This window comes from Pistacia vera, unplaced genomic scaffold (assembly GCF_008641045.1).
Source record: "Pistacia vera cultivar Batoury unplaced genomic scaffold, PisVer_v2 Contig706, whole genome shotgun sequence".
Lineage (NCBI taxonomy): Eukaryota > Viridiplantae > Streptophyta > Magnoliopsida > Sapindales > Anacardiaceae > Pistacia > Pistacia vera.
The window spans coordinates 503,760-574,954 of record NW_022196564.1 but is presented as its reverse complement, the minus strand read 5'-3'; the positions used below and the strand labels follow the sequence as shown (position 1 = coordinate 574,954).

At 35.5% G+C, this 71,195-nt stretch overlaps 6 protein-coding genes across 6 annotated transcripts; 3 read left to right on the top strand and 3 right to left on the bottom strand.

The window, feature by feature from the left end:
• Positions 1 to 20,689: 20,689 nt before the first annotated feature.
• LOC116114299 lies at positions 20,690 to 21,565 on the top strand. Its single transcript, XM_031400452.1, has 3 exons — positions 20,690 to 20,700; positions 20,878 to 20,971; positions 21,132 to 21,565. The coding sequence occupies exons 2-3, from the start codon at positions 20,926 to 20,928 to the stop codon at positions 21,563 to 21,565; spliced, it is 480 nt and encodes a 159-aa protein (XP_031256312.1). The 5' UTR covers positions 20,690 to 20,700; positions 20,878 to 20,925.
• Positions 21,566 to 33,180: 11,615 nt separating this feature from the next.
• On the top strand, positions 33,181 to 35,245 carry LOC116114305. The gene is made up of 4 exons (XM_031400456.1): positions 33,181 to 33,693; positions 33,951 to 34,152; positions 34,330 to 34,423; positions 34,582 to 35,245. Exons 1-4 carry the CDS (start codon positions 33,317 to 33,319, stop codon positions 35,094 to 35,096), a joined length of 1,188 nt encoding a protein of 395 aa, XP_031256316.1. The 5' UTR covers positions 33,181 to 33,316; the 3' UTR covers positions 35,097 to 35,245.
• Positions 35,246 to 36,636: 1,391 nt separating this feature from the next.
• Positions 36,637 to 38,331, top strand: LOC116114307. The gene is made up of 4 exons (XM_031400458.1): positions 36,637 to 37,049; positions 37,314 to 37,515; positions 37,670 to 37,763; positions 37,898 to 38,331. The coding sequence occupies exons 1-4, from the start codon at positions 36,679 to 36,681 to the stop codon at positions 38,224 to 38,226; spliced, it is 996 nt and encodes a 331-aa protein (XP_031256318.1). The 5' UTR covers positions 36,637 to 36,678; the 3' UTR covers positions 38,227 to 38,331.
• Positions 38,332 to 38,707: 376 nt separating this feature from the next.
• Positions 38,708 to 43,138, bottom strand: LOC116114306 (mRNA cap guanine-N7 methyltransferase 1). The gene is made up of 13 exons (XM_031400457.1): positions 42,795 to 43,138; positions 42,193 to 42,332; positions 42,027 to 42,095; positions 41,869 to 41,940; positions 41,430 to 41,531; positions 41,165 to 41,221; positions 40,806 to 40,944; positions 40,077 to 40,141; positions 39,923 to 39,973; positions 39,585 to 39,647; positions 39,353 to 39,476; positions 39,144 to 39,205; positions 38,708 to 39,018 (listed from the first exon to the last, which is right to left on the bottom strand). The coding sequence occupies exons 1-13, from the start codon at positions 42,868 to 42,870 to the stop codon at positions 38,920 to 38,922; spliced, it is 1,119 nt and encodes a 372-aa protein (XP_031256317.1). The 5' UTR covers positions 42,871 to 43,138; the 3' UTR covers positions 38,708 to 38,919.
• Positions 43,139 to 46,531: 3,393 nt separating this feature from the next.
• LOC116114304 (putative beta-glucosidase 41) lies at positions 46,532 to 49,738 on the bottom strand. Its single transcript, XM_031400454.1, has 13 exons — positions 49,466 to 49,738; positions 49,313 to 49,379; positions 49,168 to 49,226; positions 48,658 to 48,733; positions 48,495 to 48,566; positions 48,323 to 48,410; positions 47,988 to 48,243; positions 47,750 to 47,865; positions 47,441 to 47,664; positions 47,312 to 47,343; positions 47,117 to 47,219; positions 46,932 to 47,040; positions 46,532 to 46,812 (listed from the first exon to the last, which is right to left on the bottom strand). Exons 1-13 carry the CDS (start codon positions 49,580 to 49,582, stop codon positions 46,617 to 46,619), a joined length of 1,515 nt encoding a protein of 504 aa, XP_031256314.1. The 5' UTR covers positions 49,583 to 49,738; the 3' UTR covers positions 46,532 to 46,616.
• Positions 49,739 to 66,204: 16,466 nt separating this feature from the next.
• Positions 66,205 to 69,411, bottom strand: LOC116114302 (putative beta-glucosidase 41). Its single transcript, XM_031400453.1, has 13 exons — positions 69,139 to 69,411; positions 68,986 to 69,052; positions 68,841 to 68,899; positions 68,331 to 68,406; positions 68,168 to 68,239; positions 67,996 to 68,083; positions 67,661 to 67,916; positions 67,423 to 67,538; positions 67,114 to 67,337; positions 66,985 to 67,016; positions 66,790 to 66,892; positions 66,605 to 66,713; positions 66,205 to 66,485 (listed from the first exon to the last, which is right to left on the bottom strand). Exons 1-13 carry the CDS (start codon positions 69,253 to 69,255, stop codon positions 66,290 to 66,292), a joined length of 1,515 nt encoding a protein of 504 aa, XP_031256313.1. The 5' UTR covers positions 69,256 to 69,411; the 3' UTR covers positions 66,205 to 66,289.
• Positions 69,412 to 71,195: the final 1,784 nt, after the last annotated feature.

Here is a 71,195-nt window from a genome sequence, read left to right as displayed (position 1 = left end):
CACCTAATATTATTATTAAATTTAATTAATAATTTGTATTAGCATTGAAGTCAGAAAGTCTGACAAATTAATAATTTGTTTCTTTATAAATAATTAAAAAAAGATGGGGATTTGTTGGAAAAAAAAATGAGGGCGCTTTTTCTTTTGTTTTGATAGCAGCAGGCATGGGTCTCATGATAGGAGGAGGTCACGCAGTAGGCACGCGTGAGGGACCTGGGAAACCCACACGTGGCCCGAGTCTAACATAAACCAGGTAAACACTCACTGTCTGGCCCACTTGTTTTAAATCACTTAGCCAATTGGTGACCTACTTATGTCCGCACCCGGTGAGAAACTCATTATCTCTACTCAACTTTGTCCAATCACTGTCACTCTATGACCCTGCACTGGCATTTTAGTAAAATTTTACAATCATTTTCTACCCCTTTTTTTGGTAACACAAATTAACATATTTTACCATATAAAAAATTTATATTTTACGGATAAATTTTGTTGATTTTTCGTGATTGTGGGTCTACAAACATGAGATAAATGTCTAAAATGTGTTAAAATATTTGTTACAATACCAATCCGTTTTTAATTGTACCAGTTGTCCTAGTTAGTAAATTCGCGTTTTATAAGCGAATTATACGGCTAGCCGTATAATTCCCGTATAAAACGCGAATTCACGTATTTTATTAGGGCTGCCGTATAATTCGCGAATTATATACCCTATCCGTATAATTCGCGAATTATACCCGAATTATTGCCGAATTTTTGCCGAATGTTTGCAGACAAAAAAATAATTACATGATAAGGCAAAACGACGTCGTTTTGGTGGGGTTTGACTAAAATTAAAAAAAATCTCCTTCTCCTCTTTCTCGGTTCTCTCTTCCACAGTCTTCATCTCTTCTTCAAATCTTCAACAATTCAACTCTTTTTTCTTCATCTCTTGACTCTGAGTCTTGATCTCTTCTTCTCTTCTCTTTTTAAATTTTAACTCTCTTCTCCAAGCTTTAAGTCCAAGACTTCAACTCTTCAAGCCTCAAGCTACACACTTCTTCTCTTCTCTTTTTAACTCTCTTTGAATCTTGTATGTTGGTGATTTGTTTGTGTTTGTGTTGGTGTGTGAGTAGTAGTAATAGGGGCTGGTGGATTGATGGATTTGTTATGTTGGTGGATTGATAGATTTGTTTGAAACATGTTTGAGAAATGCTTGTGGAGTTATATTTGTATCTGTTTTAACATAATATTTCATTTAGTTCTGTGTTTTGTGTTGTATGGGTCAAAAAAAAAGACTAAAGATCTCTATGAAAGCAAAAGGTAAGGCAAACTGCAAAAGAAAAGCATGAATTCATAAAATAATATTGTCGGCTTGGATTTGAATTGGCAGATACTTAAGAAGAAAAAAAAGCAACAAACCATCAGTTTACAACCAACGCCAACTGCAAATTGTGAACCCATGTGCACTTTGTCATGTTTTTAGATTTCATAACACTATTATTATTTGACCTTTGAATGTACTGTCCAATAAAATTAAGAAAATAAAACAACTATACTAATTGGAATCCAAACTTTGTATGCGTAGCTATAAAATTAAGGATAAAAATACTAGTCTTAGTTTTGTTCAAATATACTTTAAATTAAGGAAAATAAATTGTAGGGTCGCCCACAATGGATTATTTAAATGGGGATGTTTTGAAAAGTGCTAAAACCAAGATTGCTATTGCCGTATTTTTCAAAACGTATTATTGACAATGTGTCGTTTAAACCCGTATATATCCGAATCGTATTTTTTCCGTATCCGAATTTTATGACCGAATTTTTACAACGTATTTTTCACCATTTGCCGTATCATACCCGTAAAATTCCCGTACCGTTTTTTGCCGTACCCGTATTTACTAACTAGGCCAGTTGTTGACTATACTGTTATTTATAATCATTGTTATTTGAAATATTTAATTTTTTTTAAAAAACATTATGTTTACAGTATATTTTACAATATTTGAAGACTTGACTAAACATGAATGATTATTTTTGATACGTAACGATCATTCATTCATAAAAAACTTATTCCATTAATAAGAAACAATCATTCTTACAGTTCTATAAGAAACAACAATTTCTCATGAAGAAAGATTGTTTTTTTCATAAGAACAATCATCCTATAAAGGAACGGTTGTTTTTTTAAAGAATAATTTCTTTATGAAGAACGGACGTAAAGACGAACCGTCGTATCTAGTTTAATATATAGTATCTTGAGTATGATGAGAATTGACGTGATATTCCAACTCAATTATCATGTTAAAATTATGAGGGTTAGATAGGAAAAAAAAAAAATCAACAACAACAGCAGAATTACTGTGACGATAATAACGAGCTAAGCTTCAACAGACGAGTACTGTAACGATACGATCCCTTTTACCTCGTGCAAATGTTTGCAGAGATCTAAGCCTTATATATTAAAAAAAATGAATCCACCTGAAGGATTACCTTTATTAACCCTCCGCTTCAGTTTCAGATTTCTGGGCTTCTGCCTCTTTGACTGCAGGCACATCCGTTACTTGCCTATGTTTGCAGTTAATAACCAACCGAAGACTCTTTTTATTGACAATATACCCTTAATGTTTTAACCTTAGGTTAAAGAATATTATTATCTATTTTGCTTTAGCTTATAGTTATGATAAGCATCTTTGATTGCATTAATTGTTATGATTAAAATAAAAATCTCAAAGAATATTGATGTGGACTCATTGACGTATAAGCATGCAATTTGTGTAGGTTGAGGCCCTACATTTTGAGAAGAATTATTAAAGTTTGCTTTGAGACAAGGAAAAAGCAAAAAATTCCTCTTAATATTTCATATTTTCAACATTTTATTATTCTTAAACAAATTCATCGTTTGGGTTATTTTTATCTCATGTATTATATTTAAAAATGTTCTAGATAATATGTATAGGTCAAACCTTGCGTATATTCTTTAATTTAAAATAAGTTAAGATAAACATGTATCTAACCCAACCTAACAACATTAACACAATCAATAAACATAAAGCTTAAGCAAGAGATCTAATCACTTGAACCATTCATTTATACATATAAATTAGGGTCATTTAGGTGATCATTCCAAAACATTAATTGTTTTATCAGCTAAAACCCAACAAAACCTTTTAATTTCTGCCCGCATTCACCAACACCCAATAGGGGTAAAATAGTAAATCCATATCTCATGCATCTCTTCTTCTAACTCCTAATTCTTCTCTCTTAAACAGTCTCTTCACTTTCCTTCAAAACTTGACTCCTAACTCTCTCCAAAAAAGAGAAAAGAAAAGAGAAAAAAAAAAAAAAAAAATGGCAATCTTTACTTTTAACACCAGAAATATAACTTATTTATTTCTTGTTTCTTGATTTTTCTCTTTTTCCCATTTCTTTGTTATCTTTCTCAATCCACGATCTTCTAAGGTCAAGAGGTTGCCTCCTGCCTTCTTCCGAAGGAAGTGAAGTCTTATTCACTTTCTGAAAATGGGATGCTTGAGGTTGTTCTTGAAGGGCCATGCTAGCCAAATATGAGAACAGAGTTTTCTTCGACAGTGTTGTTAAAGCTAATCTCAGCTATGGCAGTCTCAACGGAGTCGTGGGTTTGTCTCAAGAAGAACTCTTCCTTTGGCTTCCAGTTAAAGATATCATCGTTGATGATCCAACTTCTGGCCTTATTTTGTTCGATATCGTTGTGCTCACAAAGAACTCTCTTTGGCTCTCTTTGAAGATCCTCCCGATTGTAAACCTGAAGGTAATTAAGTTTCATTTTTAAACTCTTTTGGTTTGAATAATAACAGTTACTTAATTAAGTTTTTAATGCATTTGTATCAAGTTTTGATTATTGGTGTGTTCAGAAACTGTTTACACAGACTCCATTTCTTCCTCTTTCTCTGCTGTTTTCTGTCACCATCTTTTTGTTTGTTGTCTTTAAACTCCAATCACAAAAGAGTAAAAAAAATTAAAAATAAACATAAATAAAATCAAGGAACTTTCCTGTTGTGGAAGGTCAACCCCAACAGCAGCCTCCTTGGATATTGAAATTAGAAAAAAAAAAAAAAAAAAAAAAACAACTATTATTTTAGTTTAGTTAATTTTCTTTGATTTTTTTTTTTTTTTTTTTTAAGAGAGTAATATTCATGTGGGTTTCTGTTGTGCAGGTGTGTTGAAGAATATGTGAGGAAGGAGAAAGGAGGAGTTGAGGCTCTGAGATAGAAAGAAAAAGAGCAAGAGAGTGCCAAACAACAAACAACAAAATTCTGTCACTTTGTCTTTTTGTTCCTTTGTATAATTGTTAATCAAAAGTTTCAAGTTTCTAATTATAGTATAAGGATAGGTTTTTTTTTTTTAGTTAATTTAGATTAATATAGGGGTTTTTGGGTTTGGGTTTTGGCTTTAGGGTTTGGTAGGACCTGAATTAAAGATGTGAAATCTGGAACCATATTCTCTAATCAAATTTAGAACTTCTAATCTTCTAATTTTTCTCAATCCTTCTTTATCTCTTAAAAGATAAAAAAAAAGATAACATTACACCAAAGCAATGAATCCATTCTTTCCCTTACTCTATATTATTCTATAATATTTTAAATTAAGTAGATATTTTTGGATATGGTTTTACCATTTAAATCGAATTAGATTTCAAATAATTGAATGAGATCATTTGGAAGGAAAAAGCCTGATTTCACGGGCGAAAATTATGGACACTTATTATTATGGGATTCTTGGAATTATGTTAGTCTACCTTGGTTATATATCTTTGGATTTCATTTCATTTCATTTCACTATTACAATGGCCTTATTGTACGCGGGAAAAGTGGGCCATTGTTGTAATAGGACCCACACGGGCCTAAGGTGCATCGTATTGGCTCATTTTTGCTTTGTCATTGGCTTTATTGTGCCTCGCTCTATCAGAAGAAATAAAATATTTGAATTCCTATTTTCTATCTCTGTTTACCCTGAATTTTTTTTTTAGATTGAGAGTATCGGATAGTTATAGTATATTAACCTTTAAACAATGTTGAGTAATTTAAGTACAATTTAAGATAAATTTAATTAAAAAAAAGAAAAACACTTTATTTTGGTCTGTGAAAGTCAATTCATTGACCTTAGTCCTTACTTGAGGCAAAATTACTTAAATATTTACATAAGCTAACGTTACCGATACTATAACCAGACTACAGAATTAATCTCGGAAAAATCCCAATTGATGAGGAATTGGGTTGATGAAGTTGATTAAGATTGAACTAGAATTACTCTTTGTGTAAGTTGGACTTGCCAATTGAAGGATATCCCATGTTGATTTTGAGTTTTACTTTTCGATGCAGAAGAAAGGGTTTGGAGTGTGTGGGTTAAGTTGGTTTGTCGTTTCATCTTTATTGGGTTGTGAAAGGTGTCATATTCTAATGTCATCTTCTAATAATTGTGTAGTCAAGTTGGAGCACATGAGATATTAAAGCAAATAAAGATGGGTCATTTTCTTTAGCAATTTGGGTTGAATTAAGGTAGTAAAAGTCACCGTTATCTCCCATTTTTACATACTATAACCAATTAATTTTTGTTTGATTGTCATTATTATTAACTATGGGGAGAACGACATTTTTTCCCACTCGAGGTTTAGTTAAACGACACTTCCCAACCCACCAAGTTTCAAAACGATACTTTCTCACCCACTGCTCGTTAACTTTAACTGAAGAAGGACGAAATAATAAATTCAAAAAACAGTAAAAGGGTAATAATTTCATTTTCTCTCAACCATTTGCTTGCAAGGGCTGCTATTGTCAGACACTTTTGACACTATTTTGGCATCTCACTGTAGCTCTCACCTTCCCCTCATCTTTCCTGCCATTGCATCTCTCCACGCTGCTGTGTGCCCAATGAACCCGCTATTCATGTTCTTGACCCGATCTGTGCTGTGGCTGCTTTTGTTGTTGTCTTTGCTCGATGGCGTGCCTTTCGCATCAACATGCGCTCTATCCTCGACCAAGCATATTGTTTGTGTGCGCATTGGTGGTTGTCCTAAGTCGCCCTAGTTTGCGCATCTAATCGTGCAATCACGCTGATCTGCCTTAGTCGCCTCATGATCACCAGCTTGCGCACAACTGCACTGGAGAAGGTTGGGTGTGATTCCAATTGATGGGCACGATTCTAGCAGAGGAGAAAGAAGAAAAGAGAAGATGAAAAGATAAAGGCATTTACATATTTGCACTGTTTATATCATGTCAAAGAATGAATTTTCTTAACTGAATATAAAAGTGGGTGGGAACATGTTATTCTCCCATAACTATTACATTAGTCAAATCGGTCCACACATCATTTGTTGGGCATATGAAAATATTTTATCAAACACTTGAAAGTATTTTAGTATTTAAAATCATTTTAATCCTTTAATCTCGAAGGAGATTGTTACCAATCCAGAAATAATAGTTGTCTAGTTGATTATGGACAATATGGGCCCGTTAATAAGATTATTACGTAAGGTTAAGAAGTTTAAATGAAATCAAAACATTTAATTTATTTACTATTAGATAAGATTCAGTCAATTTAAATAAATTAAAACGTTATGTTTATTATCGTAAGTTCTTAACTTATACTTTACCGTTATTAATACCCGCCAAAGTTTGTCGATCCCTTAAGCTTCTGCTCCTCTACTTAACGCTCTTCTGTACACCTTCTAAAAATCATCAACAATTGGAACCATTGATCTCATTCATGAATTTCCAACCGTCGGATGACCATAATTTGACTACAAAGAAAAAAATCTAGGCGTATTAACGGGGTCCCACAAGATTGAGGAGATCGGCGTCAACCTTGAAACGCTTGAAACTCACGTAGGCCCCGCCGTTCTTTCCTCGCACATGTTCGATGCCCACGTGGCGACCTGTCTTAATTGCCACGAACACAGTACTAAACACCGACTCTCCAGCTCCTTTCGCGCAAAATTATCCTCAACATCACCAGCGGAAAGCTGTTAGCAGTGGCAGATCTAAGAATTTCTTCATGGGTGTAAAATATAAATAAAAAAAAATTAAAACTAATCATAATTACACTTTCTTTTTCATTACAATGAGATTCAATAAAAAGTTATAAAATATAAATAAATATCTTCAAAAAACATAATTTTTATAAAAATAAAACAATTTTTTTACAATTGTCCTTGACTAGGTTTTTTATTCTGAAAATATTGGATAATCATCTCATTGTCAATTGTATCAAATATATCTTTCTCAATATAAATGACTAAGTAATCATTCATCCATTGATCTCCCATTCGATTGCATAAACAATTTTTTACAAAATTCATTGTAGAAAAAACTCTTTCAACAGTCGCAGTCACAACTGATAAAACCAATACAACTTTCACAAGCTTATACACCAACGTATGCAAAATTTCTTTTTTAAACCGAACTAAATTCTTAACCAAATCACTAATTCCTTGTAACTCAACAAATTTATCACAAGAACGTATGTCAATAACATAAATCTCAATCTAGTTCTCAAGTACCATCAACTCAAGTGCAGAAAAATCAAATGGATAAAACTGACCAAACCCATTCTTCCCTCTCTTCTCTTTTTCCTTTTCCTTTGCTTCTTCTTCCTTTCTTCTTTATGGGCTTTTCTCTTTTTTTTCTTTATTTTTGGCGAACAACCCAGTTTATATATAAAACAATTTCTTTGAATTATGAAACTGCCCCAAGATTCTCTTATTCTCACTATGACCTCGCCACATTACTTTCTGATGTAAAAATGTCCAGATTTCTCCTCTCAGTTAAATGCAAACCCAACAGCTCTTATTCCTAAACTAACAAATCCTCTTGCATAAAAATAAAAATCACAAAAAATATGAAATATATATACTAGGATTAAAAATAGGGTTTTACAAAAATAAAATCCAAACTAACCGTGGGGGTTGTTCCCAAAATCTCATAATTCTATAAGTGTAAAATTTAAATAAATATAAGATGTGGACTTTTTTCAAAAGTTGAGTGGGGACTCTAGTCCCCACAAGTCATTAATTGGATCCGCCACTGACTGTTAGGAAAATCCTAATATTGAAGGTGTCTGAGTCTTTGAGAGCCATCGAGGTTAAGACCATTTTGTGTATAAATACGTGGTAATAAATCATTGGTTGTACAAAAAACATGTAAAAGAATTAACCTTTGGCCGAAGATCTGGCCTTTTCTAGCCAGATGGACATACGATCGATTAAATCCAACTGATTGTGTATCATTATGGTAACTTTCGGCCATCCTCCGACAGTGGTGGTCGACTGCCGATATTTAATGTGTGGGTGAAAATGTTTTTTTTAATTATCAATGTTTTATTGTAAAGGGTGTTTAGCTAAATTAACAAATATAAGGAGTATTTTTTTATTAATTCTCAAATCCTATCTAATAGTAACAACCCAACTCAACTTTTTCAAAAATAATACTCAAAATAATAAAGCAAACACAAACTATAAGTTTTCCTTTGGTTCAACTTTCTTAAGTAGTGTACCAGTGTTCAGGAAAATAGAATTTAGGAAAATTATTTTTTATTAAATAAATATTTTTTAGTTTAAAAATCACTTCGTAAACCAATTAAAATAGAAACAATCCGAAGGAATGTCAAAATATCGAAGTATATTAAAATTATACTAAAGATCACGGGAGTACGGAGAATTAGAACATTAAATATTATTTTTTCAACGTAATACTACATTTATAAATCATTTTCACTAACTTTTTTCATTGTCAACTCATAATTAGTTAGCTTGTAGTAAATTCCGCCAGACAAAATACAAACTAACCAATTACAATCCACACGGACACGCGTTTATAATGGAAAGTTGTCAGGTGTTTGTAGGGGCAAATGATTAAAAGGCCATATTGGCCTTGAATTTAATTAAAAGGCTGTAGTTTTTTAGTTTTTACTAAATGACCTTATTTTTTATTAAGACAAACTAATAACAATTAAACACTAATCATGGTTTAATTAGGATTAATGAAGTATTGTGTACTCTTTTAAAAATTATAATATGTCCCCAAAACCATGAAATTCTTGCAAATAAACCCAAACATAACATCTTCTTCTTCTTCCTCTCGCCATTAACACATCCCTCCCCTGGTTGCTGTTTATTCTAAGCTTCGTTTACATCTTCTTCTTCCTCCTTCCTGTACATCTTCTTCTTCCCGCCATTAACACTATCTTCTTCCTCCGCCATTAACATCTTCTCTGCCATAGATCCTCCTCCTCTTGACATTTCGTCTAGGTATGTGTATCTCCCTTTTCCCTTTTATATTTTGATTTATAAAGATTTAATGATGAATTGGATTTGGGTTATGATTTTGATTTAGTTGTTTAGGTTGTTGGGTTGTGTTTGATGTAATGCAAGTTGAAAGCAGTGAAATTTGTTGAATATTTTCTTGCATTGTGGGTAGCTGGGGGTGGTAGCACCGATTGTAAGTGGAGATGATTGATGAAATAATTAGAAGAGGTGATTTGAGTTGCTCACGTAGTGATATAGTTGTGAAATATGTTCTAAGCAGAGTTCTTGAACATTATAAGGTACCTCCTACTATATTAAAGTCGGATGAAGGTGTGAAGTTATATATGATTGATGTGGGCGATAATGGTTCGAGGCTGATTTTAAGGGTTTCTTTTGTAGATAAACCGTTGGAAGTTGGTTCAGAGGAAGGGGATAACGAGGAAGTTGGTGGAGAGAATGCTGGTTTTAATTTGAACTATGAGGGCATTGATTTCTTAGTTGAAAAATTAAGAGTAGGCGATGATTTGGGTGGTGAGGAGGACACTGTAGAAGAGGTTGGTCATGTGCGGCATAATGAAAATGTTGAGGAGGAGGACCCTGTACATGTTCCTACAGATGTATAGATTCCTTTAAATACAGATTATGTAGAAAGTGTAGTTTATGAGGAAGAGAACACTATGGTCCTCTATACAGGTTCAGAGGTGGCAATTGCAAGTAGTAGTGAATCAGCTCATGTTTTTAATGATGGATCGGACTTGCACATAGGGTATTTATTTGACAGCAAAGAGGAAGTGGTGAGGAAGCTAAAACTTGTTGCCGTGAGAGGTAATTTTGAGTTCATCACCAAAAAGTCTAATTCATTGGTAGTGACAGTTGCATGTCGTGATCGAAAGTGCAAGTGACGGGTTTATTGTAGAAGGTTGGCGGAGTCTAAAAAATTTACTGTTAGCACATATACCTGTGAGCACACATGTGGTTTGGGACATATTTAAGGTGAGCATCGACAAGCCTCCGCTGATATTATTAGATAATTTTTCAAAAGTCAATTTGTTGAAGAGAACGGTCCATCTCCTAAGGACATTCAGAGACTTGTGCACACAGAGTTGGGATGCGTGGTTAGTTATTGGAAATGCTAGAAAGGGAGACAACATGCACAAGATTTTGTGAAGGGCACATCGCAGCACGGGTACTCAGTATTAGAAGTGTACTGTTATATGTTTGAGTTGACAAACCAAGGTAGCAAGATGACTTTGAAGTGGGACAAGAATATGAGGTTTAAATATTATTTTGTTGCTTACGGTGCTGCTATAAGGGGTTTTGTAAACATGAGAAAGGTGTTGGCTGTTGATGGTTGCTTTTTGATGGGAAAGTATGGTGGTACATTATTGGTGGCCACTGCACAGGACAACAAGAATCACACATATCCCGTTGCATGGTGTGTGGTTGACTTTGAGATTGACAAGTCGTGGACTTGGTTTTTTCAGTAATTACGTACGATAGTGCCTGACAGTGATGAGTTATACATAATATCAGATAAGCACAACTCTATAAAAAAGGAGATTGCCACTATTTACCCCCATGCACATTACGGATTCTGTATGAGACACCTTGGTGAGAACATAAAACAAAAATTTAAGTGTGCTGGTCTCCTTCAAACATACTACATGGCAGCAAAAACTTATCAAGTTGATGAGTTTGAGGAGCATTTCCGGCAAATCTGAATCAAGGATGATAAAATTGCTAAGTATCTTGAGCATGATGTTGGTTTTGAGTGATAGAGTAGAGCTTACTTTCCTGGAAAAAGGTTTGATGTCATGACCATGAATATAGTCGAGTCCATAAATTTAAAGTTGTTAATAGAAAGAGAGTTTCCAACAGTTGCCATTTTTTACGCAATCTAGATGACATTGTCACGGTGGTTCCATGAGTATTGTACGGAGTTAGATAATTTTATCATAACCTTTGTTCCGTCAGTTGAAACATTATTGCAAGAACGTATGGACCTGTCAAATGCACTATTTGCCTATCCTCTTAATGCTCAAGAGTTCACCATGCACGACTATGGTTCGGATGCTCTAGTTAAACTTCTTAGTAAAACTTGCAACTGTAAAGTGCTTGACATTCAACGTTTACCTTGTTCTCATGCACTAGCAGCATTGAAACACCAACGGAAGCTGGATTGGTTTAGGAATTTACATGGAACTTTGCTCCCTTCTCTATATGGAAAATCACTACATGTTGGCTTATTCGGAAACGATATATCCAGTTCCTCCAGAAGAGCAGTGGGTGGTGTCACCGGAATTGGTTCACATTATCATCTATCCGCCATTCAATAAGATAGAAAATGGGAGAAAAGGAGTTAAGTGTATTCCATCAGCTTGTGAGGTTCCCAGAAGGATGAATAAGTGCTCAATTTGCAAGCCACCTGGCCACAAGAGAAGTAGTTGCCAGAATCGATCACATGTAGATCCAAAACATTAGGTTTGAATTGATCAGTAGCAAGAATGCAAGCAATCTGCAGATAAGATCAATTAAGCAATCGACTGTTATCTACAGATTTGAACAGCAGATCGTTTAAGCGACCTAAGATCACTTAAACGATTGGCTGCTCAGATCAGATTTGGTGACCACCAGATTGCTTGAGCGATGTAAGGTCACTTAAGTAATATTTTCTTATATGCAGATCTGACAAGCAGATGGCTTAAGCGATCTAATGAATTTATTATGTTTCTCTTTTGTGGTGTATTAAACTGATTTTAGGTCCCTGTATTTCTAGCTATGTCATCAAGAAGGAGGATGAAATCGAGAGAGTTGGCAAGGCCAATCGTTGAAGAGTTGTTATTTTCAATTTTTTATGTTTTAAATTTAATTGTTACCTTAAATAAATCATCCTTTATAACGTATTAAATCAAATTAATTATTTTTCATTTTCATCCATTTTAAAAAGGGTTTAAGTAAGTAAAATTTCACATATTATCTCTGTACGACATTGATTGCTGCCCAAAGAAGTAAGATAAACAATATAAATATTATCAAAATAATTGTCGTATCAAGTCAATCAATTAATCAATTTACTGAATTAGTCACAATTGTGGCATGTTAGTAGACACATATCTCATTTCACAAATATGGATGGTTATGATTGAATATAGAGCTCACCTATAATACAAAATATAATTTCTTACTCAAACGTGCACAATATCAGAAGGATCGGCGAGATAAGAAGGAAAATGGCCTTGGTCGCTTAAGCAATCATGAATCGCTTAAACGACCAAGGCCAAAAGTGAAGAACCGCTTAAGTGATCTTGATTCTGCCTTGGACATGATTGCTTAAGCGACCAAGGATAAAAGTGAAGAATCGCTTGAGCAATCGTGTACATGAAGTGACTTGATTCTACCTTGGACATGATCACTTAAGCGATCATAGGTCACTTAAGCGACCAGGGGTAAAAGTGAAACATTGTTTAAGTGATCTTGATCCTCGTTTGTACGTGATCGCTTAAGCAACTAAGGCTGAATATACTGGATCGCTTAAGAGAGACTTAAAATCACTTGAGCAATCTAGTATAGTCGGATGACCTTTATTCTGCCTTTGACGAGATCACGTAAGTGATTTATTATCGCTTAAGCGACCAAAACTAAATAGACATAATTGCTTAAGCGAAACCATATATCGCTTAAGGGATTAAGGGTAATTTATTTTGGTACTTTAAAAACATTAAAATTTCTATTATATAGAATCATTCTATACTTTAATATTTCTTTTCCATGTTTATGTACAGACGTAAAAAAATTAGTTTAATTAAAATCTAATTTTGAAAAAAAAATTGATTAAGTGATATAAATAATCAAATCAATTGACACAAGACAGATGGTCCACTGAACTAATCGTACAGTCAAAATTGAAGCTTATTTCAATCTAATCATTCTCAAATACATCATCCATATTTATGAAATTGAGGTACGTTTCTACTAACGTGTCATGCTAGTGCGCTATGACATTCATCCATATATCATACGGTTGTAACCTTAATATGTGTTGATGGAATAAGGTTGCAAATGATCATTCTTAATTGACCTTAATAAGTGTTAATAACCGATGTTGCTTAACATTAACGTTAATAATCATGTGATGTTGTTGACAACCTACTCCAAAAAAAAAAAAAAAAAAGGAATTGCTTAAGCGATTCAGTGTTTATAAGCTTTCATTGCTTAAGCCATAATGTAAATCGCTTAAGTGATCTCATGAAAGACATAATAAAAATAATTTGAATACACTGGATCGCTTAAGAGATTTCATATCTCGTTTAAGCGATCCTGTATATTTAACATTAGTCATTTAAGCGATCTGGTACAAGCTAGAATCAAGATCACTTTAGCGATACTTCACTTTTACCTGATTTCTTAAGCGATCATGTCTAAGGCAAAATCAAGATCACTTAAGCGATACTTCACTTTTACCCTTGGTCGCTTAAGCGATCACGTGCAAGGCAGAATCAAGATCTGTCCAAATACATGATTGCTTAAGCGATTTACGGTCTCGCGTAAGCAATTCTTTGGTTTTACTCTAGGTCGTTTAAGCGATTTAAGATCGCTTAAGCGATCAAGTCCAAGACAGAATCAATATCTGCCCAGATGCACGATTGCTTAAGCGATTAATGGTCTCGCTTAAGCAATTTTTTACTTTTACCCTTGGTTGCTTAAGCGATTTGGGATTGCTTAAGCGATCAAGTCTAAGGTAGAATCAAGATCTGCACGAATGCACGATCGTTTAAGCGCTTTATTGTCTCGATTAAGGGATTATTCACATTTACCCTTGGTCGCTTAAGCGATTTGAGACCGCTTAAGCAATCAAGTCCAAGGCAGAATCAAGATTTGCCCAAATGCACGATCACTTAAGCGATTTTTTGTCTCGCTTAAGCAATTCTTCATTTTTACCTTTGGTCGCTTAAGTGATCATGGATCGCGTAAGCAATCATGTCCATGGCAGAATCTAGATATTCTCAGGTGCACGATCGCTTAAGCGATTTATTTTCTTGCTTAAGCGATCCTATATAGAAAACCCTTGGTCACTTAAGCGATATATGTAATCGTTTATATATCGCTTAAGCGATCATGGACAATACATATTTTTTCCAGCTTTTCTCCTGAATTTTGACAAACTAAAATCATCAACACATATTAATTCCATATTTTCTGCTGAATTTGACAACCTAATTGCATCAACACATCAATAACATGTAACAAGAATACTAAATAAACTCAAACTCAAAAAAGGAAAAGAAATATTGAATTGCTTTTGTACAAATCTGAAATGTGTCAATTACATAAAATTGCAACATTATATACAACAAATAAATGTCTTATATGCACCCAAAACAAAAGCAGGGCCGGCAGCCTCTATCCCCCCTCTTCATCATTCTCTTCAGCCACTTCCCCATCCTTCAAAATTATTCAGCACACTTTCAGCATCAGTAGTAGTAGCAACAACCTCTTCGTCTTCTTCTACAGCACCCCTTCCAACATTATCCAGCTTTGGCCTTCGCCACAAAGCATACATTATACCACAACCCAAGAATCAATAGCCTAATACCTAACAACACCAGTTGATCCAATTCAAGGCAATCAAATTATTCAAGACAACCCAATAAGACAACATCACATAAACTACAAAATTCTAAGTCCAATTTCCATACCTTTTGATGACAGCATCAACAATGACTTGTATTGGGTTTTGGTCAATCAAAAGGGATCCATATGCCTATGGAAGCACTCAATAGCCCAGCGCTCCCGATAATTGCTCAATGTTTCGTCATTCAAGCTGTCCATCAAGGTGTTAGTCATGTCGAACTCAATAAATTTTAGTGCATATGCCCTGCAATCAGCATTACAATAAGAGAAAGACATTAGCATTATAATCAGCTTATAGAACAATTGTATTATGTAAGTTTTATACAAAATTTATCTTGAGTCATTTTTCGGGACATGAAGGCGCTTGAGTGGCCACTTTCTCGTCAGTAATTCATTACTTAAGTGCCAAAACATTCTGTTGTCGCACAACAGCTGTGGAACAATATACACAGCGACTGTAACTCCGTCTCCAACTACCTCTCTCGACAAATACTTGGGTTGCAGTCAAGGATCTACAGCAAGCCCTCCTCTAGTAGCGCAACGACGGCTATCCAACGCATATCCTTGATGTTTATGATGCAGTATACTCTTTTAACGTTTGCCCAACTATTGCCATGTTTGGGCCTTTCCCCCTATATATACTGCATCATTCTGTCAGCAAACTGAAAATCATCAAAGACACCGTCGAAGTCATCTGTGGCTAATCTTTTCCACTTGCCTCCCCTTGTTGCATCTCTGCCATTGGCCTTTTTCATTAAAGTATCATATGTAGTTACTAGCGTTTGACCAAAGGCTACATCGGTGATGGCACAATGCAGATACAAAATATCACCATTATTGCTCTATCGTAGCCTTATAAGTGCTAATACCTTATTGATGTATTGCATCAAATAAAAACAATATGATAAGTATACAATACCTCATGGAAAACATAAGCAAAAATAAGGAAAAATAAGGGAAAAAAACTCATCGAGTCTTCGAGCCACTTGCCCATTGTCAACATCTTTTTAAACCACTTCTGAGGATAATCCCCGGTCTTGCACTTCACATGCCTATCACTTCCAGAATCATTGTAATAGGCATAGAATAGTTTTTTTCTTTTCCTCATCTATTGGCCTATACATTGACCTTTAACTCCTCCGTTTTCACTTGCCCACTTCTTCTGCCTTCTTCCTCCATTTTCACTTCCCCACTTCCTCTGCCTTCCTCCTTACCCACCCTCCATTTTTGCTTCTCCACTTTCACAGACTTCCTCATTTATTTTTATTTTTTTTCCTCTTCTTTCCACACATTGCTGTCGTGTAAGGAGAAATTACGTGCTTACTCTTTCGGCTCTCTCTTTTATGCTCAAGTTGCACTTCAACACTTTCAATACCCCACCAACTTCCTCCTCCACCCTATCAACTTTCTCCTCCACCCTATCAATTTTCTCTTCCACCATTTTCATCTGCTCTTCCATCTTCTCAAACCTCTCATAAACGGCTATTGTAAAACTCTCAAACAAACTTTTTATGAGGTCAACCACCTCATTCTCTCGATCCCATCGCCTTGGCAAAGCGGTACTTGTTGTACAAGTTTGCCAATTGGGTGGAAGCGTACTAACCTCTTCATCCTCCTCCTCCCTCCCGCCGATTGGAGCTTCATCATCCTCGTCATCAACAACATTCTCAAGCAGTGGCCCTGCAACTGCACTCACATGCGTGATCCCTTCTAGGTCTTGATTAGGCGGTCTATCCCTTCATCTGCTGCATCGTCTAGTGCTTTGAACGATGTAACATACTCCTCTCTCGCTTTACCCCTAGTAGTGGTGAGAAAGGGACAGACGACTCCCTGCAATAAGAAAAAAAATCAATCAAATTTAAGCCACATTTAAAAGCAAGTGCATATTCAAAAGATTAATCCTTTAATATTACTCGAGCTGCTTGAATTTCCATGTCTATTTTGTCGTAATCCCAATGGGTACACTTCTTGATATGCTACCTCAACATCCTAGGAAATTGCAGTCGCTCATCCGAAGTCTTCTTCCTCTTTCCCCCCTCCCCAGCCTTAGCTAGGACAAAGACAACCTCATACATCCAAGCTTACATTGTAAAAAAACAGTCCATATCATAATTAAAACACATATAATACAAAAAATATAACAAAAAGCTATTGATATTTACCTGCATTGCCCATGCGAAGCCAAATAAATTGTACGTGTTCGGTCTATTCTTCTCGACAGATTGGCAATGCTTTAAGGCCATGTCTTTTCCTTACAGGGAGTCCATGGTTAGCTGAAATGATACCCATCCCCACGGATAAGCATTAAAGAAGTCCACGTTACTTGCAAACTTCACCCAATCCATATTAACGACTTTTGTTGAGTCAAAAGGCATTAGGAGCGAATGCACAAACCATACCAGACACATCTTGAACTTTTCTGAAGAGGTGTACCCACCTTCTCCTAACCTTTCCTCTAAATCGCGTCCCGTAATAGACGCCTTCCCCCCCAAAACCTTTTTAGCCAAGTTATCGACTACCCTACTCTTCTTTATTCTCTCTTGCTCTTCCGCATCCGGAAATGCCCCACATCCCAAGCCTATCATCAGGGCATATTCCATCATCCTAAAACTTAATGGCTTCTCATCCACCATGAACCACATTTCATTTTATTTTTTTTTAGCTTTTAACTGTGTGCAACAACATATAATGCACTTCCTGCCCCCAGAACGCCTTTTTCCAATTTTCTCCGATGCTCACAATATGACCGAAACAACTCTCTTTGAATCAGTCCATACCCTTCTTTTGTTCCTATAAAATCTCCATTATTCTCGTAAAAACTTGTCAACTCGACCTAACTGTCACCCTTACACGGGGAAGTACGGTACCTTATCGCTTACAACCTCCAACCCATAGTCTTTATAATTTACACTTCGGAAAATATGCACAATCGATATAAACTAAATATTAGCAAAAAAAAAGAAACCAAAACAACCAATAGGCTGTCAATTTGGGGGATATGGGCTTCGAGGGCATCGGGGAGTGGGTGTTTTTGGCCTCGAGAGGACCGAGGAAGCCAATTCAAGCCCTACAGAGGCTGTTGTGGTAGGTTCCATGAGGTTGGAGGGCTGAGGATGGCAATAGGTGGCGGAATATGGGGGCTATGCAGGGCAGCCCTCCAGCGCCCCCCCAGTCCTGCATCCCCACCTCCAACCTCCCACAAACAACCTTTGTACGACCTCCCTTGCCTTCCCCCATCCTCTAGAACCCAAACAAAGCCACTCACTCGATGCCTGCCAATTGCTCGACAAAACGCCATAACCACTTTAACAATAAAACCAACTACATATCCCCCAAATTCGCACAAATCAATTTATTTTCTCATCAAATTCAAAACCACAAGTAAAAAACGTACTATTTCTTCACCAGCGTCCTCTTCCTTGCTTGAATTCTCGCTGGCGTCCTTTTCTTCAGAATCATTTTTCGATTCTTCTCTCTGTTCTTGTGTCGTCGTTGTCTCCTCTGCCTTTGGACCACTTGACTCATTAGATGATCCATCAGAGCCTCTTCTTCGATAACCTTTGAACTGCCGCCACCGTCGGAGTTTAGGATTTAGAGTGGGTTGGGTTTTCTTCTTCTTTGTGAATATCAGTCATGATTTTGTATAAGAAAGTTTTATGATCAAATATTTTCTGAAAATAGGGCACTTTTGTCGTTGAAAATCCTAGAAAAATCAAAGGTGTTTGTTAGTCGTTTTTTGGGTATATGGCTCGATTAAGCGATTTTGAAGGGTGGGGTCATTTTTAATTTTCAAAATTTAAACAAATTTTCATTAATTATAATATTATCTACATATGTTTAAATTTTTTTAATTTAACTTGTTTTAATGAATCATAGGTGTGTCACGTTAGTTTTTGTAAATTAAAAAAATTACAAAATATTTTCAGTATCATTTTCTTAAGGCCGAATGACTTATGCATACTCAAGGTTTGGCGAAACGACAGATTGGTACCCAAAAGGTTTCAAAATGACAAACAGGTACCTTCGTCATGTTCTGTTAGTGATATCCGTTTCCTAATAGTGAAAACACTAGAATGCATTTTGAGAAATATTAGTCTATTTTTTTAATTATTTTTAGACCCCTAAGTTTATGAATTTCATCAAATACCCCTAGAAAAAAGTTTTAAAAATTAACAAAAACACCCCCACCCACCCATACTTGCCAGATTCTGACGGCCACCGTCGGTGGTAGCCGGAATCTATCACAACGGTCTATGCCACCACCAAATATTGTCGGTAATTCACCGATCTAGCTTTTTTCGGCCAGATCCACAGTGAATCTGGCTGAAAAAGGCCAGATCTGACATGAAAATGCCAGATCTGGCCGAAAAGTGACGGCCAAATCTTGGCCATCGTTGACAGACAATGACGACCACATCTTTTGGAGTGTTGCGGCCGTCGACAGCCAGATCTAGGCCCTACCCACCAGATCCGACGAATCTGTGGTGTAACGTAATTTTTCGGCCAGATTCTGGTGGTGGTGGCCGGAATCTGACACGGCGGTGGTGGGGGTGTTTTTATCATTTTATAAAAAATTTTATATATTGGAGTATTCAGTTAAATTAGCAAACCTAGGGGGTTTTTTAAAAATTTTTAAAAAACTAAAATATCAAACTTTCAAGGGTATTCTAGTCTTTTCACCACTAGCAAACGGAAATCACTAAAAACACATGATGAAAGGTACTTGTTTATCGTTTTGAAACCTTTTGGGTACCAATGTCGTTTCGCCAAACCTTGGGTAGGTGTAAGTTGTTTCCCCTTTTCTTAAATGCAAACTTGGGAGCTTTGGGCAGTCAAATTTCCTCGTTGTTTCTTGTTTGTAAGCTACCTTTATTCCTTTTTCAAAAGCCAACTGTTAAATGGAACCTTAGTCGCTAAGGCTAAGCCAAAAGTTTCGATTTTTTTTTGTTTTCATTTTCCAGTTAGAATTTTATTATGGGAGGCGGAGCAGCCATTAGAGCCATGGCCGCCGGTAAGGTCGCCGGGGTAGGCGTTTTCAGCGGTGGGATTCGTGGCGGCTTGTCTTCTGCAACCGCCACGGCCCCGCCCGCATCACAATCCCTGCGAAACGCTTCGCGACCCATAGGCGGAATCTTGTCGAGCGGGAAGGTTTCCGCTGGAGGTGACGTTGCGGAGGCGCAGAAAGCCTTGTGGGAATTGGATGACTGGGGGTTCGCCGGAGGAGAAAATGATTTTCTGGTGGCACCAGAGCCGAAATCGTCTGAGCCAATAGCTAGGGTTATATTTGGGGGTGCGCCAAGCCTGGAGGAGGCTAAGGAAGCCACGTCCGAACTCAAAGAAGCGTTGAAAAAGTGATTTTGTTTTCCAAAATTCTGATCCGTGTGAATATTTATTCAAAGCTTTTATTGTTTTTAATTGCATGTGTTAGTGTACCACATCCGTATCTTTAAATGGTAATTTAAATATGATCACACTAATTATTAACATATAAATTTATTGTGGTAGATTTTTAAGGGTATCTATACCCACAGTTATGGTAAAACTGCGTACTTTTCAGAATTGATTGTGTTCCCTTGGTGTTTGATAGATGGATTTTGTTTGATTGCAGGGTATATTTTTCATCTGAGAATTCCAGTGTGAGTGAATATGATGGTGTATTGCCGGTTGCTGCGGTGTCAGGGCTGCCATTGGTTGCAAACTCTGAATCTTTGGAGACCAAGAGCTGTATCTCATGTGACCCAAAATCTGTTACCGGACCAAAACATGCGATTCAGGCGTTTGAATTCCTTCGCGAGAATGCTTCAGCTCAGGTCTTTCTGATTCAGTTCCCTCTCTCTTTTTAGTTGCTTATAGTTGTTTATGTTTTTGAATGCATATCTTTAGCAGTTCAGTTATGTGAAGACTTTTGTGTTATTTTCGCCAACTGAGTTGGTACTTTTAGATCATTGGCTTTGACAATAATTTTTTAATTTTGGTTTTGTGACCAGACTGTTGTTGCATCAATTGCTACTGACTCAAATGTCTGGAATGCTGTCATGCAAAATGAAGATCTGATCCAATTCATACAGTCCCAGAAAAACAGTAAGATTTTTTTTTTTTTTCGTTAGATTTTTATTAGCAGAACTAGTTTTCTTGAGAGGATCTTTGGTGGAAAGGATGCAGTTGAGTGCATATACTTTTAAATTTTTTTTTGACCAGCTTTCCTTTGATATGGATCTGAGCATGGGTTAACTTTTTGCAGATAATATGTTTCAAGATCAGGGATCTCCCGGAGAGATTGAGGAATTATCTGATTTGAGCAAAGAAGAAGATACTTTAAGCCATTCTGGAGACAGTGGAGGCCAAAGCCGGTTCAAGCCCATGGCTGTTCTTTGGAAGATCAAGGATAGGGTGGTTGAATTGGGAAGAACAACCAAGGATAGGGTGGCTGGATTGGGAAGAACAACCAAGGATAGTGTGGTTGAATTGGGAAGAACAACCAGCGATCGAGTGGTTGAGATGGTGAGCAATGTGGGTAATTATCTACAGAACATCTTTGGCACACCCGCAGCTGATAAGACTTATGCAGAAGCAGATGGCAAACCAGCAGAAGCAGATGCCAAAGCAAACTATTTTGAAAAGGCCATTGGACTGGCCATTATGGCGATCATGGTGATTGTGCTGAAGCGAGCTTAAAAGTTTATAATCTGGCAAACTACCTGAAAATTTGCCGAACTTACAAAACTCTTTGGATGTGTTTCTCTATTTTGATGCATTAATATATACTAAAATTTGATATGCAGTAGTTCGCGAGGTCACAGTACTTCACATGGAATAAATTTGCTTGTTCCCCTCACCATTAGCATATTGCGAAATACTGTGTTAAACTAGAGATTGTAATTTTCAAGTCATTTAAGTGTTAGCTGCTGAAATTGATAACAAATGTTCTAAGTAAAAGTAAAACAGATCTTTATCATTAACAGATGAATTGAATAAACAAAATTTGAAGTGACTGATATCACTCTCACGCAACAGGGGAATACTGAAGTAACTGAACAAATGAATTGGCAAGGAAATTCCGACCAATGCTTTCGCTCTTATGGAATTTTCCAGTCCATGTTATGCATTCACCAAAGGGTTCTGTTTCGTCTGTAACTTGTATTTTTGTTCCAAAGATACAAACTAGTCCTTAAAGTGGCATTTTCTCAGAAAGGGCGTTTGAAAAATTATTTAAGTCATGTATGTATTCATGAATCTAATATAAGAGATTTGAGTTCAATTCTTCTTGTATTTGGCCAGGTCGTCTCCATGCTTTGACAACCCTTTTGCTACATTTATGAGTACGTACATGACGTCGATCTCGTTCATGAATTTCCAGCCGTCGGATGACCATACTTTGACTACAAGAAAAAAATCTAGGCGTATTAATAGGGTCCCACAAAATTTAGGAGATCGACGTCACCTTGAAACTCACGTAGGCCCCACGGTTCTTTCCTCGCACATGTTCGATGTCCACGTGGCGACATTTTTCAATTGCCACGAACACAGTACTATACATCGACTCTCCATCTCCTTTCACGCAAAATTATCCTCTACATCACCAGCGGAATGCTGTCATAAAATCTAATATCGAAGGTGTCCGAGAACCGTCGATGTTAAGACCATTTTCTGTATGAATACGTGGTAATAAATCATTAGTTGTTAAAAAACCCTGTAAAAGAACTAACCACAGCGAATAAGAATATGCCTAATTTTTAAACTCCCCCAATGTTTGTCCGAATTTCAAAAAACTTGTAGTAGTTTAGAAATTATCTCTAATCTCCCAATAAGTGTCGATTAGTTTTCCTTGTTCGACTTTCTTAAGTAGTGTAGTAATGTTCAAGAAAACAGAATTTATGAAAATATTTTTTTTTGAATAAATATAAAGAATTTTCTAATTTTATTTTTAGCTGATATAAACTTAAATAAATTCAACAAAAGCATATGAAAAAAGTCCACAGTTTGAGATTTTAAATAAACATAAAAATATTGTTTAGTTTAATCACTTTTAAATTAAAATAAAAAAATCAGAAGGGACGTCAAAATATTGGGGTATATTACACTTTCCCGTCAGTAGTTCATCACTTAAGTGCCGAAACATCCTGTTACGCGAACAGTAGTGGGAACAATATACATAGCGGCTGTAACTCCATCTCTAATTACCTCCTCTGACAAATACTGGGTTGCAGTCAAGGATCTGCAGCAAGCCCTCCTCTAGTGTGCAACGACGGTTATCCAATGCATATCCCTGATGTTTATGATGCAGTATACTCTTTTAACGTTTGCTAACTGTTGCCATGATTGGGCCTTTCCCCCTATACATACTGTATCATCTGTCATCAAACTAAAAATATCAAAGACACCGTCAGTCATCTGTGGCCAATCTTTCTGCTTGCCTCCCTTTGTTGCACCCACCATTGGCCTTTTCATTAAAATGTATATGTAGTTACTAGCGTTTGGCAAAGGCTACATCGGTGATGGCACAATACAGATACAAAATATCACCATTATTGCTCTGTCGTAGCCTCATAAGTGCTAATACCTATTGATGTATTGCAAATAAAAACAACATGATAAGTATACAATACCTCATGGAAAACATAAGCAAAAATAAGGAAAAATAAGGGAAAATAACTCATCGAGTCTTCGAGCCCCTATCCATTATCAACATCTTTTAAACCACTTCGAGGATAATCCCCAGTCTGCACTTCACATGCCATCACTCCAGAATCTTTGTAATGGCATAGAAGGGTTTTTTTTCTTTTCCTCATCTATTGGCCTATACATTGACCTTTAACTCCTCCGTTTTCACTTGCCCACTCTTCCGCCTTCCTCCTCCATTTCACTCCCCATTCTCTGCCTTCCTCCTTACCCTCCTCCATTTTTGTTCTCCACTTTCACAGACTTCTCATTTTTTTTTATTCGTTTTCCTCTTCCATACGTTGCTGCCGTGTAAGGAGAAAGTATGGCTTCTCTTTCGGCTCTCTCTTTTGTAAGTTGCACTTCAACCACTTTAATACCCCACCAACTTCTCCTCCACTCTACCAACTTTCTTATCACCTATAACTTTCTCTCACCCTATCAATTTTCTCTTCCACCCTTCATTGCTCTTCCATTTCTAAGCCTCTCATAAACGGCTATTGTAAAACTCTCAAACAAACTTTTTATGAGGTCAACACCTCATTCTCTCGACCCCGCGCCTCGGCAAACGGGTACTTATTGTACAAGTTTGCCAATTAGGTGGAAGCGTACTAACCTCTTCATCCTCCTCCTCCCTCTCGCCGATTGGAGCTTCATCATCCTCGTCGTAACAACATTCTAAAGCAGGGCCTACAACTGCACTCACATGCGTGATCCCTTTTAGGTCCTGATTTGGCGGTCTATCCCTTCATCTGCTGCATCGTGCAGTGTTGAACGATGTAACATATCCTCTCTCGCTCACCCCTAGAATGGTGAGGAAGGGACAGACGACTCCCTACAATAAGAAAAAAATCAATCAAATTTAAGCCACATTTAAAGAAAGTGCATATTCAAAAGATTAATCCTTTAATCTTACTCGAGCTGCTTGAATTTCCATGTCTATTTGTCGTAATATCAATGGGTACATTCTTGATATGTATCGCAACATCCTAGGAAATTGCGTCACTCATCCGAAGTCTTCTTCCTCCCTTCCCTCCCCCCCGGCTTAGCTAGGATAAGGAACAACCTCATACATCTAAGCCTACATTGAAAAAACAGTCCATATCATAATTAAAACACATATAATACAAAAAATATAACAAAAAGCTATTGATATTACCTGCATTGCCCGTGCGAAGCCAAACAAATTGTACGTGCTCAGTCTATTCTTCTCGACAGATTAGCAATGCTTTAAGGCCATGTCTTTTCCTTGCAGGGAGTCCATGGTTAGCTGAAATGATACCGTCCCCCACAATAAGCATTAAAGAAGTCCACGTTACTTGCAACTTCACCCAATCCATATTCAAGACTTTGTTAAGTCAAAAGGCATTAGGAGCGAATGCACAAACCATACCAGACACATCTTGAACTTCTCTGAAGAGGTGTACCCCCCTTCTTCTAACCTTTCCTCTAAATCGCGTCACGTAATAGACGCCTTCCCCCCCAAAACCTTTTTAGCCAAGTTATCGGTTGCTATTCTTCTTTATTCTCTCTTGCTCTTCCGCATCTGGAAATGCCCCACATCTCAAGCCTATCATCAGGGCATATTCCATCATCCCAAAATGTAGTGTTCCCATCCACCATGAACACACTTTATTTTTTTTTTTTTTGCCTTTTAACTAAGTACAACAATATATAAGCACTCCTGCCCCCAGAATGCCTTTTTTCAATTTTCTCCGATGCTCACAAAATGACCGAAACAAACTCTCTTTGAATCGTCCATACCCTTCTTTTGTTCCTATAAAATCTCCATTATTTGTTAAAACTTGTCAACTCGACCTAATTGTCACCCGTCAGGGGAAGTACGGTACCTTATCGCTTACAATCTCCAACCCATAGTCTTTATAATTTACACTTCGGAAAATTGCACAATCGATATAACTAAATATCAGCAAAAAAAGAAACCAAAACAACAATAGGCTGTAATTGGGGGATATGGGCTTCGGGGCATCAGGGAGTGGGTGTTTTTGACCTCGAGAGGACCGAGGAAGCCAATGCAAGCCCTATAAAGGCTGTTGTGGCAGGTTCCATGAGTAACAGTCCCCCAGTCCCCCACCTCCTGCCATCCCCAGCCCTCCACCTCCCATAAACAACCTCCGTACGACTCCCTTGCCTTCCCCCATCCTCTGGAACCCAATCAAAGCCACTCACTCGATGCTACCAATTGCTCGACAAAATGCCAAACCACTGTAACAATAAAACCAACTACATATCCCCCAAATTCGCACAAATCAATCAATTTTCTTATCAAATTCAAAACCACAAGTAAAAAACGTATCATTTCTTCATCAGCGTCCTCCTCCTTGCTTGAATTCTCACTGGCGCCTTCTCTTCAAACCATTTTTCGATTCTTCTCTGTTCTTGTGTCGCCGTTGTCTCCTCTGCTTTGGACCACTTGACTCATTCGATGATCCATCAAAGCCTCTCTTCGACAATCTTTGAACTGCCGCCGCCGCCGAAGTCTAGGATTTGGAGGGGGTTGGTTTCCTCTTCTTTGTGAATATCAATCATAATTTTGTAAAGAAAACTTTATGATCATATTTTCCGAAAATAGAGCACTTTGTGCCGAAAATCCTAGAAAAATCAAAGTGTTCGTCAGTCGTTTTTTGGGTATATAGCTCGATTAAGCGATTTTGAAGGGTGGGGGTCGTTTTTAATTTTTACAAATTTCATTAATTATAAATTACCTACATATGTTAAAATTTTTTAATTTAACTTGTTCAATGTATCAAGTGTGTCACGTTAGTTTTTGTAAATTAAAAAAATTACAAAATAATCATTTTCTTAAATGCAAACTTGGGAGCTCTGGCCAGTCAAATTCCTCGTTGTTTGTAGGCTACCTTTATTCCTTTTTCAAAGCCAACTCCTTAAATGGAACCTTAGTCGCGAAGGCTAAGCCAAAAGTTTCGATTTTTTTTTGTTTTCATTTTCCAGTTAGAATTTTATTATGGGCGGAGCAGCCATTGAGACATGGCCGCCGGTAAGGTCGCCGGGTAGGCGTTTCAACGGTGGGATTCGTGGCGGCTTGTCTTCTGCAACCGCCACGGCCCCGCCCGATCACAATCCCTGCAAAACGCTTCGCGACCCGTAGGCGGAATCTTGTCGAGCGGGAAGGTTTCCGCTGGAGGTGACGTTGCGGAGGCGCAGAAAGCCTTGTGGGAATTGGATGACTGGGGGTTGCCGGAGGAGAAAATGATTTTCTGGTGGCACCAGAGCCAAAATCGTCTGAGCCAATAGCTAGGGTTATATTTGGGGGTGCGCCAAGCCTCGAGGAGGCTAAGGAAGCCACGTCCGAACTCAAAGACGCGTTGGAAAAGTGATTTTTTTTCCAAAATTCTGATCCGTGTGAAATTTATTCAAAGCTTTTATTGTTTTTAATTGCATGTGTTAGTGTACCACTCCGTATCTTATATGGTAATTTAATATGATCATACAATTATTAACATATAAATTTGTGGTAGATTTTTAAGGGTATCTATACCAGTTATGGTAAAACTGCGTATTTTTCAGAATTGATGTGTTCCTTTGTGTTTGATTAGAAAAAAAAAAAAAAAGGAATCGCTTAAGCGATTAAGTGTTTATAAGCTTTCATTGCTTAAGCGATAATGTAAATCGCTTAAGTGATCTCGTGAAAGGCATAATAAAAATAATCCCAATATACTGGATCGCTTAAGAGATTTCATATCTCACTTAAGCGATCCTGTATATTTAGCATTAGTCGTTTAAGCGATCTGGTACAAGCTAGAATCAAGATCACTTTAGCGATGCTTCACTTTTACCTGATCGCTTAAGCGATCATGTCAAAGGCAAAATCAAGATCACTTAAGCGATACTTCACTTTTACCCTTGGTCGCTTAAGCGATCACGTGCAAGGCGGAATCAAGATCTGCCCAGATGCATGATTGCTTAAGCAATTTACGGTCTCGCGTAAGCAATTTACGGTCTCGCTTAAGCAATTTATGATCTCGCTTAAGCGATACTTCACTTTTACCCTTGGTCGCTTAAGCGATCACGTGCAAGGCGGAATCAAGATCTGCCCAGATGCATGATTGCTTAAGCAATTTACGGTCTCGCGTAAGCAATTCTTCGCTTTTACTCTGGGTCGTTTAAGCAATTTAAGATCGCTTAAGAGATCAAGTCCAAGGCAGAGTCAATATCTGCCTAGATGCACGATTGCTTAAGCAATTAATGGTCTCGTTTAAGCGATTCTTTACTTTTACCCTTGGTCGCTTAAGCGATTTGGGATTGCTTAAGCGATCAAGAATCAAGATCTGCACAAATGCACGATCTCTTCAACACTTTATTGTCCCGATTAAGCGATTATTCACATTTACTCTTGGTCGCTTAAGCGATTTCAGACCGCTTAAGCAATCAAGTCCAATGCAGAATCAAGATTTGCCCAGATGCACGATCGTTTAAGCAATTTATTGTCTCGTTTAAGCGATTCTTTATTTTTACCTTTGGTCACTTAAGTGATCATGGATCGCGTAAGCAATCATGTCCATGGTAGAATCTAGATGTTCTCAGATGCACGATCGCTTAAGCGATTTATTTTCTTGCTTAAGCGATCCTGTATAGAAAACCCTTGGTCACTTAAGCGATATATGTAATCGCTTATATATCGCTTAAGCGATCATGGACAATACATGCATATTTTTTCCAGCTTTTCTTCTGAATTTTGACAAACTAAAATCATCAACACATATTAATTCCATATTTTCTCCTGAATTTGACAACCTAATTGCATCAACACATCAATGACATGTAACAAGAGTACTAAATAAACTCAAACTCAAAAGAGGAAAAGAAATACTGAATTACTTTTGTACAAATCTGAAATGTATCAATTACTAGGGTTGTGCAAAACCGGGTACCTGAACTGATTTTGCTCTACCCCTAAAAGAGTACCCGCAAACCGAACCGCTTTTAAGGGTACCCGGTTTTTAGGGTAAAAAACCGGATACTCGGTTAATGACCCGAATTTGTATAACTTTGCATGAATTTTAAGTTTTTACATTTCAAATTTCAATTTGTGAATACAATTTCTTCCATATACTAAATCAACTTTTAATTTAATAACTTAAATACTTAAGATTTGGGGCTTTTGCCTTTTGCTCTTTGAAAGTTAAAGGAAAATAGGTTTAAAAACTAGGTTATTTATTTATTTTTTATTTCTTAATAACCGCGTACCCAGTTCTCTTAAAACAAATACCCGATACCCGAACCGAAATTCGGGTATCACATAATAAATACCCGAAACCGACCCAAATTTTCGGGTATTCAAAAATTCGGGATCGGTTCGGTTTGGTTAGCGTGTTCGGTTCGGTTAACGGTTTTTTTTTTGCACACCCCTATCAATTACATTAAATTGCAACATTATATACAACAAATAAATGTCCTATACACACCCAAAACAAAAGCAGGGTCGACAGCCTCCATCCCCCATTCATCATTCTCCTCAGCCACTTCCCCATCCTTCAAAATTATTCAGCACACATTCAGCATCAGTAGTAGTAGCAACCACCTCTTCGTCTTCTTCTACAATACCCCTTCCAACATTATTTAGCCTTGGCCTTGGCCACAAAGCATACATTACACCACAACCCAAGTATCAATAGCCTGATGCCTAACAACACCAGCTGATCCAATTCAAGGCAATCAAATTATTCAAGACAACCCAATAAGACAACATCACATAAACTACAAAATTCTAAGTCCAACTTCCATACCTTTTGATGACAGTATCAGTAATGACTTGGATTGAGTTCTGGTCAATCAAAAGGGATCCATATGTCCATGGAAGCACTCAATAGCCCAGTGCTCCCAATAATTGCTCATTGTTTCGTCATTCAAGCTGTCCATCAGGGTGTTGGTCATGTCAAACTCAATAAATTTGAGTGCATATGCCCTGCAATCAGCATTACAATAGGAGAAAGACATTATCATTATAATCAGCTTATAGAACAATTGTATTACGTAAGTTTTATATAAAATTGATCTTGAGTCATTTTTCAGGACATGAAGGCGCTTGAGTGGCCACTTTCCCGTCAGTAGTTCATCACTTAAGTGCCGAAACATCCTGTTACGCGCAACAGTAGTGGGAACAATATACATAGCGGCTGTAACTCCATCTCTAATTACCTCTCTCGACAAATACTTGGGTTGCAGTCAAGGATCTGCAGCAAGCCCTCCTCTAGTAGTGCAACGACGGTTATCCAATGCATATCCCTGATGTTTATGATGCAGTATACTCTTTTAACGTTTGCTCAACTGTTGCCATGATTGGGCCTTTCCCCCTATACATACTGTATCATTCTGTCATCAAACTAAAAATCATCAAAGACACCGTCAAAGTCATCTGTGGCCAATCTTTTCTGCTTGCCTCCCTTTGTTGCACCTCCACCATTGGCCTTTTTCATTAAAATGTCATATGTAGTTACTAGCGTTTGGCCAAAGGCTACATCGGTGATGGCACAATACAGATACAAAATATCACCATTATTGCTCTGTCGTAGCCTCATAAGTGCTAATACCTTATTGATGTATTGCATCAAATAAAAACAACATGATAAGTATACAATACCTCATGGAAAACATAAGCAAAAATAAGGAAAAATAAGGGAAAATAACTCATCGAGTCTTCGAGCCACCTATCCATTATCAACATCTTTTCAAACCACTTCCGAGGATAATCCCCAGTCTTGCACTTCACATGCCTATCACTTCCAGAATCTTTGTAATAGGCATAGAAGGGTTTTTTTTCTTTTCCTCATCTATTGGCCTATACATTGACCTTTAACTCCTCCGTTTTCACTTGCCCACTTCTTCCGCCTTCCTCCTCCATTTTCACTTCCCCACTTCCTCTGCCTTCCTCCTTACCCTCCTCCATTTTTGTTTCTCCACTTTCACAGACTTCCTCATTTTTTTTTATTCGTTTTCCTCTTCTTTCCATACGTTGCTGCCGTGTAAGGAGAAAGTATGTGCTTACTCTTTCGGCTCTCTCTTTTATGCTCAAGTTGCACTTCAACCACTTTCAATACCCCACCAACTTCCTCCTCCACTCTACCAACTTTCTTAGTCACCCTATCAACTTTCTTCTCCACCCTATCAATTTTCTCTTCCACCCTTTTCATCTGCTCTTCCATCTTCTTAAGCCTCTCATAAACGGCTATTGTAAAACTCTCAAACAAACTTTTTATGAGGTCAACTACCTCATTCTCTCGACCCCGACGCCTCGGCAAAGCGGTACTTATTGTACAAGTTTGCCAATTAGGTGGAAGCGTACTAACCTCTTCATCCTCCTCCTCCCTCTCGCCGATTGGAGCTTCATCATCCTCGTCGTCAACAACATTCTAAAGCAGTGGCCCTACAACTGCACTCACATGCGTGATCCCTTTTAGGTCCTGATTTGGCGGTCTATCCCTTCATCTGCTGCATCGTGCAGTGCTTTGAACGATGTAACATACTCCTCTCTCGCTTCACCCCTAGTAATGGTGAGGAAGGGACAGACGACTCCCTACAATAAGAAAAAAAATCAATCAAATTTAAGCCACATTTAAAAGCAAGTGCATATTCAAAAGATTAATCCTTTAATCTTACTCGAGCTGCTTGAATTTCCATGTCTATTTTGTCGTAATATCAATGGGTACACTTCTTGATATGCTATCGCAACATCCTAGGAAATTGCAGTCACTCATCCGAAGTCTTCTTCCTCCCTTCCCTCCCCCCCGGGCTTAGCTAGGATAAGGACAACCTCATACATCTAAGCCTACATTGTAAAAAAACAGTCCATATCATAATTAAAACACATATAATACAAAAAATATAACAAAAAGCTATTGATATTTACCTGCATTGCCCGTGCGAAGCCAAACAAATTGTACGTGCTCAGTCTATTCTTCTCGACAGATTAGCAATGCTTTAAGGCCATGTCTTTTCCTTGCAGGGAGTCCATGGTTAGCTGAAATGATACCCGTCCCCACCAATAAGCATTAAAGAAGTCCACGTTACTTGCAAACTTCACCCAATCCATATTCACGACTTTTGTTAAGTCAAAAGGCATTAGGAGCGAATGCACAAACCATACCAGACACATCTTGAACTTCTCTGAAGAGGTGTACCCACCTTCTTCTAACCTTTCCTCTAAATCGCGTCACGTAATAGACGCCTTCCCCCCCAAAACCTTTTTAGCCAAGTTATCGGTTGCCCTATTCTTCTTTATTCTCTCTTGCTCTTCCGCATCTGGAAATGCCCCACATCTCAAGCCTATCATCAGGGCATATTCCATCATCCCAAAATGTAGTGGCTTCCCATCCACCATGAACCACATTTCATTTTTTTTTTTTTTTTGCCTTTTAACTAAGTACAACAATATATAATGCACTCCCTGCCCCCAGAATGCCTTTTTTCAATTTTCTCCGATGCTCACAAAATGACCGAAACAACTCTCTTTGAATCGGTCCATACCCTTCTTTTGTTCCTATAAAATCTCCATTATTCTTGTAAAAACTTGTCAACTCGACCTAATTGTCACCCGTACACGGGGAAGTACGGTACCTTATCGCTTACAATCTCCAACCCATAGTCTTTATAATTTACACTTCGGAAAATCTGCACAATCGATATAAACTAAATATCAGCAAAAAAAAGAAACCAAAACAACCAATAGGCTGTCAATTTGGGGGATATGGGCTTCGAGGGCATCAGGGAGTGGGTGTTTTTGACCTCGAGAGGACCGAGGAAGCCAATGCAAGCCCTATAAAGGCTGTTGTGGCAGGTTCCATGAGGTAACAGTCCCCCCAGTCCGCCACCTCCTGCCATCCCCAGCCCTCCAACCTCCCATAAACAACCTCCGTACGACTTCCCTTGCCTTCCCCCATCCTCTGGAACCCAATCAAAGCCACTCACTCGATGCCTACCAATTGCTCGACAAAATGCCACAACCACTGTAACAATAAAACCAACTACATATCCCCCAAATTCGCACAAATCAATCAATTTTCTTATCAAATTCAAAACCACAAGTAAAAAACGTATCATTTCTTCATCAGCGTCCTCCTCCTTGCTTGAATTCTCACTGGCGTCCTTCTCTTCAAAACCATTTTTCGATTCTTCTCTCTGTTCTTGTGTCGCCGTTGTCTCCTCTGCCTTTGGACCACTTGACTCATTCGATGATCCATCAAAGCCTCTTCTTCGACAATCTTTGAACTGCCGCCGCCGCCGAAGTCTAGGATTTGGAGTGGGGTTGGATTTTCCTCTTCTTTGTGAATATCAATCATAATTTTGTATAAGAAAACTTTATGATCAAATATTTTCCGAAAATAGAGCACTTTTGTTGCCGAAAATCCTAGAAAAATCAAAAGTGTTCGTCAGTCGTTTTTTGGGTATATAGCTCGATTAAGCGATTTTGAAGGGTGGGGGTCGTTTTTAATTTTTACAAATTTTCATTAATTATAATATTACCTACATATGTTTAAAATTTTTTAATTTAACTTGTTTCAATGTATCATAAGTGTGTCACGTTAGTTTTTGTAAATTAAAAAAATTACAAAATAATCATTTTCTTAAATGCAAACTTGGGAGCTCTGGCCAGTCAAATTTCCTCGTTGTTTGTAGGCTACCTTTATTCCTTTTTCAAAAGCCAACTCCTTAAATGGAACCTTAGTCGCGAAGGCTAAGCCAAAAGTTTCGATTTTTTTTTTGTTTTCATTTTCCAGTTAGAATTTTATTATGGGAGGCGGAGCAGCCATTAGAGCCATGGCCGCCGGTAAGGTCGCCGGGGTAGGCGTTTTCAACGGTGGGATTCGTGGCGGCTTGTCTTCTGCAACCGCCACGGCCCCGCCCGCATCACAATCCCTGCAAAACGCTTCGCGACCCGTAGGCGGAATCTTGTCGAGCGGGAAGGTTTCCGCTGGAGGTGACGTTGCGGAGGCGCAGAAAGCCTTGTGGGAATTGGATGACTGGGGGTTCGCCGGAGGAGAAAATGATTTTCTGGTGGCACCAGAGCCAAAATCGTCTGAGCCAATAGCTAGGGTTATATTTGGGGGTGCGCCAAGCCTCGAGGAGGCTAAGGAAGCCACGTCCGAACTCAAAGAAGCGTTGAAAAAGTGATTTTGTTTTCCAAAATTCTGATCCGTGTGAATATTTATTCAAAGCTTTTATTGTTTTTAATTGCATGTGTTAGTGTACCACATCCGTATCTTTAAATGGTAATTTAAATATGATCATACTAATTATTAACATATAAATTTATTGTGGTAGATTTTTAAGGGTATCTATACCCACAGTTATGGTAAAACTGCGTATTTTTCAGAATTGATTGTGTTCCCTTGGTGTTTGATAGATGGATTTTGTTTGATTGCAGGGTATATTTTTCATCTGAGAATTCCAGTGTGAGTGAATATGATGGTGTAGTGCCGGTTGCTGCGGTGGCAGGGCTGCCATTGGTTGCAAACTCTGAATCTTTGGAGACCAAGAGCTGTATCTCATGTGACCCAAAATCTGTCACCGGACCAAAACATGCTATTCAGGCGTTTAAATTCCTTTGCGAGAATGCTTCAGCTCAGGTCTTTCTGATTCAGTTCCCTCTCTCTTTTTAGTTGCTTATAGTTGTTTATGTTTTTGAATGCATATCTTTAGCAGTTCAGTAATGTGAAGACTTTTGTGTTATTTTCGCCAACTGAGTTGTTACTTTTAGATCATTGGCTTTGACAATATTTTTTTAATTTTGGTTTTGTGACCAGACTGTTGTTGCATCAATTGCTACTGACTCAAATGTCTGGAATGCTGTCATGCAAAATGACGATCTGATCCAATTCATACGGTCCCAGAAAAACAGTAAGATTTTTTTTTTTCGTTAGATTTTTATTAGCAGAACTAGTTTTCTTGAGAGGATCTTTGGTGGAAAGGATGCAGTTGACTGCATATACTTTAAATTTTTTTTTTTTACCACCTTTCCTTTGATATGGATCTGAGCATGGGTTAACTTTTTGCAGATAATATGTTTCAAGATCAGGGATCTCCCGGAGAGATTGAGGAATTATCTGATTTGAGCAAAGAAGAAGATACTTTAAGCCATTCTGGAGACAGTGGAGGCCAAAGCCGGTTCAAGCCCATGGCTGTTCTTTGGAAGATCAAGGATAGGGTGGTTGAATTGGGAAGAATAACCAAGGATAGGGTGGCTGGATTGGGAAGAACAACCAAGGATAGTGTGGTTGAATTGGGAAGAAGAATAACCAAGGATAGTGTGGTTGAATTGGGAAGAACAACCAAGGATAGTGTGTTTGAATTGGGAAGAACAACCGGCGATCGAGTGGCTGAGATGGTGAGCAATGTGGGTAATTATCTACAGAACATCTTTGGCACACCCGCAGCTGATAAGACTTATGCAGGAGCAGATGGCAAACCAGCAGAAGCAGATGGCAAACCAGACTATTTTGAAAAGGCCATTGGACTGACCATTATGGCGATCGTGGTGATTGTGCTGAAGCGACCTTATAAGTTTATATAATCTAGCAAACTACCTGAAAATTTGCCGAACTTACAAACTCTTTGGATGTGTTTCTCTATTTTGATGCATTAATATATACTAAAATTTGATATGCAGTAGTTCACGAGGTTACAGTGCTTCACATGGAATAAATTTGCTTGTTCCCCTCACCATTAGCATATTGCGAAATACTGTGTTAAACCAGAGATTGTTTTTTTCAAGTCATTTAAGTGCTAGCTGCTGAAATTGATATCAAATGTTCTAGGTAAAACAGATCTTTATCATTAACAGATGAATTGAATAAAGAAAATTTGAAGTGACTGATATCATTCTCACGCAACAGGGGAATACTGAAGTAACTGAACAAATGATTTTGGCAAGGAAATTTCTGACCAATGCTTTCGCTCTCATGGAATTTTCCAGTACATGTTATGCATTCACCAAAGGGTTCTGTTTTGTCTGTAACTTGTATTTTTGTTTTAAAGATACAAACTAGTCCTTAAAGTGGTATTTTCTCAGAAAGGGCGTTTGAAAAATTATTTAAGTATGTATTCATGAATCTACAAAATTGAATCTAATTTAAGAGATTTGAGTTCAATTGTTCTTGTAGTTGGCCAGGTGGTCTCCATGCTTTGACCACTCTTTTGCTACATTTTTGTTGTTACATTTATGAGTACGTACATGACATCGATCTCATTCAGGAATTTCCAGCCGTCGGATGTCCATACTTTGACTACAAGAAAAAAATCTAGGCGTATTAATGGGGTCCCACAAAATTGAGGGGATCGACGTCACCTTGAAACTCACGTAGGCCCCACCGTTCTTTCCTCGCACATGACGATGTCCACGTGGCGACATTTTTCAATTGCCACGAACACAGTACTATACATCGACTCTCCATCTCCTTTCACTCAAAATTATCCTCTACATCACCAGCGGAAAGCTGTCATAAATTCTAATATCGAAGGTGTCCGAGTACCGTCGATGTTAAGACCATTTTCTGTATGAATACGTGTTAATAAATCATTGGTTGTTAAAAAACCCTGTAAAAGAACTAACCACAGCGAATAAGAATATGCCTAATTTTTAAACTCCCCCAATGTTTGTCCGAATTTCAAAAAACTTGTAGTAGTTTAGAAATTATCTCTAATCTCCCAATAAATGTCGATTAGTTTTCCTTGTTCGACTTTCTTAAGTAGTGTAGTAATGTTCAAGAAAACAGAATTTATGAAAATATTTTTTTTTAAATAAATATAAAGAATTTTCTAATTTTATTGTTAGCTGATATAAACTTAAATAAATTCAACAAAAGCATATGAAAAAAGTCCACAGTTTGAGATTTTAAATAAACATAAAAATATTGTTTAATTTAATCACTTTTAAATTAAAATAAAAAAATCAGAAGGGACGTCAAAATATTGGGGTATATTATAATTATACTAAAGATCAGGGGAGTACGAAGAGTCAGCGCATTAAATATTATCCATACAAAAAATAAGAAACTATTTAAAAAACAGAACCTCCTAAATGGATCCTTAGTCCCGAAAGAATAAACAAAAAATTAAATTTTTTTATTTTTTCATTTTCCAGTTAGAATTAAATTATGGGAGGCGGAGCAGCCATGAGAGCCGCGGGTAAGGTCGCCGGGATAGGCGTTTTCAACGGTGGGATTCGTGGCGGCTTGTCTTCTGCAACCGCCGCGGCCCCGCCCGCATCACAATCTCTGCGAAACGCTTCGCGCCCCGTAGGGGGAATCTTGTCGAGCGGGAAGGTTTCCGCTGGAGGTGATGTGGCGGAGGTGCAGAAAGCCTCGTGGGAATTGGATGACTGGGAGTTCGCCGGGGGAGAAAATGATTTTCTGGTGGCGCCAGAGCCGGAATCGTCTGAGCCAATGGCTAGGGTTGTATTTGGGGGTGCGCCAAGCCTTGAGGAGGCTAAGGAAGCCACGTCCGAACTCAAAGAGGCTTTGGATAAGTAATTTGTTTTCCAAAATTTTGATCCGTGTGAATATTTATTCAAAGCTTTATTTTTGTTTTTAAAATTGCATACATTACTGTACCACATCCGTATCTTTAGATGGTAATATAAAAAAGTATGATCATACTTATTATTAACATATAAATTTGTTGTGGTAGATTTTTATGGGTATCTACACCCACAGTTATGGTAAAATTGCGTCCTTCTCAGAATTGATTGTGTTCCCTTGGTGTTTGATAGATGGATTTTGTTTGATTGCAGGGTATATTTTTCATCTGAGAATTCCAGTCTGAGTGAATATGATGGTGTGGTGCCGGTTGCTGCGGTGTCAGAGCTGCAATTGGTTGCAAACTCTGAATCTTTGGAGACCAAGAGCTGTATCTCATGTGACCCAAAATCTGTTACGGTTCCAAAACACGCTTTTCAGGCGTTTAAATTCCTTTGTGAGAATGCTTCAGCTCAGGTCTTTCTGATTCAGTTCCCTCTCTCTTTTTAGTTGCTTATAATTGTTTATGTTTTTGAATGCATATCTTTAGCAGTTCAGTTTCGCCAACTGAGTTGTTACTTTTAGATCATTGGCTTTGACAATAATTTTTTAATTTTGGTTTTGTGACCAGACTGTTGTTGCATCAATTGCTGCTGACTCAAATGTCTGGAATGCTGTCATGCAAAATGACGCTCTTATCCAATTCATACAGTCCCAGAAAAACAGTAAGATTTTTATTAGCAGGACTAGTTTTCTTGAGAGGATCGTTTGTGGAAAGGATGCAGTTGGCCGAATATACTTAATTTTGTTTACTAGCTTTCCTTTGATATGGATCTGAGCATGGATAAACTTTTTGCAGATGATACGTTTCAAGATCAGGGATTTCCCAGAAAGATTGATGAGTTATCTGATTTGAGCAAAGAAGAAGATACTGGAAGCCATTCTGGAGACAGTGGAAGCCAAAGCCAATTTGAGCCCATGGCTGTTCTTCAGAAGATCAAGGATCGAGTGGTTGAGATGGTGAGCAATGTGGGTAATTATCTGCAGAACATCTTTGGCACGCCCGCAGCTGATAAGACTTATGCAGAAGCAGATGGCAATCAAAACTATGTTGAAAAGACGCTGGGAGCTTCTGTCATTGGACTGGTCATAATGGTGATCATGGTGGTTGTGCTGAAGCGAGCTTAAAAATTTATAATCTGGCAAACTACCTGAAAATTTGCCGAGCTTACAAACTGTTTGGAAGTGTACTTTTATTTTGATGCATTAATAGATAATAAAATTTGAGATACAGTAGTTCGTGTGGTTTATACTAAAGTTATGTACAGTACTTCACATTGAATAAATTTGCTTGTTCCTCTCACCATTAGCATATTGCCAAATCTTGTGTTAAACCAGAGATTGTTTTTTCAAGTCATTTAAGTGTTAACTGAAGAAATTGATAACAAATGTTCTAAGCAAAGGAAATCTTTATCAGTAACCGGTTAACAGATGAATTGAATAAAGAAAATTTGAAGTGACTGATATATCACTCTCACGCAACAGGGGAAAACTGAAGAAATGAATTGGCAAGGAAATTTCTGACCAATGCTTTCGCTCTAATGGAATTTTCCAGTACTTGTTTGGAGAGTAGTCATGTTATGCGTATTTTTGTTCCAAAGATACAAAGTAGTCCTTAAAGTGGCACTTTCTCAGAAAGGGCGTTTGAAAAATCATCAGTATGTATTCATGAATCTACAAAACTGAATAGCCATAAAGAATCTAACATAAGAGATTTGAGTTCAATTCATCTCCTATTTGGCCAGGTGCTCTCCATTCTTTGACCACCCTTTTATCGTATTCTTTGAAAGAATCCTTCCTGGTACATTTTTGTTGCTGCATTTATGAGTCACTATTAACGTACATGACATCTTCCTTTGATATATACATCTTCCCTTTATCTCTCCTTCCACTCGTTTGTGTCCGGTCTGGTTGGCCCTTCTGCAAAATATGAAATTTCAATATGGTTGTTATTGCATTCACAGAACTGCAAAAGATACGTACATTTTGAGAGTAAAATACACCACACCACCGACAATGCGGTAAACTCAAGAAATTATACTAACCTTCTTCAGGACAAATGCCAGGTACAAATAGGCCACTTCCCATTCATCTGGTGATAGTGTGCCTAGACATCACAAAGCAAATACAAAGAACAACTATTTAGAACTCTTTAAAGCATGCCTAGAAATGTTTTAAACTAAAAATACATTAATTTTGGGACCTGCATGGGAAAGTTGAATGAAGGAAAAGAAGTACAGGACATCAAACTTACTCTGGTCTTGGTTACCATCACCCAAGGCACCGAGTCTTCGCATGAGTTCCACGTATTCAGGTTTTTTCAAGTACTCTTGGACAAATTCATGTGAGTTCTTCACAAAAACTAGCTCCAATCCATACTGCAAAAATAAATAGTGTAAAATAACAACCTAAAGTATTCAAGTACTAATACTCCTGGTCAACTTAAAGTATTAAAGATATACGTAACTAAGCAAAGAAAGTCGTACCTCTTCTGCCATTGATTTGAAGAGATGGAAGGGAACAATCCATTCTGGGCAATCGACTGCATCCTGCAATAAGATAAAATTTTAATGAGATTTTCAGTATATTACCTCAGTGACTTAGTGCCTTAATGGAAAAATTAAGATACAATTAAAATACTGTAATACCTTATACAGAAGAAGATTAAACATTGTGGCAAGTTGAGATAACATAGTTCAATATAGACATAGATATGTGTGCCATTTAATAGAATTTATTGACAGAGCACAGCTACATTTCAACTTCAAAAAAACCATAAAAATAAAAAATTAGAAATTAAAAGCAAAAAAGAAAGAAACAATACCTCTAGATGAAACTTGTACTGGATGCCGAACGGCTTAGAAGATTTAAATTTCTGTCCACACAATTTTGTCAATACTACATGAGATACAATAACTATGCAATCCAAATCTTTTACAAACCATGTAACTGTTACAAAAGGGAAAAGAAAATTTGACCTTTTCAGAAAATTCTTCATCAAATCGTATCCAGTAGACACTATTACCGATGGCCAATCCTTCAGCTGCATAATCACAATGCAGATAACATTACTAATCAAGAATGAGAAAAGTGGTGTGTCATGCCCAACATTCATAATTCTTATATATGGCAGGAAAGAAAGGAAGAAGTAGAAGAAAAAATTACATACAAGAAAAATATGACCCAGTAGAGAAACAGTTCATAACAATTGAACTGATTAAAAAAAAAAAAAAAACCCAAGGTTAATGATAGAACATTAAATAATTTTTAAGCATTTGTACTTCAAGCTCCTCTATAAAAAAAAGGAAAAAGAAAAGAGAACAATGCTGTAACAAATTTAATGCAGGTAAGGGCACAAGCCTAGAGAGAAAAGCTTATTCCTTAAATGTACAGAATATGTTTTTTTTTTTTGGCATAATTTTGGCTACGTTCACTGTAGAGTGCATCCAATATATGCTTGATGATTATGACAAGTACATGAAGAAATGTCCAATATACAAGGAAGCATAAGTATAACTATGGAAATTGAAATCTATGAAAATAAAAAATCCTTTAAATACAAACCACCAAAAAGAATTTACTACACAACAAGGGAAATCGTGAAACAATGAAAGGATTCCAAATTGTTGGGAGTAAGACCCAGATTTTCATATTTGAAGAATTTTGTACAGATGAGAAACAATCAAAGTAAGGCGCTTGATAAAAACCTTCTCTAAGCTTTTTAACTATCACATTGGCATCTGGCATTGTCCCAATGAAAGTGCCTCCCGGACGAAGTAAAGCAGACACATTGGCCAAGGCTCGCCTTGCACGTGCCTCAGTAGACCAGGAATAATGCATGGCAAACTGCAAAATTAACACAACAATCATTCATATTGAAATTTGATAAAATACTAGAAACCAGAATAAATGATGCCCTATTCATTAATTTGTGAAGGGATTTGTATTTAAAATTTCAATATCTGACAAGAAGCAGTTCCTGGATTTCTTTTACTATACTAACTGGATTTGACTAAAACAAAAATTGCTATAACATTATCAAGATTTCACAGATATTAAGACTCACTTGGCAACTGCAGATATCAAAAGGTGCATCATCTGCTAGGACATTGTCCAGACGAACCTGAAATCAATTTATAAATAACAAAACTTACTAATACTTCCACAAGCACCAGGATAAAGTAATCATTTTGGTAGTTAACCTTGGATATAATTAAGCTGAAATATACTGAATTTCATTGTTCCATAGCTTAGTATGTGTGCATACAATAAGAAAGCTAGATAGAAAGGTGATGAATTTTTCAAAGACTAGTTATTGTTAGTGGAATTACATCATAACAGTCCCCACATATGAGCCGGGCAGGAAAACTGAACTTCTTACGACGCTGATGGTGATCTGCATCACCATTGTAACGTGTACGACAGTCTTCTATCTGTACAAAATGATGGACACAAAAATTAGTTGGCACATTGTAACATACACATACTTAAAGGTGAAGTTGAAAAATAAGGAAGTTAACAAAAAAAAAAAATTGTGTCCTATTAAAATTGAACATTGATTATTTCACGAAGGGAGGTTTCCAGAGGATATCATCCATAAGACTGTCATGCTCAGGATGCCTCAATTTACACAAACATGATGTGGCCACTGGCCACAAGTACAAGAAATCAACAAGCACCAACTCACTTATTAATGTAGCTTAATAATTATAATCCTGTCTACCCAATATACCTAAGCAAAATGGGGGACAACAAACTGAATGTACTTACTGAGCCTTCAGCAATATCAATGCCAACATAATATCCGATCTTTGCCTTGTCCCATTTGATAAGATCACCACCCTAATACATCAAAAAAAGAAAAGAAAAAAAATCCATCAGGGAAAAAAAACGATTAAGAATTTGAACATAATAAGGAACTTAAATACCTTGCCGCAGGCAAGATCAAGAACAGCGTCCCCTCGGCGAGCATAAAGCTGAACTAAGACACTTTTGATCTGTTCAACAAAATAAGGAGTCATACAATTTTTTCACACTTTAATGACATAACATATCATATATGTATTGTAAACTTCATGACATTACAAGGTATACCCAGTTATTAAGTTTCTTCAAGTGAATGATTGGACTCGCTTCTCGTTCTTCCAAAGTTTGATTTGTCCTTGCACTATAGTGGTCAGCTACTTTCCTAGCAAAAACCTTAGTGCTCTCATCCTCCAAAAATTGAGCATCACCTAATATCACAAGAAGCCAAATACTCAGCTTAAATCTTTCATTTAAGAAAGAATAAACAACTTCGAGCATTTCGACATCTAAAAAGAAGCTGAAAATTAAAGTCTTTAATTCACACCTCACAATTTAGCACTCAATAATGGACGCCAAAGCACTATTCCTTAACAAAAACCAAAAGAACAACATAAAACTTAACCTTCAAAGTTCAAACCTTTTTAGTTTCCTCAGCTTTCTGGGCAACCAAACAAAAGCTAAACCTTCGTAAACTCAAAACCCATGTCCAAATAAAGAACACATTAACCAAAAAAACCCAGCTTCAAATAAGGTACGCAGTTTTATTTTCTTTTCAGAGACTAAAGCCAACAAACTACAAAACCCATGTTCAAAAACTATCTAACTAAGCAAAAACGTAACTAAACAAAAAATCAAGACAAGACAAATAAGGGTTCAAAACTAAATTTAACCTTCTGGGTTGTGTCTGAATCTGGATTGAGGCGGCCCGTCTGAGGTAGATGGAGACTCGCGATACCCTCGTTTCATAGCAAATTATGAGTAATGAGAAATAAGTTACAGGGTTTTACAAAAACAAAAAGTGTTTTTTGTATTTTAAAGTTGTGATTGAGAAGACAAAAAATGAAAAGAGCAAAAGTGCAAAACTGAACAAAATTAAGTTTGCTGGAGGCTGTTAAGTGCCGCGATGGTGATGTATGACAAACAGAGAGGAACATTCAACGACGGTCGTCGTGCGCCCACTGGATCTTATACCCAGAAATTAAGGACCCGTTTGGGACCTGGGATAAGAATAGTTTTTCTCTGTTATCAATTTATCCCTTATGATATTTCTTTTTTGATGACGAATGTGGTCTTAAAAAGTTAAAACTTCAATCAGTTATGATTCTATTTTCTCTTTGTTTCTTTTAAGTTAAATTTGGAAGTCCTTGCAAAATTGATTACAGTAAAAGAATATCTACAGTTTATTTATTTATATTAATTTTAATTTTTCTTTTTTTAATAACTGAAGTATTCGAATCAATTTACGTACATTTCGACTATTAAAAATAAATGAATTATTTTTGCGCCTAGCAGGGAACCTAAGACTGAATATTGGACCATTTACAATGCCATTGATTCGTCTTTACCGTTGGGATACCCATGAGTGGATATTTAAGTTTCTATTTGTATTTTAGCTATAAAGAATACTATAAATTTAAAAAATAAATTGATTTATAAATTTTAAATATGTAAAAGAGTTTTCTTATTAATTTTGTGAGATTGTATCTAAATCAATAATTTGAATGATTTATGTTTGTACTTAAGAACACCAATAGCAAGTTTGGAAGTGGTTCCAAAGAATAATTATCATTGTTATATTGACATTGTAATGTGATTAAGGTGAATTTGTATCTAGAATCTTGTGGAGTTGACACCAATTCTCCTCCAAGTTTGCAAGGTTTAAAGGTGAATTTATCCGATCTGAATGATATGCATATGGATTTGTATTCTTCCAGTGACATTAGTGCCAGTGGAGCAGCTCATTTTCTTAGTAAATTTATGAGGACGAATTATAATTTTAAGCCTCTAATTCTATCGCAATCTACTTATTCAATTCATGGAATTCTAATACTAATGCAATATCTATGTTTAATTTGGTGTAGCTTTTGGGATATAAAAGCTATTTATTGGATAATTTGCCAAGTTTTTACAATCTCTCAAGCATTTGGAGTTTACCCTGTCTGCCATATTAGAGGATAGAATTGGGGTGATTGCTCGCCTGAACAGAAGCTTTCCTATTCTTCAATCTCTTCCCATAGAATATGTTTATTATTTGAGGGAAGAATCATGGAGAACTATGAAGCCAAAAGGGTTCCCTTCTCTTTGTATACCTCCAAGTTTGAGATGGATTACAGTAGATCATTATTATGGACTGGGGAACCGAGTTTACTTTGTTGAAGTCTTGTTAGCAAATGCACAATTCTTGGAGATGCTTAGTTATCATATCAGTGAATGTCAAAATCGTCCTCGGTAAAGGAAGATGGGTTGCCGGATTTGCTTTGGAAACCATCATTGCCGTTACCAAGACTATCAGTTGCATCCTTAAATTTTATCCAGCTCCACCCGTAAAAAGGATCCCTTTAAACTTCTGTGTGTAAATCTATAGAGGCTCACTTAATCAAGAAATATCAGTTACTCCGTCTGAGATGCTTCTTGGTATTAAATACGGATGTTTTGTATTAGATTTCATCCTGAGCTCCCTATAAAGTTTTTTTTACCTTGAAAAACTTAGTGTCTGTTTGATATAGAATCAACAATGCATGGAAACCTGCTAAATTTATACAGTGATCTACAAGGCTTTGAATGATAGCAAGGAAACATATTAAAATTGAATGAAATTCTTATACTGCCGCAGTATAGCGGTTTGTACAATAGAGATAATTGAGTCATTGCTTCCCTACTCTGCGCTTTCCTTTTCTTCAATCTCTCGGCATAAATTTATATTTGAAGGATAGTATGAGAGAAGAATGAAGTGTTAGAATCACAGCGCAATACAACTAATTGCTCTGATACCATGTTAAAAATCGGAGAGTAAAACATAAAAATAAAGAACAGCAATAACAATATAAAAAGGCACACGATATTTTACGTGGTTCGCATAACTGCCTACATCCACGGATGAGAGGGTTTTCACTATAATAATGTAAATACGATATAGTGTTTTATCACACCATCAACCAGTACCTTTACTTAGGCGGACATCCGTTCCTATGGTGTTTAATACCCTTTGTTATTTACTCGATACCTGTAGTACCCTTACCTCAAACCCCTTGTATCCTCCATTCTCTCTTTCTCTTATTCCTCTCTCATTATCTTGAATTGATTCTAACTCCCTTATTTATAAGTAAAATAAGACATTCTTTTCTATTAGTATCATATTCTCTATCCTAATAGAACTCTTATAATTTAAATCATTCTCTTATTTTAACTTAAATAAAGTCCTAAACAAATTCTTCTTTCCTAGTAAACTCAAAGAAAAGGAAAACAAATATTCTTCAATTACAAATTCCTAAACTAGAAATTTGCCCAAAACTTAAATTCCTTTTCTTCTTGTTGGCCTTTTCTTCTTACTTGCCTTTCCTTCTTGATGCCTTTTCTTCATCAATTACCAAAAGTGTTCATATTCCAACATGAAGCCAGAAGAATTTCCTTCTTTTTTATACCTCCAAGTTTGTGGGATTGTTCTTGACAAATGCACAATTCTTGGAGAAGCTCATTGATCATGTTGATAAATATCCCCAAAATGATCCATTTTGTTAAGTTCCTAAACCATGTTAAGTGAAGAGGGGATGCAAATTGTTTTGGGTGAACAAATAAACTCTTACCAAGGCTATCATCTAGTTTTATCCTCAAAATTTTGTTAAGTAAATTCAAAAATTCTTATATATGTCCTTATTTATTTAAAGCATTATTAGTGTACTGTAATTTAGATATATAGACTTAGAACACCTTTTAATGAAGAAATATTGTATTTTAGCAGAAGAGTAAGCGAATTTTTCCCACCCACGGTTTGCCTTAATAACATTTTTCCACCCTAAAGTTTCAAAATACCACTTTCCAACTAAAGTTTATATTTCGTTTAATACCCAAAAACATTTCACTTTCTTAGCCGGCTTCGACGAGTTCCAAGAGCCAAATAAGAGTTTTTGTAGAGTGGAGACCGGTGGATTGATAGTAGACTGATAAATATTAGCCACTGAATAAGTAGAAAATTAGCTAAAAATGGAAACCCTAGATTTACGATGCTGAAAATGACAAAAATCAAGGGTCGGAGTGAGAGGGATTTTATAGAGAGGAGATTGGAGGTTTAAATTGGTGACGAAGTGAATTTTTGCTATTAGAATCAACTTTGGATAATAACATAATATAAACTTTGGGTGAGAAAATGATATTTTAAAACTTTTTAGGTGGGAAAGCCACTGAGGCAAACCTTGGGTGGGAAAGAGTTGTTTACTCTTTCGCAGAAATGTCAAATCAAGTTAACACACTTGGACGGCGTGTCGTATGTGACTAAATCTTGTATAATTTCTTTTTGTTAAAATATTCATGAAATGTTAGGGCCTTTAGGGTATTATCCCAAAAATTTTCATTGTTGGGTTAATATCCCATTTTCATTTCCAAAAGATAAAATGGAACATATATGTATTGGTTGAGAAAAAAAATCTTCCTTTGATTCTTTCTTATTTTCTAATTTTGTAAGAATGGTACATGTTTGCTTGATACAGAAACTATAATTAAATTTGGTTGCTCTGATCAGTTTGTAACCTGAGTACAGACTTGAACCATTTAGCTGAAGTTTTAGGAATTCTTGTCAAGTTGTTTTTGTAATCCACAAAGTACAGTCCAAAACGGACAGTATAGCCAGAGTTCCATTCCCAGTTGTCAAGCAAAGACCAAATAAAGTAACCTCTTACATCACATTTGTCTTGCCTGTAATGTCAATCATTCAGTTTTCTGTTAGCCACCTCAAACAAAAAGTATAGCATCTATTCTTTCGATGATGTTAACTGTAGGAATTCAAGTCAAATTGGTTGATAATTTGCCATTACCTTATTGCAGCAGAAAGGTTTGAAAGATAGTCTCTATGGTATCTTATTCTCTTGTCATCCTGTAAAGCCTTGTCTAAAGCTATCAAGGGACTATTTAGATCGTCCATACCTGTAACCATGAATTGAAACTCATATAACATATCAAAGAGTTCGAATTCAAAGCTTTTGAATACAAAAATACTCACCATTTTCTGTTATAACTACAGGAGGATTCCCATACTTATCTTTAACATATTTCGCCAACTCTCGGATGCCCCGTGGCACGATGTGCAGCCAGCGGGAAGCTGCCTGGAGGAGCAAGTGTATATCAGGCTATCAGCTGGCTTTTATTTGAAACCTATAATTTATATCTTAGACCCCAGTAAGTTGTTTGGACATACTCTTTCTCCGATTGCAATTCCACCACGAAAACCTACAAGTCAAGAGATGAAAGAAGATCATCAGCTTCTTTCAATTAATTTGACAATGTTTAATCTTTGAATGTAAAGAATTGTTGCTTGGTTTCTTACAAGTAGTAATAACAGCAGCATCAGAGTAAGCATCCTGCAGAATTAGTTTCTGAATTCCAGTCCTGTCATTCCGGGCATATAATGTGGTGTAATGATTTAGGCCAATAAAATCCAAGGACCCCATAAGTACTTTGGAAATCTCTGGTGAAATCTTTGGTAGTCTCTCGCCAACAAGCCTTGTCATTGAAAATGGATATTCTCCAAAGAAAAGTGGATCAAGGAACCTGATTCACAATTTTGTTATACTTAAGGAATTGATTCCTCGTAAAGTGTGGTGAATTGGATATTTGCATAAGATAATAGTAATACCATCCAATTCCAAAATCTACCGCTCTTTTTGCTGCATCTTTGTCCTCATCTTTATCAGATATCGGTTCATACCATTTAGCATTAAGTGCTATCCCAATTACACCTCCTTGTTCTTCCTGGAAAATCCCATGTATAAGTAAATTGAAAAGAAAAGCACAAATGTAAATTTAACAGGAGAATCAAAGAGGTATTGTAAAATGCTCCTCTTATTTTGTTCCTTTTTTGTGAAAATTAGTACCTTGAAATTTCTCTGGTAGCTATGATAAGCAGCAGCATGAGATAGCAAGATGTTATGAGCTACAATGTAAGGTTCAACTGCAGACTTTCCTATCTTACAAAACACATGCCCGAAAATGGAACATCTACCAGGGGCTTGAAGGCCTGTGTCATAACCTTGGATTGCAAAACCATGAGGTTCATTGAAAGTGATCCAGTTCTTAACTCTATCTCCAAATTCTTCGAAGCATGTGAATGCATAGCGCTTAAAATCTTCTCTGCATTTACTCGAATGCAATTATGTAAGCTCGGTTTGTATTCTCGAAAACATCACACGTAACATTTCAATGTACTTACACAATTTGACTACTTAACCATCCTTCATATTTATCTTCAAGTGCCTGTGGAAGATCCCAATGGTACAGTGTTACATAAGGCTGGATTCCTGATAAAACAACAATAGCTAAAGCTTCAGAAGAGGTAGAAGTCATGTAAAAAGTAAATTCCAAGTGATATTTCACTGAGCTACCTTTCTCCAGTAAAGCATCTATGAGATTGTTGTAGTAATTTATTCCTTCTTGATTTGGTTCCCCTGTTCCATCTATCAAAGATAAACTTCCGAAGGAGTAAGCCAAAAACAGGCAATAAAGAACAATGGGGAACAAAACTTCTGGACCAGACTTTGAACTTACTTGGAAAGATTCTTGGCCAAGATATGGAAAATCTGTATGCATCTATTCCCAGATCCTTCATCAAATCTATATCACTCTGTAAAGATTTTGTTTTCATCTTTGGTTTGTTAGTAAAAGTCTAGTTACGGGTTTCTATTGACTCTGATATATATATATATATATATAAATATCTGACTATATTCTAGGTTGAATTATTGAATACCTCGTGTGCTTTTTTATATTGTATTTTGTTGGTGACACATCATCATCATTATCATCTAAATATCCTTAATTATTTTTATATTAGTCGTATGATTATAATAACAATTTATCAAATGACGTTATAGATTCTTATCCAAATGATCAAATTGTTTCCCTACATTTTAGGCCAGAAAAACTTCCTTAATGAACAAGCTTATTGTTGTGTTCTGACTTCTGATTATAACTTGATACCTTCCGAAGATGACTGAACATGCACAGGCAATAGAGTTCTATCTAATACAAGTTTTGAAGTCAAATTTCTGAACTTACCTTGAACCGATGATATTGATCAACAGCAGTGTCTGCATTGCTGAAGTCCAAGATTTTCCCTGCAAAAAGAAAAACAGGGAATATGAATATAACAATATTAGTCCTGAAACGTAGTTTTGCAATATTGTATTTGAATTATTCTGACCTGGTTGTCTTGTGAAAGTGTCCCATATACTATTTCCTTTGTTTCCTTCATTTACAGCTCCTTCAAACTTCAACAACCACACGCCGTGAATTATTCCGTTAGGCAATGTCCTTGCCTGAACTTTATCAATACAGAAAGAAAGTAAAATGATACCTGGTAAGCTGAAGAAGCTGTTCCGAACACGAACCCTTCTGGAAAATCAGCTCTACTAATGGATTCAGAGTTCACAAAGAGGTGCCATAAGAGAAACAGGACAAGCTTGATTGTCATAGATAAAACAAAAACAAAAGTTTTACACAAAAAATGAAATATAAGTTCTATTTTAAGATGCTTAAGAAAAGTTTCTAGGATGAATTCAATAATATACTAAAGAAAAGGGGAGAATGTTAGTTATCTTAGTTGTAAAGAAGAAGGATTTGATTGAAGAAAAAAGAGCAAAAGCGACTGCAAGTTATCTCTTGCAGTGCAAGGTGTTCTTAGGTGTAGGTTGGAGTGGCTTGCGGAGGTTGTATTGTGACTCTTTGTCACCGATAGCCACGTTTTCTTTATAAAGAAAGAAGATACAAGAAACTGAGAACCCATAATTAGCGATTGAATATTAAAATTCTGTAAAGAAATTGCTTGAAACTACACGTAAGATTAGATACTGATGATCAAAAGTGTTGCTTCTGGGAATAAACAAAAGGGTGCTAAGGATGTGGGTCGCATCTTTAGGTTTAATGTCAAATTATAGGCTACAGGTTTTAGTTGGTGGGATTAAGAAGAGAGTTGAGTAAACTGTAGATAATCCTGGAATTCAATATTAGTTTACCAAAGTTATTGATTGTGATAGTTTGAATCATTTAATTAAGACAGAAATGAAGCGTCTTGACAGATGAGAATGAGAGCAGTCCTGTAATTGTCAGTTGATTCTGATTAATTAGTTGTAACTTATTCTGATTTTGATTTTGGAGTAATGCTACAGTTATCGATGATTGTACACTGAATTTGTGCAACGAATGATGTGATAAAAATCTTGACCGTTGATTCATTATCGATTTATATTAATCAACGGTCAAGATTTTATCACGTCATTCGGTGCACAGATTCAGTACGCAACCTTCGATGGCTCTATCATTTTCTTTGATTTTGATTGATTACTCATGTTTAACCATTACATTACGATTCTTAAGCTTTGAGTTTTCTAATCAAAATAACTTAATCATCGTATTGTTTTCTCAGTGTTTATTTCTGAAAACATATTTCTATACTTTTGTTTCTAAGTTTTGTAATTATCAAAATTATATTTTTATTGCACAATATTAGCTAATGTAGACTGTAGTAATAAGTTTAAGTCCATTTAATATGGCTCAAATTGGGCCTGGTCTTGTGTAAAATAAATTTATTAAACGGAATTGGATAAAATACTAAAATACCTTCCTGATGTATCGTGTACGTAACTTATTCAATATTGAGTGTGTTAGTTTTATTATTTTGAATAGTATTTTTAAAATATTATTGTTAAGTTGAGTTGGATTATTATTACGAGGTAAGATTTAAAAATTAACAAAAAAACCCTTAGATTTTTTAATTTAGCTAAACACTCCCAATAATAAAAAGTTTATAAATTGGCAAAAACATTCCCATCCACCCACAGTTGCTAGATTCCGGCCACCACCATCAGAATTTGGTCGAAATCTTGTTTCATTGCACATGATCGACCAGATTTGGTCGGTCGTGCGCTACTATGGCCTTTTCCGACTAGATCCACCACGGATCTAGCCGAAAATGTTAGATCTAACCATCATTGACGACCAGATGTGGTTAAAGATCTAGCCGTCAATGACCAGATCTTTGGCTTTGGATCTCGCTAAAAAAGGCCAGATTAACACACTACTGACCAGATCTAGCCGGTAGTGTGCCATTACGCCATATTCTAGCCACCTTCTAGCAATGGTTAATAAAATCTGACAAATATGGGTGAATAGGGGTGTTTTTGTCAATTTATAAAAAAATTGTTGGGGGTGTTTAGTTAAGTTAATAAACTTATGTGGGTTTAAAATAGTGTTGAATATTGTAAGATATGATTTTGAGAATTGAAAAACAAACATGTATTTTTTTTGTTTGAAAGTTGTCAAACAAACGCAGCCCATGATTTCATCTATGTAAGCAACACAAAAGTTATCAACAGCTTAGTAGTGATTCTAGGGGTGACTTGAAATGGGTTTGGGCTTGTTTAGATTGGGTTGAGATGAAAAAGGGCTTCACAGGATTGACTTAGTCAAGATTGGTTGTGGGAATTGTTATTTAAGTTTCACATTTTTTCTTTTAAAGCTCATATAATAATTTCTTTTAAAAAAATGTGTATATATATATATATATATTTTAAACTAATAAGCATTAAGATAGACATTTAGTCATTTACTACATCTCATCTATGAAAAACTCTTTCCTTCTCAATATCTTGAAAACCGNATGTTAGTTATCTTAGTTGTAAAGAAGAAGGATTTGATTGAAGAAAAAAGAGCAAAAGCGACTGCAAGTTATCTCTTGCAGTGCAAGGTGTTCTTAGGTGTAGGTTGGAGTGGCTTGCGGAGGTTGTATTGTGACTCTTTGTCACCGATAGCCACGTTTTCTTTATAAAGAAAGAAGATACAAGAAACTGAGAACCCATAATTAGCGATTGAATATTAAAATTCTGTAAAGAAATTGCTTGAAACTACACGTAAGATTAGATACTGATGATCAAAAGTGTTGCTTCTGGGAATAAACAAAAGGGTGCTAAGGATGTGGGTCGCATCTTTAGGTTTAATGTCAAATTATAGGCTACAGGTTTTAGTTGGTGGGATTAAGAAGAGAGTTGAGTAAACTGTAGATAATCCTGGAATTCAATATTAGTTTACCAAAGTTATTGATTGTGATATTTTGAATCATTAATTAAGACAGAAATGAAGCGTTTTGACAGATGAGAATGAGAGCAGTCCTGTAATTGTCAGTTGATTCTGATTAATTAGTTGTAACTTATTCTGATTTTGATTGATTACTCATGTTTAACAATTCCATTACGATTCTCAAGCTTTGAGTTTTCTAATCAAAATAACTAGATAGTCCGATTGGTTTATTAATTTATACCCTATTCTCAAAATATCTGTTTGTTTTATTATTTAGGAAATATTATTATATTTTATTTAATTACTTTTAGACCCCTAAGTTTATTAATTTAATTAAACACCCATAGATTTTTTTTTAAATTAACAAAAATACCCCCATCCACCCATAGTTACCAGATTCCGAAAACCACCGTCGGTGGTAGCCGGGATCTGTCACAATGACGTACAAACGATCGGAAAAGGCCAGATCTGGCCGTCAACGATGGCCAAAGATATGGCCATCGTTGACCGACGACCATCGACAGCCAAATCTGGTTTTCGGTCAGATCGACGCACGACCGGCCAGATCTAACCAGTCTGCATCGTAACGCCAGATTCCAACCAGATTCGACGATGGTCGCCAGAATCTGGCACTGTGGGTGGGTGAGGATATTTTTGTCATTTTACAAAATTTTTATATATTGGAGTGTTTAGTTAAATTAGCAAACCTAAAGGGTTTTTTTTTTTATTAATTTTTAAATTTTACCTCGTAATAAGCACCCTACTCAACTACCCAATACTATTTCCAAAATCATCGTATTGTTTTCTCAGTGTTTATTTCTGAAAACATATTTCTATACTTTTGTTTCTAAGTTTTGTAATTATCAAAATTATATTTTTATTGCACAATATTAGCTAATGTAGACTGTAGTAATAAGTTTAAGTCCATTTAATATGGCTCAAATTGGGCCTGGTCTTGTGTAAAATAAATTTATTAAACGGAATTGGATAAAATACTAAAATACCTTCCTGATGTATCGTGTACGTAACTTATTCAATATTGAGTGTGTTAGTTTTATTATTTTGAATAGTATTTTTAAAATATTATTGTTAAGTTGAGTTGGATTATTATTACGAGGTAAGATTTGAAAATTAATAAAAAAACCCTTAGATTTTTTAATTTAGCTAAACACCCTAATAATAAAAAATTTATAAATTGACAAAAACACTCCCACCCACCCACAGTTGCTAGATTCCCACCACCACCATCGGAATTTGGTCGAAATCTTGTTTCATTGCGCATGATCGACCAGATTTGGTCGGTCGTGTGCTGCTATGGCCTTTTCCGGCTAGATCCACCACGGATCTAGTCGAAAAATGTTAGATCTAGCCGTCATTGACGGCCAGATGTGGCCAAAGATCTAGCCGTCAATAACCAAATCTTTGGTCCTGGATTTTGTCGAAAAAGGCCAGATTGACACACTATTGACTAGATCTAGCCGATAGTGTGCCATTACGTCATATTCTAGCCACCTTCTAGCGATAGTTGACAAAATCTGACAAATATGGGTGAGTAGGGTTGTTTTTGTTAATTTATAAAAAAATTATTGAGGGTATTTAGTTAAATTAACAAACTTATGTGGGTTTAAAATAGTTGAATATTGTAAGATATGATTTTAAGAATTGAAAAACAAACATGTATTTTTTTTGTTTGAAAGTTGTCAAACAAACGCAGCCCATGATTTCATCTATGTAAGCAACACAAAAGTTATCAACAGCTTAGTAGTGATTCTAGGGGTGACTTGAAATGGGTTTGGGCTTGTTTAGATTGGGTTGAGATGAAAAAGGGCTTCACAGGATTGACTTAGTCAAGATTGGTTGTGGGAATTGTTATTTAAGTTTCACATTTTTTCTTTTAAAGCTCATATAATAATTTCTTTTAAAAAAATGTGTATATATATATATATATATTTTAAACTAATAAGCATTAAGATAGACATTTAGTCATTTACTACATCTCATCTATGAAAAACTCTTTCCTTCTCAATATCTTGAAAACCCCTTTTTTTTTTATTATTATTATTTAAATTCATTTTTTGAAATTATGCTTTTATACTTAAAATTTTTTAAGGGATGGAAGATGCAACCAAATAATAGAAATAATAATAAGATTTCACGATTAAATACTTAAAAGTAATCGATTTATTACTACTATTATTATTATTTAAACAAAAGATCTAGATAAGATTAGATATATTATTAATCATATACATATAATATGTATATGATACCATCATGGAGGAGATATGCAGTAAATCAAAAAATAATAAATTCAAAATGTCATTGAAAATAAATTTGAAAACTTAGTATTTGTGTATCCAATTATCTTCTAGGAGTAGCTAGTCAGAGACTGTTTTTACATGAGAGAGGCTTTGGTATAAGAGAAATTTGGTTACAAAAAACCATACCTTGCATGAAGTAAATTACAATATTTATAAACCTTGAAAATACTTTAACATTACATGAGTATTGTTTGGTCACAAGTAGACTTCATGTAACTTTACATGAGCATTGTTTGGTCACAATTGTACTTCTTGTAAGAGTATTGTCTGGTCACAAGTACTGGGCATTACTTTTAACTTTTGAAGAAATTTGCTAACCATGTGCGTAAATCTTTTTTAGGTTTTCCTTTTTTTTTTTTTTTTTTTTCTTGATATTTCTTGAGGACTTTGTTAGCTTGTTCTTCACTTTCAGTGATAATTTTGGCAATGGTTTTTGTCTGAGGCGACAGAACATCTAATAGTTGCATTGACAAAGGATCTTTGTAATATTTTTTCCATGCTAGATATTAATTGATGTTAGTATCCATAAGAATTCTGACTCGGATGTCATTTGTGAGAAGGGACTTTGATAATTTTCTTTGACCATTCTTCTTTTGGGAGAGATGGCGATTTTGAACTGTTTAAAGTAAATTAAAGGGTTTTGTAGCAGTCATCTTCATAGCTATGGGTGAGATTGACATAGGCACAAGAGCCTTGTTTGGATACTTCTTCATCTGATTCTTGGAGTTAGGAACGAATCAGCTTTAGATGCGTATACAAGCACACATACACGCATGCACGCACGCGCACACACATACACACATATATATTATTTTGTGGGTTTTCTTTTCTTGTTAAGTGTTTTTATAGGATTGCTAGCCGTAACTTATTAAAATTAGAGATGTTAAATGGGTCGAATCGGTTAATATGATAAATAATTATTTGACTAAATATGAGATATATAAAATAAAAAAGTTTTTTTAAATCCAAAATTAGCACAATATAAGCATGAAATGTGCACGACATAATCGAATGCTTTCATTCATCTAAGAATAAATAACGAAATGACCTCTTTAACATATCTAATTAAAGTAGTACCAAAACATTTTAAATTAACTATTATATGTAGGGTTAAATAAGTGTTTTAATGAAAACTTAAAATAACAATTAATATGACAGCTACTTTAATTTGACAGTTTAGATACAAGAAACCAAAAATTTCAAAATTCTTTCAAAGTCACGAATTCTGGAAGATTCCAGTGTTCCCAAAAGAAAAAATTAATGATTGAGGAGGTAGTGAAAGAAGTGGCTGATGATCAATCTAACACAATAATTCATTCTTAGATAGTAGAAAATCTACTACCACCAGTACCAACTAAAAAGGTTTTGCGTAGTGTCCCATTAGAAACTCTTGACACATCGTAATTAGCTTAATTAAAATTTACGTCCATCATTCCATTAATTTTTGCATTTTATAGAAGTAGCCAATGTTTTGAATGTGATTAATTAGAGGCGGTTGGCGGAATTTGTAGAATTTTCAGGCAAAAATTGTAATCAGATGTGCATAAAAGATCTTCAAGATTTATCCTGTATAAGATCGACAAAGCAACAAAAAGTTATACACAACACAAAAAATATCCTACGAGGTATCGAATTAACCCAAAATAATAAGGAAAAAACAATTTCATGAAAAGTTGTAGAATCGGAAGTCTAGAGAAGCAAGAAAACTAACCATATCTCACAAAATAAAAATATATATTATTCCTTATATTTATTTTCTAAAACCCATTTATATATGAATACGTAGCTAGCACATTGTTAATGCGTGATTTTGACACCAACTAAACGCACGTATGAAATGCTGAACTGACTTAGAAAACACACGCGAATGGGGGTATGAGAATGGATAAGAGATGGGAAACGATGTTTAAAGTGGTTCAAATGTTTAAACAAGCGATTCTTACGTCCATTGATATTGTATTAATAAACTGAGGTCAAGTTGCGTTTAGCGAGCTGATTTACAAGTGATTACAAAGAGAAAATAAATGTGCTTTTACAGAGAGAAATTAGCTAATCCCAAAAATGGAAGAGGAGCCATTTATTTATAGTGGGATGGATTGAGGTAATGATTACTAAATCAGGAAGTGGGTCAGATTTTCGTCCAAATCCTTCCTTGTGTCCCGTTATTCACCTGCCCGAGTGATTTACTCGATTCTCGCAGGGATTGGACATGTGGATCATCTTCAGCCTTTCACCAGCTTGACGCACGCCTACTGCACTGGCAGGAGCACGCCTCTTGCGTCAGCGCGCGACGTGGCTGCACCTAAACGGCACCTAGACTTACCTAAGCTCTGAATATTTGCGCTGACAGGGCTCTACATCAGCCCTACTTTTCCAGGCATAACACACATGATATTATATATTTATTTTTAAAATAATGAATTACTATGATGCTTAAGAAGATCGTAAAAAATTGAATATATATATTATAATTTTAAATGATAACAATCTTTAGTTTGTATTATAGGATAAAAAACAAGGTATAGTCAACTGTAGATATGTCTTTTCCGTTGAGCAACACACAACATATCTATAAAAACATAGGAAATATGAGGACTTCCAAGGCACAAGGATCACGATTCAGAAAGGATAATGCTAGAAATACAAACACCAAATGATTAATTTTGTACTTTACAAAGTTCGAAAGTTCTTAGTTTTTATAAAAAAACATGTTATAATAGTCTTATATGGAAACTACATCAATTTATTATAGAGCTTATATTCTTTTGTTCAATCATCTATTACAACGAGAATTGTTTTTATATATAAGGCTCTAGACGAGAGACTTTCTTATCTAGGTTTAAAATAACGGTTTATAGGTAGTAGTACTTCAATAATACAATTGTATTAAAAGATGAACATTATTGCCTAATATTCAAGATGTAAAATAACAGTTTATAGGTAGTAGTACTTAACGTTATTGCCTAATATTCTAGGTTTAAAACAGTAGTGTATAAGTAATACTTCAGTAATTATACAATTATTGATTTGACCACTGCATTCACATTGCCAATAAAAACTATGTTATGTATTGCTACACAAACAAGTTGTGGTAAATATTTTCTATGGAGTAGTTGTTACTCTCAAGCAATGGGCCAATGGCTTTACACTTCAGTCAAAAAATTCGCTTGAATGTGAATAAAAATTGATAGATCTGATGAGTATAGTGACGTTTTGAATACCTCTATATGTTGCAAATTCCACAAAACCAACCTAGTTGATTGGGTTCCAAAGTTTATTTGTTAAATTATTGTGGTATAAACTAACCCCTGAGTAATCGAATGATTAGTTGAGGATTCTTAGGTGTATTATTCAAGAAGTTCTGAGTTAAAATCTCTCATCAGTTGTTAATAGGAGTGACCACTAGAGCTCTTACCTAGTCGATTATTTCAGGGTCCCGAAAGATTACTTGAGGTGCGTGTAAGCTGACTTAGACACCTCTGGTTATTAAAAAAAAAAAAAAAAAAAAAACTTATTGTGGTATTTTAATTTCAAAATGAAGCTTAAAAATACCTATTAACTTGTTAACATTTCAGTTTGCACAGTAGCAGATCCAGAAATTTTTGTTAGAGTGGGTCAAAATAAAAACTAATTACACATTAATATTTTTGTTAGGGTAGACCAAAATCCATAAATTATATATTAGTATTTTTTAAAATAGTAGGTTGGATCCGCCCTTGAGTTTGCATATAAAACATTCCAACATTTTTTTTTACTAACCATAATAAGGTCTAGACATTATAGGTATGATAAAACAAATAATAATCTAAAAATAAATCAATAATACAACTCTTTCTAAATAATATCACCAAGTTTTCATCTCAAATGATGGTGTTCTTTTATGTGGCTACAATGTGTAAATAAAAAGTTGATTTGTTAAATGATATGTTAACACCAGATGAGACGTTCATACATCATTTAGAATAGAAATTTTGAGATTTCACTTGGAAAAAGTTGTACTACTGAATATTAAAATAATATGCCTATTTTCTAGCATTGGAATTAAGTGTTACAGTAATAATACTCAATATTAATAATATGCCTAAATAGCATTGGGAATGTCTATTTAAAGAAAATAATAGTGTTATAGTAAAAGAGAAGATGAATATCTCTCTCTTGAATTTTTCACGTTTTACATTCTATATCAGCAGCATGCATGAGAGCAATGTTTGAGCTACAATTGTAGGTTCACTGCAGACTTTCCTGCTTACAAAACCATGCCCGAAAATGAACACTACCAGGGGCTTGAAGGCCTGTGTCATAACCTTGGATGCAAAACCATGAGGTTCATTGAAAGTGATCCGTTCTTAACTCTATCTCCAAATTCTTCGAAGCATGTGAATGCATACGCTCAAATCTTCTCTGCATTTACTCGAAGCAATTATGTAACTCGGTTTGTATTCTCGAAAACATCACACGTAACATTTCAATGTACTTACACAATTGACTACTTACCATCCTTCATATTTATCTTCAAGTGCCTGTGGAAGATCCCAATGGTACAGTGTTACATAAGGCTGGATCCTGATAAAACAACATAGCTAAAGCTTCAGAAAGGTAGAAGTCATGTAAAAGTAAATTCCAAGTGAATTTCACTGAGCTACCTTTCTCAGTAAAGCATCTATGAGATTGTTGTAGTAATTTTATCCTTCTTGATTTGTTTCCCCGTGTCCATCTATCAAAGATAACTTCCGAAGGAGTAAGCAAAAACAGGCAATAAAGAACAATGGGGAACAAAACTTCTGGACCAGACTTTGAACTTACTTGGAAAGATTCTTGGCCAAGATATGGAAAACTTTGCATCTATTCCCAGATCCTTCATCAAATCTATATCACTCTGTAAAGATTTTGTTTCATCTTTGGTTTGTAGTAAAAGTCTAGTTACGGGTTTCTACTTGACTCTGATATATATATCTGACTATATTCTAGTTGAATTATTGAATCCTCGTGTGCTTTTTTATATTGTATTTTGTTGGTGACACATCATCATCATTATCATCTAATATCCTTAATTATTTTATATTAGTCTATGATTATAATAACAATCTATCAAATGACGTTATAGATCTATCCAAATGATCAAATTATTTCCCTACTTTTAGGCCAGAAAAACTTCCTTAATGAACAAGCTTATTGTTGTGTCTACTTCTGATTATAACTTGATACCTTCCGAAGATGACTGAACATGCACAGGCAATAGAGTTCTATCTAATACAAGTTTTGAAGTCAAATTTCTGAACTAACCTTGAACCGATGATATTGATCAACAGCAGTTGCTGCATTGCTGAAGTCCAAGATTTTCCCTGCAAAAAGAAAATAGGGAATATGAAATATAACAATATTAGTCCTGAAACGTAGTTTTGCAATATTGTATTTGAATTATTCTGACCTGGTTGTCTTGTGAAAGTGTCCCTATACTAGTTCCTTTGTTTCCTTCATTTACAGCTCTTCAAACTCACAACCACACGCCGAATCATTTCCGTTAGGCAATGTCCTTGCCTGAACTTTATCAATACAGAAAGAAGTAAAATGATACCTGGTAACTGAAGAAGCTGTTCCGAACACGAACCCTTCTGGAAAATCTGCTCTACTAATAGATTCAGAGTTCACAAAGAGTGCCATAAGAGAAACAGGACCAAGCTTGATTGTCATAGATAAAACAAAACAAAAGTTTTACACACAAAAAGAAGATATTTTCTGTTTTAAGATGCTTAGAAAAGTATCTAGATGAATTCATAATATACTAAAGAAAAGGGGAGAATGTTAGTTATCTTAGTTGTAAAGAAGAAGGATTTGATTGAAGAAAAAAAGAGCAAAGCGACTGCAAGTTATCTCTTGCAGTGCAAGGTGTTCTTAGGTGTAGGTTGGAGTGGCTTGCGGAGGGTGTATTGGTGACTCTTTGTCACCGATAGCCCCGTTTTCTTTATAAGAAAGAAGATACAAGAACTGAGAACCCTAATTAGCGATTGAATATTAAAATTCTGTAAAAATTGCTTGAAACTACACTAAGATTAGATACTGATGATCAAAGTGTTGCTTCTGGGAATAACAAAGGGTGCTAAGGATGTTGGTAGCATCTTTAGTTTAATGTCAATTTAGGCTACAGGTTTTGTTGGTGGATTAAGAAGAGAGTTGAGTAAACTGTAGATATCCGAATTCAATTTAGTTTACCAAAGTTATTGATTGTGATATTTTGAATCATTAATTAAGACAGAATGAAGCGTTTTGACAGAGGAGAATGAGAGCAGTCCTGTAATTGTCAGTGGATTCTGATTAATTAGTTGTAACTTATTCTGATTTTGATTGATTACTCTGTTAACATTCCATTACGATTCTCAACTTTGAGTTTTCTAATCAAAATAACTAGAATATCCGATTGGTTTTATAATTTATACCCTATTCTCAAAATTCTGTTGTTTTATTATTTGGAAATATTATTATATTTTATTTAATTACTTTTAGACCCCTAATTTATTATTTATTAAACACCCATAGATTTTTTTTAAATTAACAAAAATACCCCCATCCACCCATAGTTACCAGATTCCGAAAACCACCGTCGTGGTAGCCGGATCTGTCACTTGACGTAACAAACGTCGGAAAAGGCAGATCTGGCCGTCAACGATGGCCAAAGATATGGCCATCGTTGACCGACGACCATCGACAGCCAAATCTGGTTTTCGGTCAGATGTCGACGCACACCGGCCAGATCAACCAGTCTGCATCGTAACGCCAGATTCCAACCAGATTCGACGATGGTCGCCAGAATCTGGCACTGTGGGGTGGTGAGGATATTTTTGTCATTTTACAAAATTTTTTATATTGGAGTGTTTAGTTAAATTAGCAAACCTAAAGGGTTTTTTTTTTATTAATTTTTAAATTTTACCTCGTAATAAGCACCCTACTCAACTACCCAATACTATTTCCAAAATCATCGTATTGTTTTCTCAGTGTTTATTTCGGAAACATATTTCAATACTTTGTTTCGAAGTTTTGTAATTATCAAAATTATATTTTATTGCCCAATATAGCTAATGTAGTAATAAGTTTAAGTAGGGGTGTTCAAAAAAATGCAAAACCGACTGAACCAAAAAAACCGGTTAACCGAAAAACGGTTCGGTTACGGTTCGAAAAATTCAAAAATCGAATTTCCGGTTCGGAAAAAATAAAAGCAGTTAACCGAAACCGGTTTTTTGAACCGGTTTTACAAAAAAATATATTATATATATGTTATATATTAAATAAAAATAATATTTATATATTAAATATATAATAATATTATATATATTATTAAATAAATATAATAATATTTTTAAATGTATTATTAGTAGTGGTCAATGGATATATATGAATGTCTAATTTTTATTTGGATAGTATTATTATATTTACATTTATTAGGAAAAAATAAAAAAATAAGTTTTATAAAAAAAAGGGAAAACCGGTTAACAGAAAAACCGGTTTTCCCTCCAAATCGGTTCGGTTTCAGTTCGGGAATTTTCTCGAACCGAAAACCGGTTCGTTTAAAAAAAGCGGTTAACCGCTTTTGAACACCCCTAGTTTAAGTCCATTTAATATGGCCAAATTGGGCCTGGTCTTGTGTAAAATAAATTTATTAAACGGAATTGGATAAATACTAAATACCTTCCTGATGTATCATGTACATAACTTATGAATATTGAGTGTGTTAGTTTTATTATTTTGAATAGTATTTTAAATTTATTGTTAGTTGAGTGGATTATTATTACGAGGTAAGATTTGAAATTAATAAAAAAACCCTTAGATTTTTTAATTTAGCTAAACACCCTAATAATAAAAAATTTAAAATGACAAAAAACTCCCACCACCCCAGTTGCTAGATTCCCCACCACCACTCGGAATTTGGTCCGAAAATCTTGTTTCATTGCGCATGATCGACCAGATTTGGTCGGTCGTTGCTGCTATGTGCCTTTCCGGCTAGATCACCACGGATCTAGTCGAAAAATGTTAGATCTAGCCGCATTGACGGCCAGATGTTGCCAAAGATCTAGCCGTCAATAACCAAATCTTTGGTCCTGGATTTTGTCAAAAGGCCAGATTGACACACTTTGACTAGATCTAGCCGATAGTGTGCCTTACTCATATTCTAGCCACCTTCTAGCGATAGTTGACAAAATCTGACAATATGGGTGAGTAGGGTTGTTTTTGTTAATTTATAAAAAAATTATTGAGGGTATTTTTAATTAACAAACTTATTTTGGGTTTAAAATAGTTGAATATTGTAAGATAGATTTTAGATAATGAAAAACAATCATTTAATATTTTTTTTAAGGTTGTCAAACAAACGCAGCCCATGATTTCATCTGTGTAAGCAACACAAAGTTATCTACAGCTTAGTGGTGATTCTAGGGATGACTTAAATGGGTTTGGCTTGTTTAGATTGGTTGAGAAAAAAAGGGCTTCACAGGATTGACTTGTCTAGATTGGTTGCGGGAATTATTATTTAAGTTCACATTTTTTCTTTTAAGCTCATATAATAATTTCTTTTAAAAAAATGTGTATATATATATAATATATTAAACTAATAAGCATTAAGATAGACATTTAGTCATTATACATCTCATCTATGAAAACTCTTCCTTCTCAATATCTTGAAAACCGCCTTTTATTATTATTATTATTAAATTCTTTTTGAAATTATGCTTTTATACTTAAATTTTTTAGGATGGAAGATGCAACCAAATAATAGAAATAATAATAAGGTTTCACGATTAAAGACTTAAAAGTAATCGATTTATTACTACTCTGCATTTTATTATTATTTAACCAAGATCTAGATAAGATTAGATATATTATCATCATATACATATATATGTATATGATACCATCATGGAGGATATGCAGTAAATCAAAAAATATAAATTCAAAATGTCATTGAAAATAAATTTGAAAACTTGTATTTGTGTATCCAATATCTTCTAGGAGTAGCTAGTCAGAGACTGTTTTTACATGAGAGAGGCTTTGGTATAAGAGAAATTTGTTACAAAAACCATACCTTGCATGAAGTAAATTACAATATTTATAAACCTTGAAAATACTTTAACTTACAGAGTATTGTTTGGTCACAAGTAGACTTCATGTAACTTTACATGAGCATTGTTGGTCACAATTGTACTTCTTAAGAGTACTGTTGTCACAAGTGAACATACTTTAACTTGGAAGAATGTCTAACCATGTGCCGAAATCTTTTTTAGGTTTCTCTATTTTGCAATCTTGCGGACTTGTGTTTCTTGTTGTTACTTTTCAGTAAGTGTTGGCAATGGTTTGTCTGAGGCGACGAAACTCTAATATTGCATTGACAGAGGATCTTGAATATTTTCCATGCAGATATAATTGATGTTAGTTCCATAAGAATTCTGACTCGGATGTCATTTGTGAGAAGGGACTTTGATAATTTTCTTGACCATCTTCTTTTGGAGAGATGGCGATTTTGACCTGTTTAAGTAAATTAAAGGGTTTTGTAGCAGTCATCTTCATAGCTATGGGTGAGATTGACATAGCACAGAGCCTTGTTGGATACTTCTTCATCTATTCTGGAGTTAGGAACGAATCAGCTTTAGATGCGTATACAAGCACACATACACGCATGCACGCACGCGCACACACATACACACATATATTATTTTGTGGTTTTTTCTTTTCTTGTTAAGTGTTTTTATAGGATTGCTAGCCGTAACTATTAAAATTAGAGATGTTTAAATGGGTCGACTGGTTAATATGATAAATTTATTTGACTAAATATGAGATATATAAAAAAGTTTTTTTTAATCCAAAATTAGCACAATTAAGCATGAAATGTGCACCCATATCGATGCTTTCATTCATCTCAGAATAAAACAAATGACCTCTTTACAATTCTAATTAAAGTAGTACCAAAACATTTTAAATTAACTATTATATGTAGGGTTAAATAAGTGTTTTAAATGAAAACTTAAAATAAAATTAATATGACAGCTACTTTAATTTGACAGTTTATATACAAAAACCAAATTTTCACAAATCTCTGGTCAAGGAACAAGTCTCGTTGAATGTGCTGGGAAGCTAGCGGCGCGGGTGTGTCCCTGACGCAAAAAATATGATGAGGAGGATGAAAGAATCCGATGCTGGGAAGAGTATAGCAGTTACAGAGATCAAAAACACACAGTGGATAAGGGGGAATGTGCTGAAAGAAAAGAACACACACAACGACCACCATACCGAATAACGTGAAAAAAAGATTTGCGGAGTTCAACGCGTCAGCTAAGGCTCATGACACAGAGAGCATACTCTATTCAATGAGCTTATGAAAATTTAACGGTCTGCAAAAAAACTACGAATAACAAGGATTACACTAAAAAACACATAACAGTATGGGGCAGGTTAGATAGGAAAAAAGGACAGCGCGGAATAGGCTAAGGTCATGTGTTTAATTAGAGCGGTTGGCGGATTTAGATTTCAGGCACAAAATTGTAATCAGATGTGCATAAAAGATCTTCAAGATTTATCCATGTATATAGATCGAGAAGCAACAAAAGTTAGTCACACACCCAACAAATATATCTACGTATCGATTAACCCCAATACTAAGGAAAATAACCTATTCAATGCAAAAGTTGTAGAATCGGCCAGAAGAATTTCCTTCTTTTTTATACCTCCAAGTTTGTGGGATTGTTCTTGACAAATGCACAATTCTTGGAGAAGCTCATTGATCATGTTGATAAATATCCCCAAAATGATCCATTTTTGTTTAAGTTCCTATAAAACCATGTTAAGTGAAGATGGGATGCAAATTGTTTTGGGTGAACAAATAAAACTCTTACCAAGGCTATCATCTAGTTTTATTTTATCCTCAAATTTTTGTTAAGTAAATTCATAAATTCTTATATATGCTTCCTTATTTATTTAAAGCATTATTAGTGTACTGAAATTTAGAATATATGACTTAGAACACCTTTTAATGAAGAAATGTTGCATTTTAGCAGAACAGTAAGCGAATTTTTCCCACCCAAGTTTGCCTTAAGAAACACTTCCCCACTTAAAAAGTTTCAAAATACCACTTTCCACCCAAAGTTTATATTTCGTTTAATACCCAAAATACACTTCACTTTCTTAGCAGGCGTTCGACGAGTTACCATGAGCCAAGGTAAGAGGGGTTTCGTAGAATGGAGGCCGGTGGATTAAATGGTGGTGATTGATTAAATATTCATTACTGGAATCAGTAGAAAATCAGCTAAAATTAAAAAACTCTAGATTTACGGTGCTGACAATCAGTAAGAAATCAAAGGTTGGAGTGAGATAGGTTTTGTAGAGTGGAGATTGGAGGTTCAAATGATAGTGACAGAGAGAATTTTTGTCATAAAAATCAGCTTTGGATAATAATATAATATAAATTTTGGGTGAGAAAGTGGTATTTTGAAACTTTTTAGATGGTGGGAAAGTAAAAGTTGTTTACTCTGTAGCAGAAATGTCAAATCAAGTTAACACACTTGGACGGCGTGTCGTATGTGACTAAATCTTGTATAATTTCTTTTTGTTAAAATATTCATGAAATGTTAGGGCCTTTAGGGTATTATCCCAAAAATTTTCATTGTTGGGTTAATATCCCATTTTCATTTCCAAAAGATAAAATGGAACATATATGTATTGGTTGAGAAAAAAAATCTTCCTTTGATTCTTTCTTATTTTCTAATTTTGTAAGAATGGTACATGTTTGCTTGATACAGAAACTATAATTAAATTTGGTTGCTCTGATCAGTTTGTAACCTGAGTACAGACTTGAACCATTTAGCTGAAGTTTTAGGAATTCTTGTCAAGTTGTTTTTGTAATCCACAAAGTACAGTCCAAAACGGACAGTATAGCCAGAGTTCCATTCCCAGTTGTCAAGCAAAGACCAAATAAAGTAACCTCTTACATCACATTTGTCTTGCCTGTAATGTCAATCATTCAGTTTTCTGTTAGCCACCTCAAACAAAAAGTATAGCATCTATTCTTTCGATGATGTTAACTGTAGGAATTCAAGTCAAATTGGTTGATAATTTGCCATTACCTTATTGCAGCAGAAAGGTTTGAAAGATAGTCTCTATGGTATCTTATTCTCTTGTCATCCTGTAAAGCCTTGTCTAAAGCTATCAAGGGACTATTTAGATCGTCCATACCTGTAACCATGAATTGAAACTCATATAACATATCAAAGAGTTCGAATTCAAAGCTTTTGAATACAAAAATACTCACCATTTTCTGTTATAACTACAGGAGGATTCCCATACTTATCTTTAACATATTTCGCCAACTCTCGGATGCCCCGTGGCACGATGTGCAGCCAGCGGGAAGCTGCCTGGAGGAGCAAGTGTATATCAGGCTATCAGCTGGCTTTTATTTGAAACCTATAATTTATATCTTAGACCCCAGTAAGTTGTTTGGACATACTCTTTCTCCGATTGCAATTCCACCACGAAAACCTACAAGTCAAGAGATGAAAGAAGATCATCAGCTTCTTTCAATTAATTTGACAATGTTTAATCTTTGAATGTAAAGAATTGTTGCTTGGTTTCTTACAAGTAGTAATAACAGCAGCATCAGAGTAAGCATCCTGCAGAATTAGTTTCTGAATTCCAGTCCTGTCATTCCGGGCATATAATGTGGTGTAATGATTTAGGCCAATAAAATCCAAGGACCCCATAAGCACTTTGGAAATCTCTGGTGAAATCTTTGGTAGTCTCTCGCCAACAAGCCTTGTCATTGAAAATGGATATTCTCCAAAGAAAAGTGGATCAAGGAACCTGATTCACAATTTTGTTATACTTAAGGAATTGATTCCTCGTAAAGTGTGGTGAATTGGATATTTGCATAAGATAATAGTAATACCATCCAATTCCAAAATCTACTGCTCTTTTTGCTGCATCTTTGTCCTCATCTTTATCAGATATCGGTTCATACCATTTAGCATCAAGTGCTATCCCAATTACACCTCCTTGTTCTTCCTGGAAAATCCCATGTATGAGTAAATTGAAAAGAAAAGCACAAATGTAAATTTAACAGGAGAATCAAAGAGGTATTGTAAAATGCTCCTCTTATTTTTTTCCTTTTTTGTGAAAATTAGTACCTTGAAATTTCTCTGGTAGCTATGATAAGCAGCAGCATGAGATAGCAAGATGTTATGAGCTACAATGTAAGGTTCAACTGCAGACTTTCCTGTCTTACAAAACACATGCCCGAAAATCGAACACCTACCAGGGGCTTGAAGGCCTGTGTCATAACCTTGGATTGCAAAACCATGAGGTTCATTGAAAGTGATCCAGTTCTTAACTCTATCTCCAAATTCTTCGAAGCATGTGAATGCATAACGCTCAAAATCTTCTCTGCATTTACTCGAATGCAATTATGTAAGCTCGGTTTGTATTCTCGAAAACATCACACGTAACATTTCAATGTACTTACACAATTTGACTACTTAACCATCCTTCATATTTATCTTCAAGTGCCTGTGGAAGATCCCAATGGTACAGTGTTACATAAGGCTGGATTCCTGATAAAACAACAATAGCTAAAGCTTCAGAAGAGGTAGAAGTCATGTAAAAAGTAAATTCCAAGTGATATTTCACTGAGCTACCTTTCTCCAGTAAAGCATCTATGAGATTGTTGTAGTAATTTATTCCTTCTTGATTTGGTTCCCCTGTTCCATCTATCAAAGATAAACTTCCGAAGGAGTAAGCCAAAAACAGGCAATAAAGAACAATGGGGAACAAAACTTCTGGACCAGACTTTGAACTTACTTGGAAAGATTCTTGGCCAAGATATGGAAAATCTGTATGCATCTATTCCCAGATCCTTCATCAAATCTATATCACTCTGTAAAGATTTTGTTTTCATCTTTGGTTTGTTAGTAAAAGTCTAGTTACGGGTTTCTATTGACTCTGATATATATATATATATATATAAATATCTGACTATATTCTAGGTTGAATTATTGAATACCTCGTGTGCTTTTTTATATTGTATTTTGTTGGTGACACATCATCATCATTATCATCTAAATATCCTTAATTATTTTTATATTAGTCGTATGATTATAATAACAATTTATCAAATGACGTTATAGATTCTTATCCAAATGATCAAATTGTTTCCCTACATTTTAGGCCAGAAAAACTTCCTTAATGAACAAGCTTATTGTTGTGTTCTGACTTCTGATTATAACTTGATACCTTCCGAAGATGACTGAACATGCACAGGCAATAGAGTTCTATCTAATACAAGTTTTGAAGTCAAATTTCTGAACTTACCTTGAACCGATGATATTGATCAACAGCAGTGTCTGCATTGCTGAAGTCCAAGATTTTCCCTGCAAAAAGAAAAACAGGGAATATGAATATAACAATATTAGTCCTGAAACGTAGTTTTGCAATATTGTATTTGAATTATTCTGACCTGGTTGTCTTGTGAAAGTGTCCCATATACTATTTCCTTTGTTTCCTTCATTTACAGCTCCTTCAAACTTCAACAACCACACGCCGTGAATTATTCCGTTAGGCAATGTCCTTGCCTGAACTTTATCAATACAGAAAGAAAGTAAAATGATACCTGGTAAGCTGAAGAAGCTGTTCCGAACACGAACCCTTCTGGAAAATCAGCTCTACTAATGGATTCAGAGTTCACAAAGAGGTGCCATAAGAGAAACAGGACAAGCTTGATTGTCATAGATAAAACAAAAACAAAAGTTTTACACAAAAAATGAAATATAAGTTCTATTTTAAGATGCTTAAGAAAAGTTTCTAGGATGAATTCAATAATATACTAAAGAAAAGGGGAGAATGTTAGTTATCTTAGTTGTAAAGAAGAAGGATTTGATTGAAGAAAAAAGAGCAAAAGCGACTGCAAGTTATCTCTTGCAGTGCAAGGTGTTCTTAGGTGTAGGTTGGAGTGGCTTGCGGAGGTTGTATTGTGACTCTTTGTCACCGATAGCCACGTTTTCTTTATAAAGAAAGAAGATACAAGAAACTGAGAACCCATAATTAGCGATTGAATATTAAAATTCTGTAAAGAAATTGCTTGAAACTACACGTAAGATTAGATACTGATGATCAAAAGTGTTGCTTCTGGGAATAAACAAAAGGGTGCTAAGGATGTGGGTCGCATCTTTAGGTTTAATGTCAAATTATAGGCTACAGGTTTTAGTTGGTGGGATTAAGAAGAGAGTTGAGTAAACTGTAGATAATCCTGGAATTCAATATTAGTTTACCAAAGTTATTGATTGTGATATTTTGAATCATTAATTAAGACAGAAATGAAGCGTTTTGACAGATGAGAATGAGAGCAGTCCTGTAATTGTCAGTTGATTCTGATTAATTAGTTGTAACTTATTCTGATTTTGATTGATTACTCATGTTTAACAATTCCATTACGATTCTCAAGCTTTGAGTTTTCTAATCAAAATAACTAGATAGTCCGATTGGTTTATTAATTTATACCCTATTCTCAAAATATCTGTTTGTTTTATTATTTAGGAAATATTATTATATTTTATTTAATTACTTTTAGACCCCTAAGTTTATTAATTTAATTAAACACCCATAGATTTTTTTTTAAATTAACAAAAATACCCCCATCCACCCATAGTTACCAGATTCCGAAAACCACCGTCGGTGGTAGCCGGGATCTGTCACAATGACGTACAAACGATCGGAAAAGGCCAGATCTGGCCGTCAACGATGGCCAAAGATATGGCCATCGTTGACCGACGACCATCGACAGCCAAATCTGGTTTTCGGTCAGATCGACGCACGACCGGCCAGATCTAACCAGTCTGCATCGTAACGCCAGATTCCAACCAGATTCGACGATGGTCGCCAGAATCTGGCACTGTGGGTGGGTGAGGATATTTTTGTCATTTTACAAAATTTTTATATATTGGAGTGTTTAGTTAAATTAGCAAACCTAAAGGGTTTTTTTTTTTATTAATTTTTAAATTTTACCTCGTAATAAGCACCCTACTCAACTACCCAATACTATTTCCAAAATCATCGTATTGTTTTCTCAGTGTTTATTTCTGAAAACATATTTCTATACTTTTGTTTCTAAGTTTTGTAATTATCAAAATTATATTTTTATTGCACAATATTAGCTAATGTAGACTGTAGTAATAAGTTTAAGTAGGGTGTGGTCAAAAAAAATGGTTCAAAAAAAAAACGACTGAACCAAAAAAACGGTTAACCGAAAAAACGGTTCGGTTACGGTTCGAAAAAAATCAAAAAATCGAATTTCCGGTTCGGAAAAAAAAAAGCAGTTAACCGAAACCGGTTTTTGAAACCGGTTTTACAAAAAAATATATAATTATATGTTATATATTAAATAAAAATAATATTATATATAAATAAATAATAATAATATATATATTATATATTAAATAAATAATAATAAATTTTAATGTATATAGTAGTGGTCAATGGAGTATATATGAATGTCTAATTTTTATTTGGATAGTGATTATTTATATTTACAATTTAATTTAGGAAAAAATAAAAAAAAAGTTTATAAAAAAAAGGGAAAAACCGGTTAACAGAAAAACCGGTTTTCCCTCCAAATCGGTTCGGTTTCAGTTCGGGAATTTTCTCGAACCGAAAACCGGTTTTGTTAAAAAA

Excerpts from the sequence above, each read along its gene's own strand:
- LOC116114299 (XM_031400452.1), top strand. The coding sequence starts at position 20,926 with ATGCAAAATGAAGATCTGATCCAATTCATACAGTCCCAGAAAAACA. Across the intron at positions 20,972-21,131 it reads CATACAGTCCCAGAAAAACA|ATAATATGTTTCAAGATCAG; the intron begins GTAAGATTTTTT and ends AACTTTTTGCAG.
- LOC116114305 (XM_031400456.1), top strand. The coding sequence starts at position 33,317 with ATGGGAGGCGGAGCAGCCATTAGAGCCATGGCCGCCGGTAAGGTCGCC. Across the intron at positions 33,694-33,950 it reads CTCAAAGAAGCGTTGAAAAA|GGTATATTTTTCATCTGAGA; the intron begins GTGATTTTGTTT and ends GTTTGATTGCAG. Across the intron at positions 34,153-34,329 it reads GCGAGAATGCTTCAGCTCAG|ACTGTTGTTGCATCAATTGC; the intron begins GTCTTTCTGATT and ends TTTTGTGACCAG.
- LOC116114307 (XM_031400458.1), top strand. The coding sequence starts at position 36,679 with ATGGGAGGCGGAGCAGCCATGAGAGCCGCGGGTAAGGTCGCCGGGATA. Across the intron at positions 37,050-37,313 it reads CTCAAAGAGGCTTTGGATAA|GGTATATTTTTCATCTGAGA; the intron begins GTAATTTGTTTT and ends GTTTGATTGCAG. Across the intron at positions 37,516-37,669 it reads GTGAGAATGCTTCAGCTCAG|ACTGTTGTTGCATCAATTGC; the intron begins GTCTTTCTGATT and ends TTTTGTGACCAG.
- LOC116114306 (XM_031400457.1), bottom strand. The coding sequence starts at position 42,870 with ATGAAACGAGGGTATCGCGAGTCTCCATCTACCTCAGACGGGCCGCCT. Across the intron at positions 40,945-41,164 it reads TTGATATCTGCAGTTGCCAA|TTTGCCATGCATTATTCCTG; the intron begins GTGAGTCTTAAT and ends TTAATTTTGCAG. Across the intron at positions 39,974-40,076 it reads ATGAAGAATTTTCTGAAAAG|AAATTTAAATCTTCTAAGCC; the intron begins GTCAAATTTTCT and ends TTGTGTGGACAG.
- LOC116114304 (XM_031400454.1), bottom strand. The coding sequence starts at position 49,582 with ATGACAATCAAGCTTGTCCTGTTTCTCTTATGGCACCTCTTTGTGAAC. Across the intron at positions 48,734-49,167 it reads ATCAATATCATCGGTTCAAG|AGTGATATAGATTTGATGAA; the intron begins GTAAGTTCAGAA and ends AAATCTTTACAG. Across the intron at positions 47,665-47,749 it reads GTAGATTTTGGAATTGGATG|GTTCCTTGATCCACTTTTCT; the intron begins GTATTACTATTA and ends ATTGTGAATCAG.
- LOC116114302 (XM_031400453.1), bottom strand. The coding sequence starts at position 69,255 with ATGACAATCAAGCTTGTCCTGTTTCTCTTATGGCACCTCTTTGTGAAC. Across the intron at positions 68,900-68,985 it reads CACTTTCACAAGACAACCAG|GGAAAATCTTGGACTTCAGC; the intron begins GTCAGAATAATT and ends TTCTTTTTGCAG. Across the intron at positions 67,338-67,422 it reads GTAGATTTTGGAATTGGATG|GTTCCTTGATCCACTTTTCT; the intron begins GTATTACTATTA and ends ATTGTGAATCAG.